Below are 72,089 nucleotides of genomic sequence, written 5' to 3'. Positions count from 1 at the left end.
CTAGTTTTCACTGAACGTCAAGTTCATTTTCCTGAAAATTCCCTCTATTATGGCTTGAATTTTTCAAGGTTCAGTCATATATGCCTTTTTAGGTTTCTGGAAATAGGCTGAGAAGTACATACTGGTAAGTCACTCTTTCTTCTTCCCTATGCGTATAAAGATAGCGTTCGTCTCTTTCACACTGGCTGCATTCATATAGGACATTTTACCAAATTACTGAATTATCCCATTTTCTGTGTTTCCACAACATTTTAAACCATAGGATAAACAAATGGCCTGGATTTTCACAGTATACTAAGCTATAAAAATGAATAAAAATTCACTGTACTGGGTAAAGAGTTCCACTAAATTTCTCCCTGACTTGGTGAAATCAATGTGTTATGTGAACATGCCTAGACTGTGAAGGCTTCTTCTCCTTCAGATACCCATATTGTGAAGGAAGCAGTCAAGTTTATTATTTATCTATTTTATTTGACTTCTGTACCATCTGACTCCAATTGATTCTGGGCAACTCACAAGTTAAAAACAAACAACAAATGTACAAAAAGTATATAGCAATAACAAGATGGCAGAACTGATCAAAAAGACAAACATCTCTCTCTCTCTCTCACACACACACACACACACAGAGAGAGAGAGAGAGAGAGAGAGAGAGAGAGAGAGAGAGAGAGAGAGAGAGAGAGAAGCTCCAACCATGCTAACTTAATGTCTATGAGAACAACTAGGTCTTTAAAGGCCCTCCGGAAAACTATTAGGATGGAAAAGATATTTGTACTTGTCCTCAAATATCCTTGGTCATGTGGACGAAGTCATTAGAAGTACTTCAAAAGGCTGAACTCTGTGGAATGATTTTCAAAATAAACAGGGACCTATGTTTGGGAGATCATTATCTGAATAAATGTGACAATTTGTTAAGTCTTCTCAGAATGTATCTATTTTCTGGAGAAAACTTCAGTAATCTTTTCAAGTAGTGACTGGGATTTTTTTTGCCTGTAATATTTAGACATTGATATTTCCACATCCATAAATTATGCTTTTAGGATTTGAGGTTCTGAAGACTGCACATTTTGAATTAATCTGGACTTTATTGACAGCAGCGTCTGCAAGTGGAGAGATAGTGAGATAGAGTATGCTGTAGAAACAAATTATTTATTTGTTACAGCAGTCTTGTGACTCGGTGGTTTACAGAAATAAAAACATCCACTATACAACAGAATGAATTAAAATGGGGAAATCATCAAAATAAAATATTGTGAATTTAAATTAAACAGCAGCCCAATAAGAATTAACAGTTGGGTGTGTCTGTGTTGATTGATTGATTGATTGATTGATTGATTGATTAAAAGTCCTCTGGAAGAGCTCTGTTTTTGAAATAAGGGCCGGGCTCTAAATGTAACTAAATAATCCAGTTGATTATTGAAAGAGCATAATCTTCTTTGCTCACATATTTTCCTACCCTTTTGTATTATTTTAATAGATTAGCCTGTGGTTCACTTTGAGACCAGAATGCAGGGTCCTTGCTTAATACTGTATTTGGATTACTCTAGAGCAGTGCTTCTCATGAGCAAAGAACATAATCCTCTTTGCTCACATATTTTCCTAACTCTTTGTGTTATTTTAATAGATTGGCCTGTGGTTCACTTTGAGACCAGAATGCTTAGTACTATAATAATAAGCCCTTGCTTAGTACTGTATTTAGATTACTCTAGAGCAGGATTTCTCAACTTTGGAAACTTGAAGATTTATAGACTTCAACTGCTAGCTGGGGAATGCTGGGAGTTGAAGTTCACAGATCTTCAAATTGCCAAATTTGAGAAATATGCTGTAGAGACGTGTTTCTATTTCCAGACTAGAACTCTCTGTGACTTCTTTGGATCTGGTTTTCAACCTCACATTCCTAGAGAGAACTTTGTAGATCCAGGGGAAAATCTTTAGTCTATGGCAGGAAATTACTGAGCTCTAATCTAACCACGGTGTTTTTGGAATTGCTAACTCTTTTATGGTATTTTTTGAGGCAGATGGGAATAAGGACCATACTATGAGTTACTTAAGGTCTATAAGCAGTGCAATAAATTTCCCAAGGATTCTTGGGAAATTATTACCAGATTGAAAGTTTTAACAAAGTAATGACAGCTCGTTTTCATTTGGCCTCCTAGTCCTTTGTCACTACTAATTGTTGTGGGCACTCATGGAGGAGGGGAGGCAATAATAAAACCTGTGTTCACACATCAAAATGCAACCCACATTACATAGTTACTTTTGTTTGACATCTCATTATTTTCCCATCATTGTCATTTTTACTGGGTGGCTATGCTAAATATATTGTAATGTGTCTCTATTTCAGCCTAGAGCATTGGTAGGAAACCAGGAGTCCTTGAGACATGGCTGAATTGCAACTTTAGACCTTTTTTACAAACTGACTATATTTTAGGGTTTCAAATTTCTCATTTAACTACAATATAGCACAGTTTTTAATTTGTCAGACCTGCCCTAGTCTGATCCCTTAGGGAAGTAAAACTCTCGACTCCATTTGAAGTGAAAAGGCACTTTTACTAAGAGATGCAAACTGCAGTAGACCCAAGCAGAATCTAAAATTCCCATGTACCAATTTTCTTCCTCTTGTGCCATATCCGTTATCGGACGTTGGCGATCATGTTGATGATCCTATTTTTATCAGCAGCTGCACGAAAAAGTGCTGCTGCGTTTTGTCCAAACCAGTCCCTTAGATTTTGAAGCCACAATGTTCTTCTTCTGCCTGGACCTCGTTTGCCTTCAATCTTTGCCTGGAGGATTAAATGGAGTATGCCATATTTTTCTGGGTGTCGCATCACATGTCCGAAATATTCTAATTTTCGTTTTTTAATTGTTTTGATGATTTTCCTTGGCTTTCCCAGGTGGCTTATCACCTCCTCATTTCTAATCTTGTCAACCCAGCTTATACATAACAGCCGCCTGTAAATCCACATTTCAAATGCTTTTAGTCTCTTCAGGTGACCTTCTGTCAGAGACCAACTCTACTCCATAGAGCAGAATAGAAAAAATATAGCATCTTACAAGCCTGATTTTCAGTCTTAGGCTTATGTTGTGATTGCAGAAGACCTTCTTCATTTTGAAGAATGCTGTTCGGGCTTTTTCTATCCTTATCTTTACTTCAACGGTCATGTCCCAGCTTTCATGTAAATTGGAACCGAGGTGCCAATACAGAACTAAAACCCCTGGTTTCCCCTAGCCCCCCCCCCATCTGAGCGTAGGCAATCCAGCACTGCCATGATGTTATGAGAAGCTCTGAGGTGTTTGGGCTGATGAAATTCCACACTCAAGGCAAATGGTCTTGAAGATGCCAGTGTGCTACTATGAACTAGATTCCAAGCTGTTCTGTTCTTCCTCAACTGTCAATTCCACCCTCCCAATTTTCCATCATAAAGGTATGCAGCAAATTGCCCATTTGTTCCCCCCTCCCTTCACCATTGATGACAGAACACCAGCAAAGCGTTAAGCCAAATTTGCTGGTTCTGACATAATTGTTCTCTAGCAAATTTGAGTATGTTTACTTGGTTTAAATTCATAATGAAAACTGAGAGCCTAGAAAATATCCTAGAGAAAGTGCTTTTCTAATTCTTTAGCCTTTTTGGTATTCTAAATAATTAGAGGAACTTACATTTATGTTCTTCCCTTTCATAAAGCTAGTCATCTTGTTATAATCGGCCATTTTCATTAATATTGATCTCTGTTTGGCATATAACAGCTTTTGCATTGCTATTTTCTGAAGATATCCTTTTTTTCCCCCTTCTCTGGCAAATGCTTGTTGCATCAAATTCTTAAGCTACAATTAATCAATTTGCTATTGGTTAGGTATACAAAGCTGCTTTTCTTTCTTTTTGTAAATATAAAATGCATGCTTATATTTCTGTATGCTAAAATCTGGTGCTATTTGTGAATTCAGATGGTAGTTTAATCATTAACTATTTTCTAATTCGTTATCAGTTTAAAACAATTTGAACAGATTAGTCCCCTTTTTTAAAAAAAATAGAAGTTCCACTACTTCACAAATTACAAAGCATAAATCTCTTGTATGTGTCATAGCCCAATAAAACAAATCCCAGATTTAAATGGCATCTGATATGTGTACACAAGCAAATGCACATATGGGAGAAATTGTATGTAGTTTAGGGTTGAACTGTGGACTCTTTTGTTCTCTCTGAGCTTGGTTGTTTGCTTGAAGATGTTTCATTATCCAACTAGGTAACATCACATTACCTCGTTGAGTAATGATGCGTCTGCAGGAAAACAACACCAAGGACTATACAAATGCACACATATTTATTATAGACAAGTCTGTATAAAAACATGTTCCAAAACCCTTATTGCCACCATGTAAAGAAAGTAATTGGATATGCATCAGAAAAAAAAAGCAGGCCTAGTTTTCTTTAACCCTAAACAAAATGAATTTTCTCAGAACAGAAAACTCTTCATTTGATGTAATCTGAACTAAGAGCATTTGACAAATTGTTCTGGTGTTGATGTTTCCTTCTGAATTGAGTCTCCGCAGCAGAGGAAAGAAAAGTTTGATAGCAATAACACTCTTGCTAATCCACTTTTTTTTACTTTTATCCTAAAAGAGTTTCCCATTTTATCCTTAATTGGCCAATCAGCCTCATCTTCTTAAATGTAAGACTATCTCATATTCTCTCTAATATCCACACTTATTTATAGTTTTACTAGCTGACCTTGCTAAGGACTTTCTACCCATTTCTGTGGACTGCAAATAAAGATCATGAAGTAATGATCTTTCCAGAAACAAATGTGTATTTGCAGTGAGGTTAAAAAAAGCAAAATCCAACTCATCAAATTCATACAATTTTTGCTGGAAATCTCCACGCACCAGAAATGAAGCTTAAGCATATACAGATAAAATTTGACTTACTGAACTGAACTGAACTGAACTGAACCCAACATTTCTGTTGCTAAGTGAAACATTTGTTAAGTGAGTTTTGCCCCATTTTATGACCTTCCTTGCCACAGTTGTTAAGTGAATCACTGCAGTTATTAAGCTAGTAACACGGTTGTTAAGTGAATCTGCCTTCCTCATTGACTTTGCTTGTCAGAAGGTCGCAAAAGTGGATCACATGACCCCGGGATACTGCAACCATCATAAATATGAACCAGTTGCCAAACATCCAAATTTTGATCAACTGACGGTGGGGACAATTGTAAGTATGAAAAATGGTCATAAATCACTTTTTTTAGTGTAAATTTGAATAGTCACCAAATGAACTGTTGTAAGTTGAGGACAACCTTTATGTGTGTTTTCTCACAAATAAGATAAACATCTTTCACTTGTTTCTCTCATTCTCTTGCTTCTGTTTATTACCTAAATAAATGAAAAAATCATGTGACTCTGCACTACCAGCAACCATAACTTAAAGCAACCATACATTATCCCCCAAAACGCAATACATTTCTGCAAGAATATAGTTTACATTAGATAAATTTACATTAACTTTAGAAGAGCTATTGTGAACAAAAACTGATATAATCCTAGACAGGTTTTTGTTGAAAATAGATCTGCTATGAATAACTGAACAATTGTCAGAAAGACCTTCTACCACTTCTCTGTTACCAATACTAGGATTTTTGTGGGGTGTGCAGGTACTCCTTGACTTATGAGCACAATTGAGCTCAACATTTCTGTTGTTAAGTGAGACATTTGTTAAGTGAGTTTTGCTCCATTTTACAACCTTTCTTGCCGCAGTTGTTCACTGCAGTTGTTAAGCTAGTAACACAGTTGTTAAGTGAATCTGGCTTCCCCATTGATTTTGCTGATCGGAAGGTTGCAGAAGGGGATCATGTGATCCCAGGACACTGCAACCGTCATAAATATGAATCAATTGCCAAGCATCTGAATTTTGATCACATGACCAATGGGGATGCTACAATGAGCGTAAGTGTGAAAAATGGTCAAAAGTCACATTTTCCAATGCCATTGTAACTTTGAATAGTTACTAAGCGAATTGTTGTTAAGTCGAGGACTACCTATATATGCCTATATATGTGTGCGTATATATGTTTGTGTGGATGGGTGGGTGTGAATGTATGTACACACACACATATGCATACATATACATATACAAATATTCACACCACCCACAGTGACACATACATCGATATGGACACATGTTTCACTTAACATACAGTATATATTTGCTGAAGTCTTTGATGCCATTTACAACATGAGTCCTTGAAAAATCTGGAAAAATGTTAACATGTGTTATTGATTTGAAGCTAGAAAGCTATTTGTTCTACTTTTGTGGGATGTCAGAAGGCAGGAAACATAGAAAATGTATTATTTATAGCTGAAGCATAATAAAATCTAAATATTGCAAGAATTACTGGAGTATGAGATCAGCTTATCTGGGATCATTTTCAAATATTCAGTTGGATGCCAATCATTACATGAAAATTCAGATTTATGTGCACATGCTTGCAGAACTCAAAAAACGAAAAAATGGCATGCCTTTAAAGTTGCCTATCCACGCAAGCAAAAGAGTCAGGACAGGTCAGAAACACTTTCAACATCCATTATACATGATGCCCCCACTGTCCCAATCCCACTCTTTGAGCTGATTCATCTTCAGCATGTATGCACTTGAAAATTAATAGAGATTTGTCTTTTCTGGAACCCTAATACTGGTAGGCCTCAACTTACAACTTCAATTGAGCCCCAAATTTCTGTTGCTAAGTGAGACATTTGATCGGTGAGTTTTGCCCCATTTTATGACCTTTCTTGCTACAGATGTTAACTGAATCACTATAACATGGCTGCTAAGTGCATCTGGTTTCCCCATTGACTTTGCTTGCCGAAAGTTTGCTAAAGGTGATCACATGACCCCAGACACTGCACCCGTCATAAATATGAACCAGTTGCCCTATCATGAGACCATGGGAATGCTGCAATGGTTGTAAGTGTGAAAAAGAGTCATAAGTCACTTTTTGCAGTGTCATTGTAACTTTGTACAGTCACTAAGTGAATGGTTGTAAGCTGAGGATTATATGTATAGGAGACTTCTTCATTCAAAAAGGATCCTTTTAGAGTTTGTATATTCAATTGAACTTCAGCAGGATTTCCCTCTAGACCTTGGTCATAATGATTCAAGGTCAGAAGCAAAGACGGTAAAGATATCATCTTCCTACTCTCTTTTAGTTATCACATATCCACGTACAATAGCTGGATTGCCAATGTCTGAGTCTAAAACTGTGGTTGAACTTCATCTATGGAACTGATTAACATCTGCCTACCACATGTATATATACTATGGCTGGGTTTAGACAAACAGTTCCTGATTATTGCATTACATTATTTACTGGATTTGCACAATATTTGAATCATAAGTTATCCAAATGGGCAGAGTTCACACAATATGCTGAAGAAAAAAAAAACTAAATGAAAACTAAAACTAAAAGCTAAACGAACTTAGCATATTGGGCCAATGCAAGAGCTGGGCTATAAGCTATTAAGCAGATCATTCATTGCTAGTCTGTCCATGTAATTTTTACACGTTTCTGAGTGTTATTTTTCCCTCTTGAAGACAGGAATGCGTTTAACAACTTTTTTTTCCTGCCAAAGTTGAAATCTCCCATGAATCAACTTCAAACTGGAAGAAATCTACATACACACTATATGAGATTTAACCAGATCCAGGGAATTATAAAGTTTATGGTCTATTGCTTCATATATTTTGAAGTGTTAAAGTGTGTTAGGATAGCCTCCAGGACAGAAATTATTTAGGTTCAAATGTTCAATACCCCTTAGATCTGATGCAATACTGCTCTGAAGAGCTTAGTCTAACAAATTTGTGCTGTTGACAGTTTGTGGTATTATCTGAGCTCTTGACTTTACTTCATCTCTAAAAGGTTAGTTTCCATCTATTGCTTCTTGTCCTGCCCTCTGGTGCTTTGCAAAATAAGTTGATCCCCTCTTCTTTGTATCAGTCCCTCAAATATTGGAATATTGCTACACTGTCTCTTCTTTAATTTATTTCTGAAATGAATTAGGGTATTTTTTGCAATTGAAATATGCCAGTTTGGTGATAGGCATGCTTGTAGCAAATTCAAATTTTCTAGAATATTTATATTAGGACTTATGCTATCGAGAAAATCCTATAAGATGTGTTAGAATAGAGTGCTTATGAATGAGATTTCTCATTTATCTTTTTATTAATTTTATTTTTTGCTTCATTTTTGAAATTCCTCTGGTGCATTTCATGGAATAGTTAGGAAAGGACATTCTGAATGAACACATTGGAGACCCAATAGAGAGTGAGATGACCTTAACAAAAAACTTCTTCAAGTCAATTTTGATTCATGGCAGTTTCATGGACATCATGAATTTTCTTGGTACTAGTGCAGAATTGGTTATAGTACCTTATTTCAGTGTGGTCTTAGTCTAATCTATAATTCTGATACTTCCTGAAAGTCTCCCAGTCCTATTTAGCTTTCAAACCAAGTTCATGTTTTCTAACTAAGATTTGTGGCTTACCATTATGCATGAACCAGATCATTATAGCTAGTTGTACAAAGTATCATTAAAACAATCCTTCAGTTATATGATATATGAACCCAGGCTACATTTAGAAAGCAATTCAAGTAGATAAGAGGAAAAAACAATGATGCTGTCTTCCTTGGATAGTACATTTTCGGCTGCAGACTTTTTTTTTTTTTGCAAATAAAAAAATAAAATATAAATCTTTCTCAAACAAACTGAAGTAGTAGAGCTGAATAACTCTTTACATGGTAGCATTGTTTAACCACTCATAAATGGAAATAAATACTTTTACAGCATCATGGCTACAGATTATCCTTTTCTATTTTACAAAATTAGGCTTTAAAATGTACTCCAGCAGATGGCATGAAAGTAGGAACTGTAGCAAAGTAGGGAAGAAAAGTATTTTGATATTATGTATTTCAGCTGGTCTTATTTATTTTGGCTAAATGGTTCTTTCAATGGGTTGTTCCTGGCAGATGGCCCTCAATCAGAATTTTTGATTCTTAGCCAAAGTCTGCTAGGGATTAATAAAAAGAAGTGAGCTTCCATAACTCTTGTGCATATAAAAGAAATTTCAACAGGCAACAATTTACAGAGTAATTATTAGATGATGTGAATATCATCACATGCTAAGGCCTTTTCTGTTATTGTGCCAAAATGTAACTCCTCCTCCTCCTCCTCCTCCTTTTTCTTCTTCTCTTTCTTCCCCTCTTCTCCCTCTTCTTCCCCTCTTCCTCCTCCTCCTCCTCCTCCTCTTCTGACATGCAGAAAAATTATAGACTTTCTCATGGTACATGTGAACAGGTCTGAAGGCTATTTGGTAACAGTTTGCTTATATTAGTGATTTTAATCAGCAAGTCCACTCACTATAGCATAGGTTGAGTAATCATAAAGGCTCACTGATGGGTGAATTTTTCATTGGTGGTCTTCAATTGAAAGGGGTTTATTATGTAACTTTATTTTAGAACTGCTATTTCTTCTGGAAATAAGTATTCTCAAAATTAATGGTCTGTAGAATTACTTTATTTTAATTTGTTAAGAAGTAGGTAAATAATCAAGTAAAAGCAGCCTAAATCAGAAAGCTGAAATATAATTGTTTTGATAACTTTATGGATTTTTCAATATAAAAATGTCAATGCTTTTCCCCTCAAAAATGTATGACAATTTAAAATTCTCTCTCTCACACACACACACCCCGTTTCCCACAGGGGAATGTATAATAAAAAGAGAACAAAAGTTGTCCCTCACTAAACAAACTGTTTTGAACCACAACATCTAGGCTGAAAAACTGCAGATGTACCAATCTTGCGAGTTTTCTCTGAGGACATTCCAAGTTTTGGTGGAATATTCCATCTGGAAACATTATGAAGAATGTTGGTATTGCCAAGATGATATATCAAATGTGATGACTACACTGAATAAAACAGTTACTAAAATGATATATTTTGCATAAAGCATTATTTTCAAGTTCTAAATATGTAGCCCTTGTCATGCCAAATTCTTGAAAGTTTGTGCATGGAATATGTTCCCTTCTAACCCATTCAGCTGTAAACTTGTAAGATAATATCTTGTCATGCACCTCAGAGAACTTACTTGGTTTTATAATTTTTCATTGTAACTTCACAAAATTAATTGCAGACAAACTTTTCCTCATGTATCCATGCATTATTTGAAAGTATTTATTAAAATTATACATAATTTATACAATTTAAAAATAAGTATGTATGTGTGTTTGTCTACTATGTATGCATGGATGGATGGATGATGATAGATAGATAGATAGATAGATAGATAGATAGATAGATAGATAGATAGATAGAGGCACTCTGTGATTTACTCTTAGGACTAAAATCATAGAGTGATTAGGACTACAAAATGTTATGGGACAACTTCTAATTCAATGCTAAATGAAGGACACTATTTTTGATTTATTGTAATTATGTGCCATCAAGTTGATTATAGCCATCCAATGACCACTACACTATCTCCAGCCAAACTGGGATTCACTAACTTCTAAGGTAGTATATTAAAGAGCTTTATCATTAGGAGATTTTTCCTAACGTTTCAGTGAAATTATTTTTTGTCATGGGAACAGACGAAACCATTATGCTTTATCCACTGTAATTCTTCAGACACTTGAAGATTGCTTTCAAAGTTCCCCCTTAATTGTCATACCCAGCTCTTTTGATACTTCACAGGATTTAGTCCTCAGAACTTTATCATCTAGGTCAGGAGTGGGGAATTATGGCTCTTTTATGACTTGTGGAATTCCTGGCTGACTCAGGAACTCTATGAGTTGAAGTCAACAAGTCATAAAGGGGCAGTAGTTCCCCACCTCTGATACAGATCATGGGTCTCCAATTCCTGGGCCAAAGACTGGCAGTGGTCCATGGTGCACCAGAAACCAGGGTGCACAAATGAGCAAAGCCCCATCTGTGCACATGTAGGATGCAGGCAGCACACTCCTCTATCTGTGGAAAAACCTCTCTCCATACAACCGGTCCCTGGTGCCCAAAAGGATGGAGGACACTGATCTAGGTCATCTGTTCTCCACATGTTTTTGTTGCTACCATCTAAAAGTATATCATTAAGGAATAGACACGATACTGAAATAATAGTTTTGCCAGTGCGGAATTGACAGAATTTTCTTCTTATAATAACAATTTCTGTAATTTAAGATTATATTAGCATCTTTTTCCAGGTACATCATATAATAGGCACATATTCAGATCAATATTTTCCATATTGTTTTTTCCAATTTAAAACCTGAGAGGTTGGTAAATATAAGCTATATCCTCACAGTAGGTGCAGTAACCCAACATAGAAATTGATGAGATTTTTTTTCTTCAAACAAGTACACAATACATGGATGCTAAATAAAAAATAAACACAAAGGATAATAAATGGAATGTATGAATTGCACTTTACTGAATTTTTACAACTTGTATTTATTTGTAGATTACATGTAAGATCTTCTCCACCTTAAATTGTAGCTCCTGTGGTCCTGTTCTTTCATAAACTCTATAAATTTGTTTTACAAAATGGCTGGAATTCTCATCATAACAAATTCTGTAACAGAATGATAACAGGGTCAATGAATGAGTTGCTCTCTTTGGCCCCTAAGAAGCTATGGGGCAGCAGAAAGATAGATCAACTTTTGCAGCACCATGGATAGCTCTGAGTCAACAACTTGTCTCAACAGAGATAAAATTTTCTTTATCCTTGGAAACCTTCCTCTGCCCCTTTTCCTCAAGAAAAAAAAGGTGCATAAAATTTTTGATAATATTTCTCTAGGAATTCACACAGGAATATACTCCAGATGGTTCCTTCTTGCAGCTAGCTTTCAAAGCTGTTGTATATCATCTAGGTGCAAAGGTCTTGGAAGAAGGAAAATCTAATTCTGCAGTGGTGCTTTATTTGGCACAACCTCCAAGTGGTAGACTTTCTTCATAGGATGTATTGAAATGTAGGTTAGACAGCCATCTTTTGATGGCTGCACTGAAGAGTCAAATTTGATGGCCTAAATAGATCCTATCATTTCTACTGATTCTATGAATCCACAAACCAGTTCCCTGGTCTCTATTCTCCATCTCTATTATTGCTAGGCTCTTATATTGGAAAACAATCCTAAGGCAAACAAGAAAAATGCCTTGGAGTATAACTTTTATTTTCTCCCTAATGCTGTCCTTCCAATATCTAAGGGACTTCTTCTACAAAGAAGAGGGGGGGGGTCAATATATTCTCCAAAGTATCTGAAGGAATGGATGGAAACTATTCAAGTGGAGAAACAAGTAGAACTGAGGAGAAATTTCCTGACAGTTAGAACAATTAATCAGTGGAATGACTTGCCTCCAGAAGTTGTTGATGCTTCAACACTGGATGTTTTTAAGAAGAGATTGGACAACCATTTGTCTGAAATGGTGTAGGGGTTTCCTGCTTGAGCAGGGGGTTGGACTAGAAAATCTCCAAAATATCTTCCACCTCTGTTATTCTATTAAATCAGGGAGTCAGATTGTGACTATTACATGGACATTGAAAACATATGTGTCCTCCTTTTTTTCTGCTTCTCCTTTTGTCTCACATTTTTATCTAGATGGAGATCATGTGGTCTGAGGCTTAATTACTGTATTCTCATGGAATTATGGTTAGTGAATAATACCAATAGTACAATGTTGAAGACTATTTAAAATAAAGCAAAATAACCCGGGGGGTTCTGTTGTCCTCCATGTAGATCTCCTTAAGAGAAAGAATTAAATGGAAATGTTAAAAAAAAATCACTGGCTAAAACCTTGGTGGGGCTAGGCAAGGCTAATTGCTTAATGCTCGTATAAAATGATTATATATGCTTATATAATTGTAAATTATAATTAAAATATCTGATGTGAGTAATTGCAATAAATTATGCTCTCCTTGTTATTTAGAGTATTCCACTGTGCTTAGCAGCTAGGAATTTGGAGTAGTAAATGAGTTTTGGAGCTAGTTGATTATTTTCTGTCTCATTCTGATAAATTATTAGTGCCTACCAACATTGGGTTTCATTTATATAAAGGATTGTTATCTTTTTATGCAGTGAAAATTGGCTACGTGGAATGGCAATATTTAATGTAATGCAGAGGTAGGAAGAAGATATCTTGAATCTACTGATTCTCAGTAAGTCAGCAAGAATTTCAGAAGTCCATTTGCTTTGGAATAGTAGCTAATCAGGCCATGATGGCTCATTGGTTAAAGACATTGAGCTTGTTAGCTGGAGAGCTGACAGGACGGGTTTAAGACCTGAGCTCCGTGCAATAGGGTGAGCTCCTGTTACTTTCCCCAACAGTTCAAAAACATGCAAATATGAGCAGATAAATAGGTGCCACTTTGGTGGGAAGGTAACAGCATTCTGTGTATCTTTAGCATGTAGCCATGTTGGCTACATGACCATGGAAATTGTCTTCAGACCAAGCTGGCTCCCTCAGCTAAGAAACAGAGATGCCCTAGAGTCAGGCATGATTGACAGGGAAATCTTTACCTTTTAGTAGCTAATCATATGGCTGAAATGAGAAAAACTGAAGAAAGATGGAACAGTGTGTGGAAGGCAGTGGATGAACTTTCATAGAATCTGTTTCCAACCATAATGGTACCAATAATGAAACAATAACAATGAAAACAATAGAAGCACTGTTCTTTTGTTAGTTGTACATGATGACATATTTCTTCTAATCTTAAGTTTCCTTCAATATGCCAATATGGAAGGACATTTCGATTACCACTATGGACGAATGGCTACAGAAGCTGATGGAGTTGACAGAGTTGGCTAAATTGACTGTTTTGATTAAAGTAAAGAATATAAATACTTTTGTTTCTGCGTGGAAACCGCTTCTGGATTTTGCACTTGAGGTGGAAAAAAATGAAACTTTGATTTTGGGTTTTACTGATTAGATTTGTGGTTATAGAAATGGCTAGTTTATACTATTATGGAAAAGTAAAAAGTTGTGGTTCAATGTTAATGCTTTATTCTACTGCAACAGAGGAAGTTAGAAGTCATTGCCTTTTCTTTTTCCCTCACTTTTCTTTCCCTTTTCCCTCCCCACTGTGTCCTATTATTTGCTTTGTATTTTGTATTTTACTCTAGAATCTAATAAAATGTTACATGAGAAAGAAATCTGGAAAAAAATATCTTCCTGTCTCAGTGGCCACAGATGACTGGATTTATATACTGCTCACAAAAATAAAGGGAACACAAATGTATAGGAGCAGTATAATTTGATGCCATAGTTATCAATGTACCCATTCCTTATTCCATCTCCCTTAAAAATGATTTCAATCTGGATGTGAATAGTATGGAATTGAAAATTAGTTGTGCTGTAAAACAAAATTCCAGTTCCCCATTTTACCTGTATTTCTAAGTACAGCACAATTCCTAAGGATCCCAAGATATTCCTAGAAAACAAAATAGCTGCCAGCTGCAATTCAGAGGATGATGTCTCCAGCTGCTTCAAAAAAAGAGAAAGGTGAAATGAATCACGGTAATAAAATTATCCTCTCCCATTTGCCTTCTGTTAAATGGATGATATGAGATTGGCTCACCAGTGATGTCTTCTGCTTTATGAATGGGTAGAAGCCCCATCAGCCTGCAACGTATTCTCTAAAGTCCATTTATGCACCCTAGTCCAAATGTTGAGTAGGCCTTGCCTGTGAATACAACAATCAATGCAGTAAGATTATTTAGTCAAAGTATGATTGATGTCTTGAGACATCTGCTTTGGTGCATCCTTTCTGTCTTACTCTACCACACCTACACAAACACAAACACACATTTTTCCCCAGCTTCAGTTAAAAGTAACTGACAATTCCTGGAATTTAACTGAGCTTTTTTTTTTTTACAATAATTTAATTGGATGTTATTTTTACAGTAGTTAAATGGCTTGGCTAACATCAGTGGAATGGATTAATGCATCAGGGCATTAATATTCTGCATAATTCAGCTGAAGACACATCCCATAATTATCTTTCACCTTCAGCCTTTGATGCCTCTGAACACTAGCTAAAGTCCTTGCATCTGTTCTGTATCTCCAATGCAGAGGGGAGTATTTTAAAGACACATTGGACAAGTGAATGAAATGTGGGATCATTTCCAGAATAGATATCCTGTGGCTCTTTGCTACACCATAATACTGCAAGCTTTCCTGATGGTACTTTATCTGCCTTGTGCAGGAACACAGTAAAACATAAATTTTGAAAAAGAATGAGGGAAAAGAAACAAAGAAAGAAACTCATCCCCAAAGGGAAAAAATTGAACCGCATTCCTCTGCTATATAAAGCAATATCTGGTCAACTAGCTAAAAAAGAATATATGCAGTCTTCCTTCTTAAATGACTATAAGTGAGTTGCGCCTTACGTTAATGACCCTTTTTTGCCACACTTGTTAAGTGAACGGCTGCAGTTATTAAATGAATCATGCAAACCCAGCTTAATGGCTGCATGATTCATTTAAGACTTTGCTTGTCAAAAGCCAGCTGGGAAAGTCACAAATGGCAGTCATGTGACCCCCAACCATTGGAAATACTTGACAGTTGCCAAGTGCATGGATTTTCATCACTGTGGGGATGCTGCGATAGTCGTAAGAATGAGGACCACTTTTTTCAACACTGTTGTAACTTTGAATGGCTGCTAAATGAATGTTTCTAAGTTGAGGACCTGTATTAGCTCTTAAAAGTTGTTCCTTTCACCTCTTAAGAGAGGGGCTAATTTTTAACTTTGGAGAAGGGCAAGAAAGTTTTATTTTTTTTTAAAAAAAATGTCTATAATTTATGGAGTGAAAGCATTGCTACACTTACAATAAGAACTGAGCTCAAAATTTCTGTTGTTTAAGTGAGACATTTGGTAAGTGAGTTTTGCCCCATTTTACGACTTTTTTTGCCACAGTTGTTAAGTGAATCACTGCAGTTGATAAGTTAGTAACCGGGTTATTAAATGAACCTGGCTTCCCCATTGACTTTGTTTGTGAGAAGGTCGCAAAAGGGGATCCCGTGACCTTGGGGAGCAGCAACAGTCATAAATATGAACCATCTGAATGTTGATCTCACGACCCTGGGGATGCTGCAAACGTAACTCTGAAAAACGATCATAAGTCACATTTTTCAGTGCCATTGTAACTTTGAGCAGTCACTAAACAAACTGTTGTAAGTCGAGGACTACCTGTTTTAAATACCACTTAGCTAGCATCTTCCCTGCCTCCCCTGACTTTTTTTTTCCCTTACAAATGAATGACAACTAATATGTTGCAAAGCAAAGCATCGGCTTGCAGCATCGTTTTTATGTACATGAATGCTTCTGACCCAATAAAAACCCAAGAAAGTGAAAAATGGTGAATGATTTCAACCTTTTTTTTTTCTATTTTTTAAATTGTGCCCTGAACCAGAGGCACCTAAGAGGGGATGATGGGTCAAAAATGTCCCAATGGCAGGTATAGCCACGCACCTGCAGTCCTGACTCTTTACCACATGCCTCTTATGTGATGCACATAAAAAGAGACATGCCTGTTTTGATTTTCCCCTCTGTAGGTACCCCTGCCCAGCTAAGGGAAAGTTAAAGGAGTTTGGGGCAGGTGATTAGTGGAGAAACTGTTTTGCATTTCAATGCATGTTTTGATTGAATGTGGCTACTCCAACAATCAGTCTGTTAATGGAAAAGCTCCACGTTAGGTTGTTGTTGTTGTTGTTTCCTTGTGAGGACAGTCATGACACGAATGAAAGCAAATATACATGTCCCAGGATAATGTTGCAGGATCCAGTCAGGTCGGTTACCTGGACCAGAGGTTTAGCCTTCCGAGGTTTCAGACTTGTGCTGGAGCCCATCCTCAGGGAACTGCCAGAATGTAGAGAAAATTAGAGAATGTAGAGAATATATAGAGCCGAGGTGGCGCAGCAATTAGAGTGCAGTACTGCAGGCCACTTTAGCTGACTGTGTTCAGCAGGTCAGCGGTTCAAATCTCACCGGCTCAAGGTTGACTCAGCCTTCCATCCTTCCGAGGTAGGTAAAATGAGGACCCAGATTGTTGGGGGCAATGTAAATATATATATATATATAGCCTATCCGAGGTTTCAGACTTGTGCTGGAGCCCGCTTCGAGCAGCAATGTGTGGTCTTAGCTGTTTCTTCCTTTTAACTGCCAGTGGGGGTATGAACTGATTGGGTGGGAGCTTGGCTGTGTTCTGATTGGGTGGAGGTGTGTTCTGATTGGTTAGGGGCTTGGCTGTGCTCTGATTGGCTGGGGGGTTGGCTGTGCTCTGATTGGCTGGGGGGTTGGCTGTGCTCTGATTGGCTGGGGGAGTGTTCTGTTTGGTTGTGCTCAGGTTAGTCTGAGTTGCAGAGGGGTTTAAGATTTTGGGCTGCCTTGCTATTTTTTGGCTTCGCGTTGTGGTCGTGCCTCATTTTCATGGAGGGTGTCAGTTTGCTTCATGTATGGATTGGAGGGCTTTAAAGTGGCTAATGATGCAGCTGTGGTCTGGCTTCTGGTTTGTGGTCGTGCCTCATCATCGGTGTGGCTTTGGGTTTGCTTTTTGCGTGGATGTGTGGTGGTACGTTTGTCAATAAGGGCGGGTTTCCAAATGGCTGGTAGGCGGGAGGTATCATCTCGCTTGTTCATGCTGTGTGGGCGTTTTTCTATCTCGATGGCTTCTCTGATTATTCTGTTATTAAAATGTTCACTTTTGGCAATGGTTCTGGTATTTTTAAAGTCAATTTCATGTCCTGTGGCTTTAAGGTGTTGGACCAGGGAAGATGTTGTTCCTTTTTTGACTGAGTTCTTATGTTCTTCAATCAGTTCATACCCCCACTGGCAGTTAAAAGGAAGAAACAGCTAAGACCACACATTGCTGCTCGAAGCACGAAGCTGAAAACACCAGCCTGAAGATGACGAATGGGACTTCGTCGAAACGTCGCCAAGACACTTCCAATTTTACGCGGGAGAAAACCCGAACAACCAAAGACCTACATGCGAAAACCTCAGCAATGTATATATATATATATATATATATTGCTTACTGGTGTACACCGCTTAGAGAGTGCTTGCACTTAAAGCGGTATATAAATCTCATAAATAAATAAATAAATTTCCCTGAGGATGGGCTCCAGCACAAGCCCAAAACCTCGGAAGACTAAACCTCTGGTCCCAGTGAGTGGCCCAGATTGGATCCTGCAACAGTCATGACATGACAAATCCCCCTCTTTTCAATATCTGGATATATATTTGATTGAGTATGGCTACCCCAGCAGTCAGGCTGTTGATGGCTAAGCTCCTTGTTAGACTTTTTGTGAGAACAGTGGAGACACTTTCTCAAAATTCCTCCCTTTTAAACTAAGTTTATTACTCCCCCCCCCCGAATATTGTTTAGCTGCAGGGGTGTCTTTGTAGGGTCAAAATAACAGCTGTGATTATGTCACCATCTTGACTTCTTCACTCCTGCTGATGTCTCTACTTAATTGTTAATAGAATTGTAGGAAACTGCCTTAAATCAGGTCATTCTAATGCGCATATAACAACCTTGCAAACAGCACCTCTTCTCTCCCTCCCATTAGTATCTTAGTCTGAAGCATCTCAAAGTGTTTTATGATAAAAAATAGCAGTAAATTATACACTGAACAATATATTTAAACAATACCCAACAGTAACATATCCACTCTATGAAAGAATTTTCTCCTGAAAGTATGGAGGCTCAGCCCTCCCTTTTTTAAAAGCAAAGTCAAGCAGGGCTGTTTCCTTGTGTTTTAATCCTTTCACCCTGACAATCATTAGTGCTAGCCTTTTGTTTTTGTTTTATTTAATTTATTGCCTAATTGGAATTGTTGTTGGCCACCCAGAGTCTGTGGGATACTATAAACCAGGGGTAGTCAACCTTGGCTCTTTTTGTGGACTTCAATTCCCAGAATTCTGAATGATAAAAGAGCCAAGGTTGACTACCCCTGCTATAAACCAGTAAACCAACAATGATTAAGAAGGTTTTGGTGGAAAGGAACTACCTTTTTCCTCTCCAATATTAACACCAGGAAAACTTAGGTGAAGTTTTCAACAGGCTCCTCAAGAAGGTGCAGTAGATGGCCCCAAATTTTGGTGGGAGCATTCCACAGCAAAGAGTGTCGTCACAGAAAAGTCTCATGAATACAAGAAGAGCCACCAAATAGGTTTTTGTATTTTAAACAGGATTTTCTATTGTAGATAATATATGAATTGACAATGAATGTGAAATTGGCTTTTCCATCAAATTACTTCATTCTTCTAATAGGATATGCCAGAAATGAGATAGTCTGCATAGAAAATATGGACTCTATCACTGTGCTGTGGGCATTTCCCTAGAATGACTAGGGTTTAACCAGGAGATGTCTTGATTCTTCTTGTTGATTCTTCATATGATATACCACATCATTAATCATCCAGATTCTACATGATGACATGATGCGTTGCAACCTGTGTACTGTGTGCTGTGTGTTGTTTTCTGTTTTCAATCTATCATTTCAAAACTGTATTTTTTGCCAGGTGATAAGTCAAATAACACAAGATCAGGTAATGATGTAGATTTTCTCCCCCAAACATCCAAAAAATGCCCATTGTTTCAGTTCCATTTTAGTTTGGATAATTGTCATTATGTCATTAACCCTAGAAAACCCAATCCATGTGTGAAAAATTGGAAGTTGTAGCTAAAATAAGAACTTATCATTGGAGAAATGGCAGATCTTGGGATTTAAGATAGGAGAACTGGAAAAAAATACTTTCCTGCAGTTCTCAGTTTGCAAATGTAAATTTGGATAGATGCAAATACAACAAAGAAAGTCAAGAAAAAGGAGAAAATGGCAGATGAATGTGAGGAAAATGAGTGACATATTGCTTAAGCGCTTCCCTCCCTCTCATCTGGGAATATGGATATTCCCCTAAAATGCAATACATTTTGGGCAACTGCTTTGGAAGGTTCTGCATTCTTTCTCTTTTGGTCAGTACCATTAAGCTGGTCTCTGTATTTTGTCCATCTGGCAGGGAAGGGAGCCTTCTCTTCCAAAATGCAAAGTAGCTGCCAGAGCATTCCTGTCAAGTTTGCTTAGCCATAAGGATGCTAATTGCCCAGGCTGAACAGCTCAGCAAAGTTCTGACCTCTCCACCTTGGCAGAGTTTTTGAGCTCTCAGCCTGGCTGCACTGGACTATGTGGCCCCAAAGGCAGAGTGCAGGAAGTTGGAAGGCTGTCACCCAACAGATGGAAGCAATCTTTGCCTGTCTGAAAACTGACCTGGTAGGAAAGGGAAGGTAGGGAACACAATGCAGGGGAAAAGGGAGATGTTCCCTGCACTCTGTTGAACTTTAGAAGCTGCATTCCGTTTGCAGTATTCCAATCCCCTGTTGATACTGGAGAACTGAAGAAGGAAAGTGGGCAGCCCACATGGGGTTGCCAGTAGGAAAACACAGCCATTTTTGACCACAGACATTGGTGTCCATTGTCAAAAAATATTTTCCTGATTCCAGAATAAGCAAAAGACTAACAGAGTCAGGAGGAGGCAGTTGGCTGGCCATTCACAGCATCTTAGAATCTTAGAATGTAGAAGGGACTGTGGATCTATTGCTACCTAGCTCTGTGTAGGAACCTCAATGTCAGACCTGCCTCAGCTTGAGCTTTTAAGTTAAAAATGATCCTTAACACCAACGGGTTGAGAAAGTATGGTTTACTAGAAGCCAAGTGAAATACAATAGTGCAAAGTCATAATTGAAATTCACATGCCAATTCTCCAAGTGAAAACTTTTCCCCACTTAAGCACTTCCCATTGCTGCCCCTCCCATCATCCAATCAATCTCGAAGAAGGTGCTTTTGAAATGGCCACTCTGCTTGTAGGCTGCATTATAGCGAGGTAACCTTGAAATGCTGTCTGGAAGAGGCACCTTCACTTTTGTAACTTTCACTTTCCCCCCTAGCATTCTCCCCCCCCCCAGGGTACATGGCAGACAGGTGCCGAATGGCAGAGATGAACTGGCATTTCTGACAGCCAATTAAAATAGACATAAGAGTCTTATTTCCAAATAGTCACCATTGGGAGAAAAATTATTGACTTATTGCAAGGTCTTGAGAGTAGCATGTTTTCAGATTCCCTGATATGGAGAGGGTCCTATCCTATCCAATATATGATTTGGAATTAGAAATAATTCAAGCATTGATTGCTTGGTGGTGCTTACCATTTTGAAGCAAAGGGCTATCAGTGAAGACACTCCAGTTTGATTCAAGGCAGTAGAAGAAAACATTTGAAATAGATTCCCAACAGAATGGGAAAATGTGATTATTGGGATGTGGTGTGGGATGTGGTGGTGGATATATTGGTTTTAGGATCCAATCAGAGGTCAGAGGTTTATTGTTCTTCCAATGTGGTGGATGTGGTGGTGGATATATTGGTTTTAGGATCCAATATATTGGTCAGAGGTTTATTGTTCTTCCAAGCTTTTGGACTCATGCTGGAGCCCACCCTCAGGGAACTTCTCAGGCTCCAGGATGTTCTATGCAAAATATTTATGTGGTGTCTGGTTGTGTGTGACTTTTGGTTGTTGGTTAGGGTGCTGATGGCCAATCATTAAGTTGTTGGTTGTTGTTTCCTTGTGTTGCCCCACTCTTGGCTCCCAATTACCTGGTTAGATGGTGGTAAATCAGCACTCCTATTGACTGACAAGGGGACTGTTTCCCAGATTTCAATAATGATTTTGCTCATTAAAAATTATTTACGGACCCTTTCTTCCCCCCAGAAAAAAAATGGACAAAAGAAGCTTAATGTAGACAAAGGAACCAGGAGAGATTCAAATGAGCATCCTGCCCTCTGCACCTCTCTGACTTTAAGGACCCCAAACCTCATTTTCTGCTTGGAAGTTTTCAGAAACATCTGGCTAAGCACTGTTGAGGTGGGTGGGTGGGTGGGGGGAACATTACGCTGGATTAGCTGAATCATTGGCTTAATCTTGAGAAATTGGGATTTTCTGTTTTTAAATTCCTCCCCCCCTTCTTCATTAACTAGTTTGTGAGAAGCAAGCCAATCTATAACATTAGCTAGGGTTTTTTTTTCTTTTTTTAATGAGAGGCACAGGAATTATTTTCTTGAATTCTTCCTTGTGACTAATTTGTATTGTTTGGAGAACAGGGATTGTTTGTTCTGCAGATGTTTACTGGTTCCTTTAATAGACATACAGGATTTAACAAACCCAGTTGAGTTGCAGATGGGTCTGGTCATTCGCAGCTGCAGAGAAAATTGTTTGATGAAACTGAGACAGCAAAGCAATAAGACAGATGCTAATCTGCATTTAAAATTACCAGGCATACTTAGTAACGATCAGGCAGAAGCAAATAAATGCCTGCATTCCGTTTACGTGGCATGTACTATGAACTATTTTATAACTGTGAATCTCTCCCACCATCCCCTGATTTTCCATCCATAATGCAACTCCCACAATTCCCCAGCCAGCATGCTTGAGTCCACACAGCTTAAAGCTGCCAAGGTTGAGAAGCCCTGAAACGAAATATATGGAAGAGTTTACTTTTAAGTAGAAAGTATTGAAATGAATTGTGTACTTTAAATCAGCTTTTTCGATTTCAGGGAAAGAGATGAATGTTAAAGAGTTGGCATATGTTTCTTTACTAAATAATCTAATTCCTGCAGTCTGTGAATGCTATAAAAATGTAGAATCTACATACCTTGAGACTGGATAAGACCGGAACAGTTGTTTTGAAATTGAAATGAAATATGACAGATCAACAATAGGGTGTTTGAGCTCAAAAAAAGTTCACGTTTGTAACATTTTACACATTTTTGTTGTCCAAATGAGGATGGGCAATTTGTAATCTCAGAGCTGCATGCAGCCTTCACAGCTTTTGAGAACCTCAGGAGCTATGTCTACCATGGCTATCTACAGGGAAAGAAAGGGGAGGAGACAAATGATAACATGTGTTATCACAAATGTTATGACTTTTGTCTTGACATTGGTGTCTTGATGTAATTATGGAATCACATGGTTATGTCATGAGGTACATATTGTTAGTTTGATAACCTTGTGACTGGTTATGGATGTCAATGATTTTATTGATCCATAAATAATAATAATAATAATAATAATAATAATAATAATAATAATAATAGTAATAATAATGAAGATCTTAAATAATGAAGATCTTAAAGTCCAAACTCAATGGAGGCAATACCATAAAGGCAATCAACACCTGGGCAATTCCAGTCATTAGGTACACAGCTGGAATAGTGGACTGGACTCAAGCAGAACTAAAAGCAATGGATAGGCAGACCAGAAAAATAATGACAATGAATCACGCCCTTCATCCACGCAGTGACATTGATAGACTTTATCTACCAAGGCAAATAGGGGGGCGTGGAATGCTACAAGTACATCAGATGGTTGAAGAAGAAAAAGTGGCTTTGGAAGAATATCTGAAGAACAATGATGAAGATGCACTGAAATTAGTATATCAGGAAGGCTTACTAACTACTGGAGAGACCAAACTGGCCTACAAGAAAGACCAAATGAAGAACAGAATAGAGGCATGGGAAGACAAAGCACAACATGGCCAATACATGAAAAAAATAGCTGGGAAAGCAGATAATAATAAAACCTGGCAATGGCTAAGAGCAGGAAAATTGAAGAAAGAGACCGAGGGACTACTTCTGGCTGCACAAGACCAAGCCTTAAGGACAAATGCATACAAAGTCAAAATTGAGAAGACAGTAACAGACAGTAAGTGCCGCCTATGCAAAGAAGCTGAAGAAACAGTGGACCACTTGGTAAGCTGTTGCAAGAAGATTGCACAGACTGATTACAAGCAACGGCATGACAAAGTAGCAACAATGGTGCATTGGAAGATCTGCAAAAAATATCATTTGCCTGTAAGCAAAAACTGGTGGGATCATAAAATAGAGAAAGTCATAGAAAAATGATAAAATTAAACTGCTCTGGGACTTCAGAATTCAAACAGACAAGCACCTGCAACATAACACCCCAGACTTAACAATTGTCGATAAGAAAGACAAAAAAGTCTGGATAGTGGACGTGGCAGTGCCTAGAGACAGCAGAATAGATGAGAAAGAACTGGAGAAGATAACAAAATACAAAACCTACAAATAGAAATAGAAAGACTGTGGCAAAAGCAAGCAAGGGTAGGACCAATAGTCATAGGCTCCTTGGGTGCAATCCCAAAACAACTGGAGCACCACTTGAACACCATTGGCATTGACAAATTCGCTATTAGTCAATTGCAAAAGGCGCCCTTACTAGGAACTGCTTCCATCCTGCGACGATATCTGTAATACCATCAAACATCCATATCTGCCTTTCCCAGGTCCTGGGTAAGGACTCGATAGGTAGACAAAATGCCAAATCCAGTCTGAACATCTGGCTGACTGTGCGATGATCCATAATAATAATAATAATAATAAATGGTAATGATGATGATGATGATGATGATAATAATAATAATAATAATAATAATAATAATAATAATAAATGATAATGATGATGATAATAAAGTTGGAAGGGACCTTGGAGGTCATCAAGTCCAACCCCCTGCTCAGGCAGGTAACTCTATACCATTTTGGACAAATGGCTATCCAGTTTCTTCTTAAAAACCTATATATAAATACAAATACATAAATACAAAACTTAGTAAAACAAGCAGAGATCACTCCCACTCTTTGTTTTCAAAACAAGGGGAAACAAACAAACCATGTGATTCCCTCTATTTTGCTTCTTCACACAACCCACTGTAGCCCTTGACCTCCCACTAGATCATTAATGCTGGTCACTTGTCACCAAAATACTTATTCTTCTGGCCCATATGATATCCATAGGGCGGAATGGGACAACTGGACAAAGCCAACTTGCTATGGCCAACTCACTGCTGCCAATTCACCATGGCCAACTCACTGTGGCCAGCTTGCCATGGCCAACTTGCCATGGGACCACTTGCTGCAGGACAATTAAATCATGTTATATAATTATTTAAAATAATTTTAAAATATTTTAATTTTTGTCGTTCACATTTCATTTTGTCCCTCTTTTTGTGTCCTTATGCCTTGACCTATGCTAACTAGGAAAAACAGAATATGATCTTTTTTTTCCAGCCATAAATCGAGATGGTGAGGGCTTGAACCTAGAACTTTTTATACATAGAATCAGTGTTTTAATCATTAAACCAGTGATCCCCAAACTTTGGGGCACCTGGGACTGGTTCTGGGAGAAAGATTTTTCCATGGACCGGAGGGGGCATGGTTTTGCATGCTGCCTGCATCCTACAGAGGGGGCTTCACTTGTTTGTGTTGAACGGTTGCTGGCATGATGTGGCCTGGTGCCAATCCATGGACTGGGGGTTGGGGACCCCTGCATTAAACTATAACTCAACCCAAGCAAAATATCTTTTTTTTAGGGGCTGTGATTTGTAATACACCAATCTCTGATGACTCTGACTACAAGATGCAGTAGTCATAAGCTTGGCTCTAATTTGTGTATTAAAGTATGGAGCCTAACCCCAGCTTGCAAAATGATAAGCTCTCTTGAACATGAAATATGTTTGTCTTTCTTTATGTTCCATTTATAGAATCAACAAGAAACTCTTTTATTACATGTTACTTTGGCCTCTAAACTATTTTAATAATTCCTCGGGGTCCTCTGATATCGCGCTGCCAAAATTCAAAATCAAATCTCTTTAAAAAAGCAGACGGAGAGAAAAATGTTGATTTTGGCATATGACACGTCACAGTAGGTATGTAAATCAGGGGTCTGCAACCTTGACAACTTTAAGACTTGTGGACTTCAGCTCCCAGAATTCCTCAGTGAGCTATGCTGGCTGAGGAATTCTGGGAGTTGAAGTCCACAAGTTTTAAAGTTGTCAAGATTGCAGACTCCAGGTGTAAATCATTAAAAAAATATAACACATCTTAAAAGAATTTTACTCACTAAATCTCCTTGGAAATCCCATCCACACCAATCTGTATTGCCTTGTCATCATGCAGTAGAGGTCATGTTCTGAGTCAAGAAAATATTAAGCTGCACTTGTGTACACTGTAGGATGTATGCCTCACTGAATTCAAGGATTTTACATTGTGCATATGTGTTTAAATTCCAGTATTTTGCAAGCCTTTAGCTTCTGAACTCTAATTGGCCTTGGTGTGTTACTATTGAGGTTCAACACAAGTGCAAAATTCTGTTCTCCTGCCAAGCAAGATGCATAGACGTTGGCCTAGTTATAACCAGGTTCAGAGAAATATGTGGGAAATCTAATATTAAATATGCTGTGTTTAGAGAGGTTTCTTAGCAGGGCTGAGCCTTATGAAAGGGACAGATGAGATGAGGTCCTATCATGGCAAAGAACATTTGATCAAGAACATAGTTTTATTGTTGGTGATGTTAAATAAGGATTGGCAAATATAGATACTAAGGAGCTTAGAGGACAACTTTTTAGGAAGAGCAAGGGGCTGCATTGAGAAGGAGAAGCAGAGTGGCAACATGAAATGGGCAAGCCTGTGTCACATGAAGGCAGGACAAGAAGCAACACATGGAAACTAACCACAGAGAGAAGCAACCTAGAACTAAGGAGAAACTTCCTGACAGTTAGAACAATTAATCAGTGGAACAACCTGCCTCCAGAAGCTGTGAATGCTCCAACCCTGGAAGTTTTTAAGAAGAGATTGGACAGCCATTTGTCTGAAATGGTATAGGGCCGTGGTGGTAACCTATGGCACGTGTGCCACAGATAGCACGTAGAGCCCTCTCTGTGGGCACACAGACTGTCGCCCCAGTCCTAGGCCTTCAGCTGGGTTTTATAAAACCTTTTAGCTTTAGGCCTCCGCTGCTGTGTGCAAAAAAAAAAAAAAGGTTCAATCAATCAATTTCAATTTCAACTTCTCGCGGGGAAAAAAAAGATCTTGCAAAGTTGGAATTGATTGATTGAACTTTTTAGTCCTGCGCATTCTGCCGTTACTACCAAAACCATGCCCACCCAATGGGCCCTGCCCTCGCAATGGGACACGCCCACCCAATTGGCCACACCCTCCCAATGGGCCATGCCCATCTGGCACCCGATGATACATAAGTGGGTTTTGGGTTGCAGTTTGGGCACTCAGTCTCTAAAAGGTTCGCCATCACTGTTATAAGGTTTCCTGCCTGAGCAGGGGGTTGGACTAGATGACCTCCAAGGTCCTTTACAACTTTATGATTATAGTTATGATTATGATTATGTATGAGATGTTCCCTGTTGAGTTGTTGTGGTTTGTCTGTGGGATGAGATATTTCAGGAAGTCCTTTGTTTTGAATTGTAGGAACATTTTAAGTCAATTTGGGGATTACAAGCTTCATTAAGATGGAAAATGTTTGAAAGAGAGCATTTAAACCATGCATCACTTGTGTATACAACAGTTTTATTAGGTTTCTTAAAAACTGTGTAAAACCATGCCAACATTTTTCCTCCCATAATAGTCAGAAGAGACTCTATGCCATGCAAAGAGATTCAGTGCCATCCCAAGGCCTTTCGGTCAGAGGTTCTCCATTTCTGTAACCTCAGTTATGTAATTAGGCAGTAAAACATGTACTGATCATTTGTCTAGTTTATTATTAGGAGTTCCACTCGTGACACATCTCTTAAAGTAGTCTGCAAAAGGGCCTGTTTGCTTGGATTGTGTATTCAGTTAATCCATTTTGCCAGAAAAACATACACCACAGTCTAGACCAGGGCTTTTCAACCAGTGGTACGGGTATCACCTGTGGTACGTTGGCATCTGGCAGGTGGTATGCGAACATCCTAGAAAATTGGTAGTGAGCCTGAGCGAGAGATGGCTGGAGCTGCAGGGCTGTCAGGGCTCAGTGGAAGCACCAGGATCAGCGCCAGGCTCCAGATGGAGCTCGGCGCTGATCCTGGTGCTTCTGCTGAGCCCAGAAGAAACGCCAATCAGCTGGAATGTTGCGGCATCTCCAGGGTCTTGTGATTTACATTCAGATGCTTGGCAACTGATTCATATTTATGACGGTCACAGTGTCCCAGGGTCATGTGAAGTGACCAAAACCTTCTGCAATCACCTAGCAGATGGGGGAGGAATACAAACCAAACACCCCCCCACCCCACCCCTGCTGTCAATCCTCAACAGAAAAGCTCACAGCAATGGAAACCTCAGACAGGAGAACGAGCGCCACCGGGTAGGCAGGCAGGTGTCTTGCTCGGCTGTGGCTTGGGGAGCGCTTTTTTCATTGTAACTTCGAACAGTCACTAAGCGAACTGTTGTAAGTCGAGGACTATCTGTACTTTATCACTTTTTTCCTTTTTTTTTTTTGGGTCATCAAGTTTTTGACACCTTGCTAGGCGACTGGTGGTACTCAGATATTGCCATATCCTAAAAGTGGTACAATGGGTGAAAAGGTTGAAAAGCCCTTGTTTAGACCTCTATATCCATTTTGAGATAAAATCAGTTTCAAGAGTGGAGTGAGATATTTCAGGAAGAGAATGGGTTAAAACATTCTCTGTACCTTGTAAGAAAAACAGAGGTTTTTCTGTGGGCCGTTACTAAGGGGCTAATTATGCCAACAGTTTCATTTTACAGTACTTCTATTTGAAAGGGCTACTGGGAGACTGGAGATGATGGCAGCTTAAATAAGTCTGAGAGAGAGTGATGCTGAATTTAAAAAAGAAAGGAAAAATGGGAAGGAAGAAATCAGACAGACAAGCTACTAGAAGTATTTTTTTGTTACTACTGACAAAACTGTTCTCATCATACCTCAGGAATAAGCATGTCAACAAGCCTTTTTGTAATAATTATTCTCAAAACTATTGTATGAGAGAAGCTTGCTACTAATTGTTTCGCACAGACTTGTTAAACTGCCATTGATCTTCAAAATATGCTTCATCAAGAACGGGCTATATCACTCAGAGCTGCTTATTCCTACCAAACCGTATGAATAAAAACTTTCTACATGTTGATATGGAGGTATTAACTGTCTCCAGTGCTTAAACACCAAGAATCAACATAATTTTCCCCAAAAAAAAACATGCCCAGAGATGCACCACCTCCTTAGCTTTGGATGGAGCTGTTTAGCCATCTGATCTTCTGGCCTAAGTCACACCAAAAAGGCTCACCTTGGGACAGCACAAGAAGAATGCAACTTCTTGTGCTGAGCTGTACCTTTTAATTGTTTGTACACTTTGTACCAGTAAGTAAGTAGGCAACTATTCTGGAAAAAGAGATTGGGAATTGGGAAAAATCACCAGCTCTTCTCAGTTTCTGTCTCTGCCTCTAGGTATTTTTCCAGACAGATGATTAGCACTCCAGCATAAAATGAAGCTATTATGGCAGGACATATCCTAAAAAACATTTTCTGTCTTCACTTGTTTGTTTGTTTAAAAACAAGCAGAAAGTAAGGAAGTGTTAACCTTAAGAAAAAGCGGAGATAGTCTGTTGTATTTATTGTACCTTAGGTTACTCAGTCTCTTATGTCTTTGCAGTGTTTTATTCCCTTCCACATCCACCAATTTTGTTTATTATTAGTTATTTTATTTGTATCCTGTTTTTTCAATTATTTGTTTAAATTAAGATCGCAAATTTATTTATTTATTTATTTATGAGAGTTATATACCGCTTTAAGTGCAAGCAGTCTCTAAGCGGTGTACACCAGTAAGCAATGTGTATATATATATATATATATATATATATATATATATATATATATATTTACATTGCCCCCAACAATCTGGGTCCTCTTTTACCTACCTCGGAAGGATGGAAGGCTGAGTCAACCTTGAGCCGGTGAGATTTGAACCGCTGACCTGCTGAACACAATCAGCTAAAGTGGCCTGCAGTACTGCCCTCTAACTGATGCACCACCTTGGCTCATATTTCCAACATGCCTTTCCCCTCCTATTTTCCCCGCCACAACCCGGTGAGGTGAGTTGGGCTGAGAAAGAATTACTGGCTCAAAGTCACTCATCTGGCTTTCATGGCTAAGGCAGGACTAGAACTGTATAGATGTAGATATATAATTATAGATGTTTTCTGAGGTTTTCGCGGGTGTTTGTATGTAGGTCTTTGGTTATTCGGGTTTTCTCCCACGTAAAATTGGAAGTGTCTTGGTGACGTTTCGACGAAGTCCCATTCGTCATCTTCAGGCTGGTGTTTTCAGCTTCGTGCTTCGAGGAGCAAGACACTTCCAATTTTACGCAGGAGAAAATCCGAATAACCAAAGACCTACATAATTATAGATATATAAATAAAAAGTTCACTTGGGCAAAGTTCAACCCTTGGTGATTTTATGGACAGGAATAGATAGGTGTTTTTGGCAACAGTGCAAAAGAGTTCTGCTGTTGTTGTTGTTAGTTGCGAAGCCGTGTCCAACCCATCGCAACCCCATGGACAACGTTCCTCCAGGCCTTCCTGTCCTCTACCATCTTCTGGAAGAGTTCTGCTACTACTTCTAATTTATTTATTTTTTTAAAAAAAAATGTCATTCTAGCTTATATCCCTGGTTTTTTGACAATCTCCCATTACATGAATAATTGATCCAATCTTGCTTTGCTTTTTTTCAGCCAAGATAAACAAGATAACAGCAGATAAGGTGGATTTATATTTATTTACTTGGGTGTCTTTGAGTCCGTGTTCACTCCTGGTGACAAGTCCCTGCAGTTTTCCTGGCAAAATTGCAGAAGTGGCTTGCCATTGCCTGCTTCCTAGGGCTAAGAGAGAGGGACTGCTCCAAAAAACACCCAGCTGTCTTTATGTTTAAGGTGGGACTAGAATTCATGGTCTCCTAGTCTCTAGCTGCTGCCTTAATCACTACACCAAAGTAGCTAGTCTAGCTCTGTCCTAATTCAAATGGCAGAGTCTCTTTCACTCCCTGTTTTCTGTCCTTCAGTGATACATACAGAGTCTTTCAGCTCAAAATACAGGGTCTCTTGCATGTATATTGAATATACAGTTTCTTGCAGAGCCCTGCCTTCCTATACCCCCAGGTAGGTAGATACTGGATTTATAGCCCATTTTCATGGAATGCCAGTAGGAGCTAATAGTTGACCTGGACAAAACAGTTGCCATAAAGCAATGAATAATTATTCCAGAGGTAAGAACTGTCATATGGGAAATTATTGTCGATGGGTAATTTATAGAGACTGCATTGACTCCTCCATCTGATGCTGGCAGTTTGGATGCTCGAGTGCCAGCACTACCAGTGACAAATGGGTTTTGGACTTAGCCTTTCCCTCTGGTGCTGCCAGCTGATATAATGTAAGGCTTGTAGCTATGCCCTGAACTCATCTGCCTGCACTAGGTTTCCTGTGATTTTTTTTAACAACAGCTACTCTTTCAAGACACATAAGGCCAGAAGCAAGAACTTGCTGTCTGTGCAGATCAGAATTGACTCCTGCATTAGATTTCTTACCTCTGAGAATATTGCAGTGTAATCTTCAGCCGGAAGGATGTGGATAGAAGGAAAGAATCAACATTTTTAAAAATAAAGTTGTCATGACCCAGGTCACCTAGACAGAAGCAGGCTTATATAGAGTCCTTTATTGCTATGTTAAATTTCACAACAAATTGCCGAAATCTTGTGGAAAACAAAAGGACTCTTACGAATTCCAGAGGGTTTTAGCAGAGAGATTTATTGCACAGGTTCAGAAGCAATAGCAACAAGCAATTCTGAACCCCAAGGGCGGGTTCAGACTTCAGTTTTATACTTTCCTTGTTTCTCAGGAACAAAGGAATACACATTGAAATACACATTGTAATACATTAGGTTCGTTTCTCACAGGTATACAATGGAGAGTTTGCTACATATATTTGTATCCAAGTGCAATGTGCATTAGGTTAGTCACATACTACTAACACAGCACTATTCCAGTAATTATGCAGACACATCATTATTCTAGTGATTTTTCATTATTCCACATTACTACAGTGACTGGTAAGGCTCCACTTCACACTTCCCTGAAGGCAGCCACCCACAGTCTCACAAACAAAAGCCAATAAGCAACAAATCTAATTCGCAAAGGCAGAGAGGAAGTCTAAAGACAAGGTGCAAGCTCATGGGGTAAGGTCCAGAGTTAGAGTCCACAAGGCAAGGCAAGTCCATAAAGCAAAGGCACAAGGCAAGGCACAGGCAGAAACATGGGTTAAGGCTGATTTTTTTCCAAAGCCAAGTAAGTGCATGCCAAAGCAAGCAATTGTTCCCAACAAAGACAATCTTCTCCCAGCTTCTGCTTAAGTCAAACCAAACTGGGTGTTCCTTGTGAGGAGGGGCGGGGCTTCATTTTCCCAAGCAGCCTCACAGATCTCCTTTGAGCTTGCCTCTGCTCAACTCTCCATGCTCTCCGATCGAGTGGGGGAGGCAACTGTTCCTCATCAGAGGGGATCTGCTGCCTCTCAACACCACTGCCTGTCTGCAGCTGATCCTCCCCCATGTCTGTCAGGGTAGGCAGCTCTCCATCTGGTCAACCACCTTCCCCAATGCCTGAGGGGTCTGAGATAGCATCATTCTCGGCCCCTGGAGCCTCCAGACATTCCAGGGGATAAATGCCATCCACATCAGACCGTCCCAGTTCCAACTCTTCCTCCTTCTCATCTTCCTCTGAACTGGGATCTGATGGGGCCATGACAAACGTATTTTGAAAGAAACAAAGAATGTTTTTGAAAGTTGTGGTAATCTAAAAAAAAGTACGGGGCGACGGCGATGGCGGCTACTTTGTAGCAGTCCAGCTGGGAAGGTGTTAGAACCGCGGAGCGCAGCGCGTATCAGCTGGCCCGCGGTTCGGAATTCCCTTCCCGGGCAAAGGGAAGGGACAGAGAACGCAGGAGTAGAGGTAGAACCCCTGAACCCCCTCTGGATTTATTCCTAGAGGGGGTGAAAGGAGTGTTCCCTCGGAGCTCCTGCTGATCTCCGTCTCCCAGCTGTTTTTGCTTCCTTGGAAGCAAAAGAAACCGCCGCCTCTATCTCCGTGAATACAGTGTATCGGTGAGTAATTTTTAAAACGGACAGAGCGGTTTAAAGGATTTTTTTATATAGCTTAGGGTTTTATTTCTTTTGTTATTTTAGTTTTGGTTATTTCTCCTTTGTTCTTTTTTTTGCTAGTATAGAGAGAGGAAATAAGATGGCGTTTTGAAAGTGTCGGAGTTTTTTTTTCCCTCTCTTTTGTTTCACTTTCTTCTTCAAAGGACTGGATTTTAATGATTTTGCTTTTGTTTTTTCTGCTTTTGGTATTGAACTCTTTTTTTGATTCTTTTTTGTTCTTTCTTTCCTGGATTTTTAAGGATTATAGTGTTTTTGCTGTTTTTTTAAAAAGACTCTTTTTTCCTCCTCCCCCTCTCCTTTTTTCGGGGAGAAGGGAAGTGAGAACTGTGATATATAAAATGGCTTCAAAGAGACAGCCGCCCTCTATAACATCTAAGGTGGTTTCTTCTCCTATAACTTCTACTGCACAACCACAACAACAATCTAAACATGCACCACCGGCTCAGCCACCACCCTCCCCTCCTTTACCAGGATTGTCAGCACAAGAGGCTAGAGGCATAATGGGAGATGCTATGGCCCAAATGAGAGATGAAATGAAGCAATTTGTTATACAGATTAAATCTGAAATTAAATCTGAAATCAAAGAAGAAATAAGTGGGATAAAGGATTTATTGGAAGATAATAATACTATTTTGAGGCAAGATATAGTTGCAGCAGTATCAGGCTTGGCTAAAGTGGTGGTGAAGCTGGATTCGAGATTGGAAGAAGTGGCAGAAAAAGTTGATTCTTTTGATGAGAAATTTCAAGATGTGGAAAGGAAGGTGGAGACTTCACAAGAAGATATTCTTATGTTTCAGTACAGACAGATGGAGTATGCCCTGAGGATTAGAGGCCTTAAGGAAGATGTGAACCAAGATTTGATGGAGATGGTGCTTACTGATTTAGCTATTGCTGTGAATATGGATAAAGGAGAATTACGTAGAGAAGTGGAAAAAATTTACAGAGTAAATTCTTGGATTGCGAAGCAGAAGAACCTGCCTAGAGATGTGGTGATTTATTTTACAAAGAAGTCTCTGCGTAATGAAATTGTACAAGCCTTTTATAACAAGAGATTCCAGATTGCTACCCAAGATATTATTATTTTAAAGGAACTCCCATCCAAAATCTTAAGAAATAGGAAAGATTTTTCTTTTCTAGTTAATGAGCTTAAAGCTTGATCGATGCCATTTAGATGGGAGATTCCGATGGGTGTTGTTCTGAGCCATGCGGGGGCGCGTTATAGATTGAACACGGTTGATAAAGCTAGAGAGTTTTACAATACGGTCCTGGGTGCAGGCTCAGCTTCACCTGTTCAGAAACCTCTGACTGGCAAAGAGTTGGAGCAGCAATCTGAGGCATTAGGTTTGGTCTCTGCCGGGATGCTGCAAGCTGAATGGCAACGTCAAACAGAGGTTAAAGAGCAGAGAATGACCCGTGCAGCCTACAGGCGTAAAGAGAAGGAGCAACGCAAGAAAGAGGCTAAAGAATCTTCTTTTGAAAGTGTTTCACCGCCGGTGGGAGGAGCAAGACCCAAGAGTTCTGCAATACATGCACCAATGGCAGATCTTGAAGGAGTCTTCTCCAGGCTCCTGGCCAAGGGATATGGCAAAGTTTTTGACCTGGAATGTTAACGGATTGAATTCTCCTCAGAAAAGGAAAAAAAATTTTTACTATCTGAAGCAACATAACAATGATGTTATTTGTCTACAGGAAACTCATATTCTACTTAAGGATCAGAAATATTTAGTTAATGCCTGTCTGGGATCTCATTTTGTATCTTCTGCTCCTGCGAAAAAGGGGGGAGTGGTTATTTATGTGAAGCAAAATTTACCAGCTTGTCTGGTAGAAGCAGATCCCCAAGGAAGATATGTGATGGTTGAATTGGGCTTATATGGCAAGAAAGTACTTATAGTGGGATTATATGCACCAAATCAGCAACAGGAACAGTTTTATAGACTTTTACATGAAAAAATAAATTTGCTAGACTACAGATCCGTGGTACTAAAGGGGGATTGGAATGGTGTCTTAGATGTACAAAGAGACAAAAAAGGTTCCTCTCCTCTTCTTAAGCAGGCAAAACTACCTAAAGCCTTTTTTGACATGAAAGAGAGCTGGGAATTAAGGGATTATTGGCGGGAATGTAATCAAGAGGAGAGAGACTTCACTTTCTTTTCAGACAGACACCAATCCTTCTCAAGAATTGACTTCTTTTTGATCACAACGGACTTATATAATAGAGTAAAGAATGTCAAGATTTTCCCTAGGTCTTTGACGGATCATAGCCCAGTTTGGATGGAGTTGATTCAAGAAAAAGAGGAGAGAAGATCCTGGAGGGTGAATGAGAATCTATTTAGACAAGAAAAAAACGTTCAGAAACTAAAGGACTGCTTAAAGGATTATTTTGCTTTGAATATGTATAAGGGGACTTCAATGTCAATGGTATGGGATGCAGGTAAAGCATTTATGCGTGGGATTTTGATAAAAATGAACAACTGTCATAAGCAAAAACAGACTCAGAAACGTAAAGAACTGGAAGATGAAATTAAATTAAAAGAAAAGTCTTTGATTTTAAATCCTTCTGATGAAAGTATTAAAGAATCTATAAAGTTGTTAAGAACACAATTTAATATGTTGTTAGCAGATCAAGCTGCAACTAATTTATTGTTTATGAAACAAAATACATTTTGTAATGCCAATAAGCCAGGGAGATGGTTGGCTTATCAATTAAGAAAGAAACAGAGACAGAGAACAATAGATAAAATAAATTATAAGGGTAAATTAGTTTCTCAGAAGGAACTGATTAAGAAATCTTTTTTGAATTATTATCAAAAATTATATAAATCTACTAATGTGCAAATTTTAGAGATAAATAAATATTTAAGTGAGGCTAGTTTCCCCAAATTGACAGAGGATCAGAAACATGAAATTAATGGTTTAATTACTAAGGAGGAAATTGCGTTAGCAATTCAACAATTGAAACCAGGGAAAGCACCGGGTACAGATGGGTTAACAGCTGTTTACTATAAAGCCTTAATGGAGGAGATGATTCAACCATTAGGTGATCTTTTTAATGGTATTTTACAGGGTCAAGAGATTCCTCCCTCATGGCGTAGTGCTTTTATATCATTGATTCCAAAGGAGGATCAAGACCTTACTTTACCAAAGAATTATAGGCCTATATCTCTTTTAAATGTGGATTATAAGATATTTGTAAAAATTTTAGTAAATAGGCTTATGAGGGTTGTGCATCATCTTGTGCATAAAGATCAATCTGGGTTCATAACTGGAAGGTACATGAAAAATAATGTTAGACAAATTATTAATTTATTAGAATATTTAGATAAAAATAACCAAGTTCCTGCAGGGCTGATATTTTTAGATGCTGAAAAAGCTTTTGACCAATTGAATTGGCATTTTATGTTAAGAGTAATGGAAGAGATGAATTTTGGTGAAAAGATATTGCAAGCTCTTACGGTAATATATCAAAAACAAACGGCACAACTTATTGTCAATGGAGGCTTGTCAGAGGTTTTTACAATAGAGAAAGGTACTAGGCAGGGATGTCCATTATCACCGTTGTTGTTTGTTTTAACATTGGAAATATTGTTGATTAAAATTCAAGAGTCGCAGGAAATTAAAGGAATAGAAGTTAACAAAAAAGAGTATAAGTTAAGAGCTTTTGCGGATGACTTGGTCATTACTTTGTCGCAACCTACTTATTCTGTAGTAAAATTACTGCAGTTGATTCATAATTATGGTCTGGTTTCAGGTTTCAAGATTAATGTTAATAAGACTAAAATTTTACCTAAAAATATGACTAGCTGGGAGAAGCAGACTTTGGTTAACTTGACGGGTTTTGAAATTGTTAATAAGGTAAAATATTTGGGGGTGATGTTATCTGTTTCTAATGCAAAATTATTTAAAAATAACTATGAAAGGTTGTGGGTTAGGGTACAGAAAGACCTGAAGAATTGGGAAAAGTTGCAACTATCCCTCATGGGAAGAATTGCAGTGATAAAAATGAATATTCTACCCAAGTTTCTCTTTTTGTTTCAAATGTTACCGATTTTGAAGAATGAGATTAATTTAAGTGAATGGCAGAAAGGTCTTAATAAATTTATTTGGGCAGGGAAAAAGCCAAGGGTTAAGCTTAAAATTATGCAAGACTTCCGTGAGAGGGGAGGACTCAAGGTACCGAATTTGAAATTATATTATGATGCGGTGGTTCTAACATTAGTTAGTGACTGGGTAAATTTGACACACTCTGAGATACTCCATTTAGAGGGATGGAACTTACTTTTTGGGTGGCATGCCTATTTAATATTTAATAAAAAAGTGGATTGGGCTTTTAAATCTCATATTCTAAGAACTTCTCTACTTAGGATTTGGAGAAAATACTATAAAAGTGATTTCAAAGTACCATTATGGGCTATACCTTGGCATGCGATAGAAGGAATAAAAAGAGGGGTTAAAATGGATATGGTGTCTTATAGACAGTTACTTAGATGGGAAGGACAAAACTGGCAGTTAAAATCACGGGAAGAGCTAGCACAAGAAAATATTATTTATTTTTGGTTCCAATATAGGCAATTAGCAGATAGATGGAAGATGGATTGTAAGGTGGGTTTTTTAAGAGAAGATGAAAATCTTATTAAGCAAGTGAAGGATCAAAGACAAACCCACATTAAGAGAATTTATGGGGTTCTAGTTGAACTGGATTCAGAAACGGAACTAATTAAAGATTGTATGATTAGATGAGCGCAGAATTTTGGTGAGCCAGTTTCATTGGACACCTGGGAAACTATTTGGGTGAGAAATGTCAAATTTACGCAAGCACAGAACTTAAGGGAGAATTTTTACAAAATGTTTTATAGATGGCACCTTGATCCACAAAAAATGTCTCTTATGTACCCTGACTTAAAACCTAAATGTTGGAGATGTGGTTGTATGGATGCTACTTATTATCATATTTGGTGGTCGTGTAGAGAGATAAAAGCATTCTGGATTAAGATATGGTGGAATATCCAGAGAATTTTTAAAAGGAGGGTAAAATTTACTCCGCAATTATTTTTGTTAGGTATAGTTACTGATTGTGATACAAAGGAGGTTATATTGATGTTAAATTTGATTACAGCTGCGAGGTTGTTAGTAGGACAATATTGGAAGAAGGAATCTTTGCCTACATTGCAGGAATGGTTTCTTAAAGTGTCTTATTTGGCGGAAATGGCAAAGATTTTGGATTTCTTAAAGGGACAAACGCAAGAGAAATTTCTTGCTGTTTGGGATAAATGGATAAAATTTATACAATTTAAGTTGGATATAAAAAATATTATATAGCCTTTTTATAATCTTTATTTTTATATACATATATATATCTTCTATTTTATACTTTCTTTTTTTTATAAATATAATTTTTTAATTTTCTTTTAATTAAGCCTATATTCTGCTCTGGGAGGCCCAGGGGGGGGAAGGGGGGAGGGTGTGGGTAGGGTTTGGGGAAGGGGGGTTTTGTTGGGTAATATTTGTTTTTTATTTGTATATGTTGTTTTTTGTTTTTGTATTGTCTTGTATTTTCTGTAAAATTTATAAAACTTTTTAATAATAAAAAAAGTACAGACTTTTTTGTATTGAAAGTTTTTTAAAGAAAAAATCAGTTTAATGCATGAAGGAAAAAAAGGATGAGATGATGAAAAAACACATGCAAAACCAACACACAATATTTCCACATTTGTAACTTACAGCATCATCCAGCCATCTGCTTTGCAATATATTACTAATGAAGACAGGTTTTATATCACCGTAGCAATGGCAAGGTAACGCTATAAATCAGTAGTGCAGAAATGTTAATGAAGCAGAATTAGACAGTCCTATCCATCCTTTGGCTTATTTGGAAGCAAAAGTAAGGGGTTGCTAGAAAATTACCAATATTTATCAATTCATTTATGTTTTGCAATTTGACTCCACATTTTCATTCATAATTCATCATGTTTGTACAATCAGGAGAAAAAGAAATATAACTCTTGCTTAATCACAGACACATTTGACCAGCTAGGTCAATCCTTCTAGTCTGTTGAAAGAAAAGTCTTCATCCTGGATCATCCAAGCCAGGAATAAATAAACAACATGATGACTGCTTTAGAAAGAAGGTTGTAGTTTATTGAAGGGCCAGACCAAAAGATGGTTCTGTCAGGAAAGAGAGAAAAAAAGGGCTGAGCACATGTGGGAAGTAGGTTGTTATACCCACTGAAGCCTTGTTTGGAGTAGCTTCCTGTTCCTGTGTTGAGGCTTTGCATTTCCTGTGTCACATATTCTGACCTGAGTCTGGGTATGCCTTTCTGGTATTCTTGATGGTGGTGGGTTACTCCTATTATGACCAAAGATTATATCTTGCTTCCCTGGTGCTGGGGTTAATGACTCCTAGAGTTTGGGTGGGGTATGCAGATTTTAGGTGTTTTTGTCTTCCTAAGCTTCTACTCCACCTTTCCTGATAGTTTACATCTGCATTTGTACAGAGCTGGCTTCTGCTTGGGGGAGGGAGACCTGGGGCTATCAAGGAAAACAGGGCATGCTTTTCTGTCTCTTTAAAATCCTTGGAAGAAATATATTTTTCTGCCCTTTTAATATTTCCTTCTCTGGGGGGCTGACTTTCCACAATTCCGCCTTTGTGCCATAAGTGTGTGAATGACACACTTACTGGCACAAGATTAAAATTGATCTGGTCAGGGAGACTTTGTAAACAAGCTTTAAAACTGTTAAGCCAAAAAAAAAGAAGAAGATACTAATGGGGGCAAGCAGAAAAAGATCCCTGCTCCCAAAAGGGGAGCTTCCAACCCATAAAGTTCTAAAAGTCAGGGCAAAAATTTTGTTAGGTGGAAAAGAAATTTATAGTATCCAATATTCTGTTCCAATCATTTTCAAATGTTGGATGTCACTTTTAGCTTCCAGTCAGGTTTGCACATTCCTCCCAAAATTCTTCACAGCCATGGTTTGCCTCAGTACATAACCACTGGCTGCCCATTTTCAAGGTTGTTTCCTGCCTTAGTTCTTAGTTCAGTGCATCCAGGTTTGTAATGTCCAATTGAGGTTAGCCAGTGTGCAAGCGAGCCTATTAAATTTTCTTTAAATTGCACATAGTGAGCCCTCGGGCTCCCAGTCTGGGTCCACCAGTGCAAGATATTCAGGGCTTAAGTTTGGAGATCTGTTTCCTGCTTCTTCCTCAGTCAGGGCATATGAATTGCAAATTGCCTGAGGGGGCCTGGTTCCCTCCCCCTTGGAATTTGCTGGAAGTTGTACATGCAAAGCTTTGGTGCAATAGAGCAAAAATCAGCCTGGGGAACTTTACTGAAGGTAGGTGGAAGAGTCCCAGTGTAATTATGAAGTGTGTGTGTGTGTGTGTGTGTGTGTGTGTGTGTGTGTGTTTGTGTGCAGCAGCTTCTACAAAACAGGCAATACAAACATTCTGGATAAATTTTCCCTCCCACCAGACAGAAGTCCCAAGGTGTTCAGTACTTGCTGTGCCAACTATTCCCAAATGCCATCTCTCCATAAATACATTCAGCTGGCTTGTTACAATACAAATGGAGCAAGAAAGAAAACTTTACAATGAGTTTCCACCTTCCCCCCATAGTCTTCCTAATTTTCTTCTGAGGCTTCACATGGGGACCAGTGGCTCCAGGACTCATTACTTCTGCTTTCACAGGCATCTGGGGAAATGGTAGGACTTGGGAAGATCTGGTTGCATAGTGGCTTTTTAGTGGATGGCTGGATTCAAAACTTAATTCCATGGCTGAAATGGATGGAGGCAACATCTGAGTTAGTGTGCTCTGCTTCCCAAGGTTAGGGGGCGTCATCTATGCAGGGCTGAAAGACATGGAACAAGAGCTCCTCCCTTTCTGGGTGGACTGTCCCAGGAGGGGCAGATAAGGTCATGGAGAACAAAGGATAAGAGAAGGATAAGTGCATGAGGGTGGGGGAGGGTAGCTTGCAGGCAGAGTTTGAAAACGCATCAATACTGCAGTTGTTAAAGAAATAGATAGGCAGATATATGAGGACATCCCAGATGAGGACAAAAGAAAACTGGATTCAGGTAAGAGAACATAAATGAAATGTTTCACTTCTGAACTTGAACATTTGCAACATGTTAAAGACAAGGACTTGCAACTTGAAAAAAATGCTAGGCAGCTTGAGAATGCTGAAAGCTCCAAATAATTTTAAAAGCCTAATATTTTAAGGTGTGCAATTTTCCAGAGGCAGGAGAATCCACCTTTAACATGTATAGACCACATTATTTTAGAGATTGAAAAATGCTTATATGTTCCAGGATTAGCTTCATAGTTGTTTCACCAATTAGTGATAGGATAAGAAAAGTAACTTAAGAAGAAGATTATTTCCCCATATAAGCAAACTTGAGCTTCAGGAGGCTCTTGTAGCTAGACACAAACTTTTCCAGCAGATGAACTTAAAGCATTCCCTCCTGGTAACTTTGGGCTGTTCTTAAGAGTACAGAGAGAGAAAGGAAGAGGAAAAACAAATAAACAAACACAATTTTCTTCACTCTGTTTGTTGGTCAGACAAACAAAGTGAGGTATTTCCTTTTTGTGGCTTATTTTGAGCAGAATTTCTAGCAGAATTTTAAAATTCTTTTCTCTTTGGATTTGAAATAGTTAACACCCACATTTACTTCACACACAAAGACTTTGACAAATATATATACACAAAGACAAGAGAACAGAAAAGGAAACAGAAGTCTTAGTTTTACACATCCTAGTCATTCCCAGCATAAATCTCAGATAACTCAAATTAGGGAAGGAACACATTTTAAACATGCAACATGGTTGCATAGAGAGAGAGAAAGAGAATCACTATTTCTTATTTTCCCTTTAAGTATCTTTATTTAGCTAAACTGGTTTCCCACCAAAGCCCATTCTTCACAAATTTGTCTTGCTCACTTCCTTTTTCATACCATCCAGGACAAGCACTCGCCTCTCGTCCCACACCTTGAGCAAATCTCCAATAGGTGTCCTAATTCCAACCCTCGAACTGCCACTATCCATGTTCCCCTTCCTCTGTGAGAAACAATCAGCTCAGTCGAATTCCTAGCAGCACTTCCCAGCTGCTCTCAGTGACACTATCCCTGCCGCCCCACCTGTCAGTTTTGGGGCACTAAAAAAATTGCCCAGGAAGACTTTGGTTCCCTAAACGAAGTACGGGATCTTCCTACCTAGGGAACTCCCTGCCATCACTTTTCAGACCTAAAAAATGTCTGGGGAGGACCTGCCGCAAGAGGTACCCGGCCTATTTCTCTTACCACCGCCTGTCAGTTTTCAGACTTAGGAGAAGTCTGGGAAGACCTGTGCTTTGTGCACTAGTATGGGCTCTTCCTACAGGTGGGCTTTGCTTACAGGGCCTTACCAGCTAGTTGCCCAAATCCAATTCTCTCATTCACTCATTCCATTTCATTTTTACACAGCCTCTCCCTTTTCCCTAACAAAAGATCCTGCGCTCTGGCCAAACCCCCATGCTTTCCAGGATCTGCCACTTGAACAGATCCTTTCTGCAGTTAGGAAAGACCAGAAAGAGCAAAATCCAACTGTGATTGGGGAAAAGGGTCTTCTCACTCACACACAGAAATATACACACATTTCCTTTGTTCTCCTGGGCTTTAAAGTTAAAATTTAGAGGTACTCACCTTCACCTTCTTTCCAAAGCAGCCTTTGAGCTCAAACCCAAAACTCCCTTTACTACCCTGGCTCCACATGGGAAGGGCCTGGGAAATCCATCCATAGACACAAGGGATCTGCTGCTGGCAAGATGGGGCTTACCAGTCTCAGTCCATTGGAGAGGTTAGCTTGGAATCCTATCTGGGCTTAATTATTGAAGGAAAGGTCTTCATCCTGGTTCATCCAAGCTGGGTATAAATAAACAACATGGTGACTGCTTTAGAGAGAAGGTTGCAGTTTATTGAAGAGCCAGACAAAAAGATGGTTCTGGAGGGAAAGAGGAGAGAAAAAGGGCTGAGCATATGTGGAAAGTAGGTTTTTACACCCAGTGAAGCCTTTCGTTTGGAGTGGTTTCCTGTTCCTGTTTCAGGCTTTGTATTTCCTGGGTCATGTATTCTGACCTGAGTCTGGGTGTGCCCTTTGGCCTTTGTGAATTAATCCTACCATGTCCTGTCTCGGTCTTTGTCTTCCTAAGCTTCTAACTCCAACTTTCCTGATGGTTTACATCTGCATTTGTACAGAGCTAGCTTCTGCTTGGGATAGAGAGACTTGGGGGGCAGGGTTGGTTTCTGCTTTTAAAATCCTTTTGAGAAAATTATATTTTTCTGCCCTTTTAATATTTCCTTCTCGGAGGGGGGGCTGACTTCCCACAAGTCCATGTGCTCTCCAATGATCCTAACTAACTTGGTTAAGGTATTATTGCCAACCAGGAAAGAGTGGAATAGATTCACCAATGCTTGTTTTTAATTTATTTAAGGCACCAAAGATCAGTTGCACAATAAGTCTTAACTTAGCCAACAATAGTGACTTAAGAGGTGCATGAAGTAGAGAGAAGAAACCAGTTGCTACAGTGAAGAGTATTCAGAACTAAGCATTAACTAGTTTATGTTATTCAAACATAGTCTTTATGTGATTTCTCACAGCATTGCCGCGTCTTCCCTGCCAGGAATGTTATAGAGTACAAAATCCATAGATGTTCTTCTCTATCCCATGACTTTGTAAAGATAAGCTTGCTCTCTGCACATCATAATAGTGGAATTTTCTCAGCTAGCAGGCTGCACCTCGAAAACCTTGGCTGATCTCAAGAGGCTGAACAGGATTTGGTAAGTAGTTGGGTGGGAAACCTTCACAGAACACCTAGGATGATTAGACTAGACAGAGAAGATGAAAATAATCTTTGAAGAAAGCAGCAGGAAACCATTTCTACATAATTGCAAACAGAATTACATGGATAGAGGCAGGAAGACAGAGAGACTCAATTTAATGAAGCCTTCACTTTACTATGAGCAGGTGGAAACACCAATCCATCTTTAGCACCAGTCCCAATCCAAAAGATTAATAAAGTCAAATCTAGTTAGTTCTTGGATGAGTAAAGGCCCATTACCAGGATATTTCACAGAGAGAGAGAGAGAGAGAGAGAGAGAGAGAGAGAGAGAGAGAGAGAGAGAGAGAGAGAGAGAGAGAGAGAGAGAGAGAGAGAGAGAGAGAGAGAGAGAGAGAGAGAGAGAGAGAGAGAGAGAGAGAACGAACAAAAAGCAAAACTCATCCTGGAAAGTCTGAGAGAAGATGGTATCTTGTTAATATCTGATTCCTCTAATCTTTTGCCAATTGTTTAAACAATATGGTTAATGTTAGAAAATTTCCCTCCCTCTCTAAGTAGATGCATATGCTGAATTTGCAAGCTTTGGAAAATTCACTTCATATTAAAACAAAAATAGCATATCCCATATTAGAAAAAGAATTGTTCTGGTGAACTTTCCCCTACATTCCTGTCCCTACATCTGTGTGCCAGGCACTGTCTGCCATCAATAGACGTTATAAAAATTCCAAAAAGGTATTTGATGTTTCAAATAGTGCAGGATGGGTAGAAGAGTGCTCTGACATTTGGCAAGGGATAAAAATGACATTTCCACATCCAGGGAGAAGGAGAAATTCTTTGGACCAAAAGACAGAAATATGCTGCTCTGCTTATGGGCTGACAGGGAACATCTAAGAATAGCAATCCTGACCACCCAATCCTGTGAATATTTCCTTGCAATTGTGTTAGTTTTATTCTTTCAAAGACAGCATCTCCCCTGCAATGCATGGCTTGGTTCTCTTACAGAAAAAATTGTTCTCATTATAACTCAAAAGACATTGCTGTCAGATTACAAAAAAAAGTCTTGGCAAAAATAGCATACATACTTTCATAGATTTGCAAGAAATACATTTGAAGTTTCCATTAGATACGTGCTTTCAGTAATCATAATATAGAATCCTGAATATTTCGGGTGAATCTTATTCATTCAGTCCTTTGTGGTATAGAAATTAAGAGATACAGAGCTAAGAAATGACTACTTGAACATGCAAGTTGGAAAAAGGGGGGAAAAATTAGCTTCTAAGGAGAAGAGAAGATTGCAGGTAAGACAATATTCTCCAATAGAGATCATTTAAATCTAGTTAATATTTGTATGGTATACTGAGCAGGGATTTCAAATGGACAATGTCATTCAAAGCAAATTTGTTAATTATCCTTTTTAACAGAGTAATAGAATAACAGAATTGGAAGGGACTTTGGAGGTCTTCTAATCCAATTCCTAGTTTAAGCAAGAAACCCTATACCATTTCAAACAAATAGTTGTCCAGTCTCTTCTTAAAAACCTCCCATGTTGGAGCATTCACAACTTCTGGAGGCCAGTCATTCCACTGATTAATTGTTCTAACAGTCAGGAAATTTCTCCTTAGTTCTAGACTGGTCTTCTCCTTGAATAATAATAATAATAATAATAATAATAATAAGCACTACCTTGACGTGGTTGTGGGGCTTGTGTACTCTGAGGAAGATGAGAGCTATGCCAGAGGTTCAATCATACTGGACAGGTCTCATCAGAGGAGTCAGACAAAGAGTGTCTCTCCCATAAAAAATATGGTGAGACGTAAATTTCAGAATGCCATACCGGCTCGGACGTCGCCCGGGTTAACAAGGTCCGCACTAGATATTGGAGTTCCTGGATATCTGGTGAAAAATGGGTTACAGGACTCAGGACTGTTGGCTGAGCAACCAGGGCCAGCAGCTGCAGAACTACTGGAAGAAAAGGTGTTTACCCGTCGCAGATACACAGTGATGGAAAACAAAGAAATAATGATCTGTTACTACAGATCAAGTCCAACAAGACGAGGATATCTAAAACGAATGCACGAATTCTGGAAAGAACAACATCCAGAATCAGAAATAACAGAACAGAGACTAGCAGATCAACGCCGATTTATAATACGAAATAAAGTATTCACAGAAACAGAATTGGATGAACTGCAAAGGTTTACCCAGGGCAAAGAAATCAAAGCCTTACCAAGAAGTAATTCAGAATGTAGAGGCAAACCAGGGGGATTTGGCAGTGAAGGAATCCAGTAGAGATATACAACTGTTCTCATTTGGAAACTAGACACCTCTTCCTCAGGAAGAACAAAACCCTCTAACTAAAGAATAAAAGAATTGAAACAAATAATAACTGAGCATCTAGAACAGCACAAAAACAACAGAATAAGGCTGCCTGCATTGAAGCTTGTTCCAAAGAAACAGCTAGCACAAGCATTAAAAGATGCAAATACTGCAATAGCAAGTATAAGCACCAATTCACTGCAAGAAACAAACCAACTAATGTACAGCACAGCTGCAGTTATAACAGAATACCTGGGATGTAAAATCAACAAAAAAGAAAAACAAACAAACAGTGCACCACAAAAATGGAAGGTTAGACTAGAAAATAAGATCAGCAAGTTAAGATCACATGCAAGCAAGCTAGAACAGATGAAAGAAAAGAAGCTGAAGAACAAGAAGACCAAAGAATACCTAATCAAGAAATACCACTTAGAAACAAGGAAGATCAAGGAAGCACTGGAAATAATAAAGCAACAAATAACAGCTATAGCCAGGAAAATCAGTAGATATGAAGCTCGAATTGCAAACTATAGGCAGAACCTCCAATTTCAATCCAATCAGAAACGTTTCTACCAATCCATCAATGGAGAAACTGCAAGGAATCAGTCAGTACCTGACAAGGAAGAAACAGTGCAGTTCTGGAAGCAGATATGGGATAACCCAAAGAAATACAACAAGGATGCGGCTTGGTTAAAAGAGGTGGATGCAAATAAAACAGAAGTTGAAATGAAAGAACTAGTAATAACAACAAAAATGGTAGAAAAAAGAGCAAAGAAAATCAAAAATTGGTCAGCACCAGGTGAAGATGAACTGCATGGGTTTTGGTTGAAACATCTAACTGTTATACACCCACTCATTGCCAAGCAATTCAACAATATACTACAAGGAGGAGAAATTGAAAAGTGGCTAACAACTGGGAAAACCTACCTAATAATGAAAAATCCAGCAAAAGGGGCAACACCAGGTAACTACAGGCCAATTACCTGCTTACCAACAACTTTCAAATTACTAACTGGTGTGGTAGCTGATGCAGTACAACAGCATCTAGTTGAAAACAATCTCTTTCCACCTGAGCAGAAAGGAAACCGCCCCAATAGCAGAGGAACAAAAGATCAACTCCTAATAGACAAAATGATCTTGGAAAACTGCAAGAGAAGGAAGACCAACCTGAATGTGGCATGGATTGACTACAAAAAGGCATTTGACTCTCTGCCACATGATTGGATAATCAAGTGCCTAGAAATAACAGGAGTAAGTAGAAACATCAGAAAATTGTGCAAAAAATCGATGGCACAATGGAAGACACAGTTGCAGATCAATGGTGAAAAGCTGGGAGAGGTTAATATCAAGAGAGGAATATTTCAAGGAGATTCATTATCACCATTACTATTTGTTATTGCACTGTTTCCTCTGTCAACAATACTGAATAACTCAGGACATGGCTATCAAACATCAAAAACATCTGCTAGACTATCCCACCTCCTTTACATGGATGATCTGAAGCTGTATGGAAAAACATCATCTGAAATAGAATCGCTGCTCAACACTGTCCGTATATATAGCCAAGATATTGTAATGGAGTTTGGCTTGGACAAATGTGCCACACTTACTATCAAACAAGGAAAAATAATGAAAACTGAAGGAATCAAGATGCCCCACGAAAATAACATTAAGAGTCTGGATGAGGAAGAGTACTACAAATACTTGGGTATCCTTCAAGCTGACAACATCAAGCACACTGAAGTCAAGAAAAAGATTAGAGGTGAATACATCAAGAGAGTGAAGAAGATCTTAAAGTCCAAACTCAATGGAGGAAATACCATAAAGGCAATCAACACCTGGGCAATCCCAGTCATTAGGTACACAGCTGGAATAGTGGACTGGACTCAAGCAGAACTAAAAGCAATGGATAGGCAGACCAGAAAAATAATGACAATGAATCACGCCCTTCATCCACGCAGTGACATTGATAGACTTTATCTACCAAGGCAAATAGGTGGGCGTGGAATGCTACAAGTACATCAGATGGTTGAAGAAGAAAAAATGGCTTTGGAAGAATATCTGAAGAACAATGATGAAGATGCACTGAAATTAGTATATCAGGAAGGCTTACTGACTACTGGAGAGACCAAACTGGCCTACAAGAAAGACCAAATGAAGAACAGAATAAAGGCATGGGAAGACAAAGCACTACATGGCCAATACATGAAAAAAATAGCTGGGAAAGCAGATAATAATAAAACCTGGCAATGGCTAAGAGCAGGAAAATTGAAGAAAGAGACCGAGGGACTAATTCTGGCTGCACAAGACCAAGCCTTAAGGACAAATGCATATAAAGTCAAAATTGAGAAGACAGTAACAGACAGTAAGTGCCGCCTATGCAAAGAAGCTGAAGAAACAGTGGACCACTTGGTAAGCTGTTGCAAGAAGATTGCACAACTGATTACAAGCAACGGCATGACAAAGTAGCAACAATGGTGCATTGGAAGATCTGCAAAAAATATCATTTGCCTGTAAGCAAAAACTGGTGGGATCATAAAATAGAGAAAGTCATAGAAAAAGATAAAATTAAACTGCTCTGGGACTTCAGAATTCAAACAGACAAGCACCTGCAACATAACACCCCAGACTTAACAATTGTCGATAAGAAAGACAAAAAAGTCTGGATAGTGGACGTGGCAGTGCCTGGAGACAGCAGAATAGAAGAGAAAGAACTGGAGAAGATAACAAAATACAAAGACCTACAAATAGAAATATAAAGACTGTGGCAAAAGCAAGCAAGGGTAGTACCAATAGTCATAGGCTCCTTGGGTGCAATCCCAAAACAACTGGAGCACCACTTGAACACCATTGGCATTGACAAATTCGCTATTAGTCAATTGCAAAAGGCGGCCTTACTAGGAACTGCTTCCATCCTGCGACGATATCTGTAATACATCAAACATCCACATCTGCCTATCCCAGGTCCTGGGTAAGGAACTGCGATAGTAGACAAAATGCTAAATCCAGTCTGAACATCTGGCTGACTGTGCGATGATGCCGATAATATGAATAATAATAATAAATGTAATGATGATGGATGATGATAATAATAATAATAATAATAATAATAATAATAATAATAATAATAATAATAATAATAATAAACCCCAGTGAGGCACTACCTTGACGTGGTTGTGGGGCTTGTGTACTCTGAGGAAGATGAGAGCTATGCCAGAGGTTCAACCATACTGGACAGGTCTCATCAGAGGAGTCAGACAAAGAGTGTCTCTCCCATAAAAAATATGGTGAGACGTAAATTTCAGAATGCCATACCGGCTCGGACGTCGCCCGGGTTAACAAGGTCCGCACTAGATATTGGAGTTCCTGGATATCTGGTGAAAAATGGGTTACAGGACTCAGGACTGTTGGCTGAGCAACCAGGGCCAGCAGCTGCAGAACTACTGGAAGAAAAGGTGTTTACACGTCGCAGATACACAGTGATGGAAAACAAAGAAATAATGATCTGTTACTACAGATCAAGTCCAACAAGACGAGGATATCTAAAACGAATGCACCAGTTCTGGAAAGAACAACATCCAGAATCAGAAATAACAGAACAGAGACTAGCAGATCAACGCCGAGTTATAACACGAAACAAAATATTCACAGAAACAGAATTGGACGAACTGCAAAGGTTTACCCAGGGCAAAGAAATCAAAGCCTTACCAGAAGTAATTCAGAATGTAGAGGCTAACCAGGGGGAGTTGGCAGTGAAGGAATCTAGCAGAAATATACAACTGTTCTCATTTGGAAACCAGGCACCTCTACATCAGGAAGAACAAAACCCTCTAACTAAAGAAATAAAAGAATTGAAACAAAGAATAACTGAGCATCTAGAACAGCACAAAAACAACAGAATAAGGCTACCTGCATTGAAGCTTGTTCCAAAGAAACAGCTAGCACAAGCATTAAAAGATGCAAATACTGCAATCTCAAGTATAAGCACCAATTCACTGCAAGAACAAACCAACTAATGTACAGCACAGCTGCAGTTATAACAGAATACCTGGGATGTAAAATCAACAAAAAAGAAAAACAAACACACAGTGCACCACAAAAAGGGAAGGTTAGACTAGAAAATAAGATCAGCAAGTTAAGATCACATGCAAGCAAGCTAGAACAGATGAAAGAAAAGAAGCTGAAGAACAAGAAGACCAAAGAATACCTAATCAAGAAATACCACTTAGAAACAAGGAAGATCAAGGAAGCACTGAAATAATAAAGCAACAATAACACTATAGCCAGAAAATCCTTAGACATGAAGCCTCGAATTGCAAACTATAGTCAGAACCTCCAATTTCAATCAAATCAGAAACGTTTCTACCAATCCATCAATGGAGAAACTGCAAGGAATCAGTCAGTACCTGACAAGAAAGAAACAGTGCAGTTCTGGAAGCAGATATGGGATAACCCAAAGAAATACAACAAGGATGCGGCTTGGTTACAAGAGGTGGATGCAAATAAAACAGAAGTTGAAATGAAAGAACTAGTAATAACAACAAAAATGGTAGAAAAAAGAGCAAAGAAAATCCAAAATTGGTCAGCACCAGGTGAAGATGAACTGCATGGGTTTTGGTTGAAACATCTAACTGTTATACACCCACTCATTGCCAAGCAGTTCAACAATATACTACAAGGAGGAGAATTGAAAATGGCAAAAAAAAAAAAAATAACACTGGAAAACCTAGCCTAATAATGAAAATCCAGCAAAAGGGGCCAACACCGGTAACTACAGGCCTATTAACCTGCTTACCAACCCTTTCAATATAACTGGTGTGATAGCTGTGGCAGTACAACAGCATCTAGTTGAAAACAATCTCTGTCCTCCTGAGCAGAAAGGAAACCGCCCCAATAGCAGATGAACAAAAGATCAACTCCTAATAGACAAAATGATCTTGGAAAACTGCAAGAGAAGGAAGACCAACCTGAATGTGGCATGGATTGACTACAAACAGGCATTTGACTCTCTGCCACATGATTGGATAATAAAGTGCCTAGAAATAACAGGAGTCAGTAGAAACATCAGAAAATTTTTGCAAAGATCGATGGCACAGTGGAAGACACAGTTGCAGATCAATGGTGAGAGGCTGGGAGAGGTTAATATCAAGAGAGGAATATTTCAAGGAGATTCATTATCACCATTACTATTTGTTATTGCACTGTTTCCTCTGTCAACAATACTGAATAACTCAGGACATGGCTATCAAAATCAAAAACATCTGCCAGACTATCCCACCTCCTTTATATGGATGATCTGAAGCTGTATGTAAAAACATCATCTGAAATAGAATCGCTGCTCAACACTGTCCGTATATATAGCCAAGATATTGTAATGGAGTTTGGCTTGGACAAATGTGCCACACTTACTATCAAACAAGGAAAAATAGTGAAAACTGAAGGAATCAAGATGCCCCACGAAAATAACATTAAGAGTCTGGATGAGGAATAGTACTACAAATACTTGGGTATCCTTCAAGCTGACAACATCAATCACACTGAAGTCAAGAAAAAGATTAGAGGTGAATACATCAAGAGAGTGAAGAAGATCTTAAAGTCCAAACTCAATGGAGGAAATACCATAAAGGCAATCAACACCTGGGCAATCCCAGTCATTAGGTACACAGCTGGAATAGTGGACTGAACTCAAGCAGAACTAAAAGCAATGGATAGGCAGACCAGAAAAATAATGACAATGAATCATGCCCTTCATCCACGCAGTGACATTGATAGACTTTATCTACCAAGTCAAATAGGTGTGCGTGGAATGCTACAAGTACATCAGATGGTTGAAGAAGAAAAAATGGCTTTGGAAGAATATCTGAAGAACAATGATGAAGATGCACTGAAATTAGTATATCAGGAAGGCTTACTGACTACTGGAGAGACCAAACTGGCCTACAAGAAAGACCAATGAAGAACAGAATAGAGGCATGGGAAGACAAAGCACTACATGGCCAATACATGAAAAAAATAGCTGGGAAAGCAGATAATAATACAACCTGGCAATGGCTAAGAGCAGGAAAATTGAAGAAAGAGACCGAGGGACTAATTCTGGCTGCACAAGACCAAGCCTTAAGGACAAACGCATACAAAGTCAAAATTGAGAAGACAGCAACAGACAGTAAGTGCCGCCTATGCAAAGAAGATGAAGAAACAGTGGACCACTTGGTAAGCTGTTGCAAGAAGATTGCACAGACTGATTACAAGCAGCGGCATGACAAAGTAGCAACAATGGTGCATTGGAAGATCTGCAAAAAAATATCATTTGCCTCTAAGCAAACTGGTGGGATCATAAAATATAGAGAGTCATAGAAAATGATAAAATTAAACTGCTCTGGGACTTCAGAATTCAAACAGACAAGCACCTGCAACATAACACCCCAGACTTAACAATTGTCGATAAGAAAGACAAAAAAGTCTGGATAGTGGACGTGGCAGTGCCTGGAGACAGCAGAATAGACGAGAAAGAACTGGAGAAGATAACAAAATACAAAGACCTACAAATAGAAATAGAAAGACTGTGGCAAAAGCAAGCAAGGGTAGTACCAATAGTCATAGGCTCCTTGGGTGCAATCCCAAAACAACTGGAGCACCACTTGAACACCATTGGCATTGACAAATTCGCTATTAGTCAATTGCAAAAGGCAGCCTTATTAGGAACTGCTTCCATCCTGCGACGATATCTGTAATACCATCAAACATCCACATCTGCCTATCCCAGGTCCTGGGTAAGGACTCGATAGGTAGACAAAATGCCAAATCCAGTCTGAACATCTGGCTGACTGTGCGATGATCGATAATAATAATAATGTTGGAAGGGACCATGGAGGTCATCTAGTCCAACCCATTGCTTCTCTCCTTGATGAGTTTCCATCCGTTGCTTCTTGTCCGGCCTTTAGGTGCTTTGGAGAATAGTTTGACTCCCTCTTCTTTGTGGCAGCCCCTGAGATACTGGAACAGTGCTATCATGTCCCATCTCATCTTTCTCTTCATTAAACTAGACATACCCAATTCCAGCAGCCAATTCCAGTTCCCTCCTCCAATTAACAGTCATAAATCACATTCCCCAATTAGCTTGAAGCACGGGCTTTCTCCCCAGCACTCCAGTCCGCCAAAACTCTATCAGCTCTGGGCCCAATGTCCTTGGGTTCCCACAGCTGAGTTATTGTTGTTTTGACTAGCTGGACTCTCATCCCTATTCCCCTTCCCAGCATCAACGAACTCTAAAAGCAATAGAGAAAAATGGCTGCATTTCCATCTGTTGCCAAAGCAACAATGTCCGATGTTAGTAACATTGATAGACTTGCTCCTTTCTTTTGAGAGAGAACTCTCAGGTTGTTAGATAGCCTGAATATTAAATACAGACCTTTATTTATTTATTTATTTTTCCAAAAGAGCACCAGAACCTTTTGAACAGCCCAAATGAAGCACTCATCCCTATAAAAGAGAATATTTGTACTTCAGGTTTGAACAGTGGGGCCCAGGGTGATCTCTGAACTTGGTTTTTTTCTTGCAGATGTTTTATTACCCAAGTAGGTTACATCATCAGTACTAGAAGGAAATGAGGTTTATAGAGATGAGGAGGAAGAGGAGGAGGAGGAGGGGGAGGAGGAGGAGAAGGACTGTGGGGTCCTTGGTGCTCTCTGAGCTTGGTGGTTTCCTTGCAGAGGTTTCATGATCCAACTAGGTAACATCATCAGTGCAAGAAGGGAGTGGAGTTTGTGGAGGAGGAGGAGGAGGAGGAGGAGAGGAGGAGGAGGAGGAGGAGGAGGAGGAGGAGGAGGAGGAGGAGGAGGACTGTAGGGTCCTTGGTGGTCACTGAGCTTGGTGTTCTTGCAGACATTTCATTACCCAACTAGATAACATCATCAGTGCAAGAAGGGAGTGGAGTTTGTGGAGGAGGAGGAGGAGGAGGAGGAGGAGGAGGAGGAGGAGGAGGAGGAGGAGGAGGAGGAGGAGGAGGAGGAGGAGGACGACGACTGTAGGGTCCTTGGTGGTCACTGAGCTTGGTGTTCTTGCAGACATTTCATTACCCAACTAGGTAACATCATCAGTGCTAGAAGGGAGTGGTTTGCTTTTTGTTTATATACAAGTGACTATTAATGTTAGTAGAAGTGTTCTTGGTGGTGCCTAGATTACACTGTTGTTTACAATTTCTTCTTCCTCGATTGAGATATTGGTGTGAGGAACTGTAGATGTAGAAGGAGCACCACCAGTGGTCCTCTGTCTCCAGAAGAGTGGTGAGCACTTTCTAGAGGAAACCTAGTCACAAACATCTCTCTTTTTGTTTCAGTTGTTACAGGACAAAAGATGGAGGTAACACAACTTCCGGAAACCGTATCAGTGAAAGCTGGAGACAGCCTCACTCTAAAGTGTACATTGATTGGGGCAAATTTACCCGGAGGCGTGCGGTGGTACAAAGGGCTGGACAGAAACCAGCCCCCCATTTACAGCGATAAGCAAGGAGCTTCCAACCGGGCAGTGAGGCTGGTCGCAGGATCCAACACGGACTTCAGCATCAACATCCCAAACATCCATCCTGAAGATGCCGGGACCTACTATTGTGTGAAGTTCAGGGCAGGGGTCTCAGATAAAGAACTGGCTTCGGGGAAAGGCACGCAGGTCTCCGTAATTGGTAGGTGGCCCACCCATTTGCTTTTTGGGGTGGGGGGGAGATGTTCCCAGTCAACCTGGGAATAAATCTCATGTTCTGAAGTTGAGTCTCTCCAACCAAACACAGCCTTGTAGCTTCCTGTATTATCTCTGAGGAACATCAACTGATATATCTCTCTCTACTACTTTCTCCCTCAGCCAAGCCATCCCAGCCTGTGGTACGTGGCCCCACAAGAAGAGTCGCGGCAGGGTCTCGGGCCTCCTTCAACTGCTCCACAGAGGGATTCTCCCCCCAGGAGATCACAGTCAGCTGGTTGAAGGATGGGAAAAAAATACAGGCTGGCCAGACCAACATCCTGAATTCAGATGAAACAGAGAGCATCTCGTACCAAGCAGAGAGCACGGTGGAAATCCCACTGGAACAAGGAGACATGAGGTCTCAGCTGACCTGCCAGATACAACACAGATCATTGGAGGCTCCCCTCCAGAAGTCTTTCCCACTCGGTGATGTCCTAAGAGGTAGGTGAGCTCTGGGTTGCAGAGAGGGACCAGGCCACGGAGTCTGGACCTGGTGTAGAAAGACCTTCTGCCTCTGGCTGTTTCCCCAGAGACTTGGATCCAGTTGAGTAGAGTTCCCAGCTGATGAGCTATATTTTAATCCTGATTGTTCTGGAATTGTTTCACTTTGTTTTAGCGGTTTGCGCTGTTTTGCGTTTGTATCTTTGCTCAGGGGGCGAAAGGTGTCTGATTATTTGAGTTAGGGGGTCAAATATATGTCATAGAATAGAATAGAATAGAATAGAATAGAATAGAATAGAATAGAATAGAATAGAATAGAATGTAGAATATAGAATAGAATAGAATAGAATAGAATAGAATAGAATAGAATAGAATGTAGAATGTAGAATAGAATAGAATAGAATAGAATAGAATAGAATGTAGAATGTAGAATGTAGAATAGAATAGAATAGAATAGAATAGAATAGAATAGAATAGAATAGAATGTAGAATGTAGAATGTAGAATGTAGAATGTAGAATAGAATAGAATAGAATAGAATAGAATGTAGAATAGAATAGAATAGAATAGCATAGCATAGCATAGCATAGCATAGAATAGAATGTAGAATAGAATAGAATAGCATAGCATAGCATAGCATAGCATAGCATAGCATAGCATAGCATAGAATAGAATAGAATAGAATGTAGAATAGAATAGAATAGAATAGAATGTAGCATATAGAATAGAATAGAATAGAATAGAATAGAATAGAATAGAAAATAGAATTGAATAGAATGTAGAATGTAGAATGTAGAATAGAATAGAATAGAATAGAATAGAATAGAATAGAATAGAATAGAATAGAATAGAATAGAGCTGGAAGGGACCTTGGAGATCTTCTAGTCCAGCCCCCTGCTCAAGCAGGAGAACCTATACTATCTCAGATAAGATTCTCTAGTCTCTTCTTTAAAATCTCCAGTGATGGAGCTCCCACAATTTCTGGTTTATTGTCCTCACTGTCAGGAAGTTTCTCCTTAAGAAGGTGGGTGAGAAGCTGGCATTTAAACATAGGGCTGAACAGAAACCTAACAAACACATGAAATGAAGAAACGACAACACAGAGTTGCTGGGAATTGGGTGGAGTTCTTTATTTCTTTCTTTGCTGGTAGTGTTAAGTTTTTATCTTGAGCTTCCTGAAAACCAGGCTCAGGATTTTTCACAGCAGGGTTGCGTTTAGAGAACTTTCTCCTTTCCCCAATGCCACAATCGGCGAGCAGAATCAATGGGTCTTCTAGGCTCTTCTGAAGGTAGGACCCGTGAGTCTGAAGCTCTTCTGACTGATCTCTTTGGCTTTCTTTGCTCAGTTCCTCCCAAATTCTGTCTGGAGACCAGCCCACCTTCCCCCGTCCAGCTGAACACCACTGTGACGGTCACTTGCAGTGTGGAAGAATTTTATCCGGATGATACAAACGTGGAATTGTTTATCAACAATGCCCCAAGCAGAAAAGGAATGGTTGGCCCGAGGACCTCGAATCCCGATGGGACCTTTTCCCTGAAGACCTACCTGGAGGTGATGGCCACGGAAGACAGGAACAACTCACAGTTCAGTTGCGTGGTTCAACAGAAATCCCAAAGTCTGCTCACTCTAACAACAAAACTTGCCGTTGTAATGCAACCTGAAGATCACAAATGCTTGGGCAGTGCTCCATCAAGTGAGTCCTTCTTAAATCCTTCAGAACTTTTCTTCTGAGGATTTGCTGACACACAACCTGCAGTTTTTTTTCCCTTTCTTACTTAGCTGTGTTTTTTCTTGCACTGTATGAAATTAGCCATCGACCTTTCTGCTTCTGAAACAGAACAACAGAATAACAGAATTGGAAGGGACCTTAGAGGTCTTCTAGAGCAACCCTCTGCTCAGGCAGGAATCCCAATACCATTTCAGACAAACGGCTGTCCAGTCTCTTCTTGAAAACTTCCAGTGTTGGCGCATTCACCGCTTCTGGAGGCAGGTTGTTCCACTGGTTAATTGTTCTAACTGTCAGGAAGTTTCTCCTTAGTTCTAGATTGCTTCTCTCCTTGATTGGTTTCCATCTGTTGCTTCTTGTCCTGCCTTCAGGTGCCTTGGAGAATAGCTTGATTCCCTCTATAAGCTATTCTCCAAAGCACCTGAGGGCAGGACAAGAACGATCATGAGAATAGCACCTGCTTGCCGAATAGCATCTGATTGCCTCTGGAGAAAAGCTGAACCTGCATCACATTGCAGCATCCAGGTGCCTCTTTTTTGACACAGTCATTTAGCAAATCAGTGCAGTTTGAAATAAAATGCATGAGGTTAGGCAAATCTGGCTTCTCCCATTAACTTTGCTTCTCAGAAACCAGCTGGGAAGATTGCAAATGGTGATCGCCTGGCCAATTCTCCACAGCCAACGTGCCATGGGACAACCCGCTGCAGGACCAATCAACACTTCAATTTAATTATTTAAATTGATTTAAAAACATATTTTAATTTTTGCCATTCTCATTTCATTTTGTCCCTCCTTTGGCATCCTTTCTTTAAGGAGTCTATTCCACCATTTCTTTAATATTAGTGCAACTCTTGCATCCTGTCATAGAGCATCGCCGTCTGGTTTGGAAGCATCCCTGCTTCAGACAGCTAGGCAGTGCAGAGAGTGGTGAGGATGGCAGAAAAAACCCTAGTTGTTCTGAGACAATTGTACATCTATGAGACAGAAGGCAAATAATGATCATCATCATAATAATAATAATGGAAAGGTAGAAGTGGCCCCTAGAGAAAGGACTGTGGCAGGAAATGTCATAAAAATCACTTAACAAACATCTCGCTTAGCAACAAAAATGGGCTCCATTGTGGTGGCAAGCACATCTTCCTTCCCCTGTCCTTACTACTTTCTGCAGAAGGACGATAGAGAGCGTCCCGTCACAGAGCATCACAGTCTGGTTTGGAAGCATCCCTGCTTCAGACAGGAAGGTGGTCCAGAGAGTGGTGAGGACAGCAGAAAAGATCATTGGTAGTTCCCTCCCTCCCATCCAGGACATAGCACAGAAGCGATGCTTGAGCAGGGTCCGCAAGATTGTCTGGTACACCACCCATCCTCTCTACAACCTGTTTTCCTTGTTACCTTCTGGGAGGGGGCGCTCTGTGGTACCCAAAGCAGAACATCCAGATTCAAACATTAGTTTTGTCCCATACAGCATTAACCTTGCGAACTCTCAAGCTTCCTCCTTCCGTTACGTATTCAAGATGGATGGTATTTAATATTTATTTGTTATGTAGGGGTGTGGGTCTATACGTATGTTGTATATAGTATGTTTAGGTGTGTGTCATGTATGTGTTTCACTTTAAGAGCAGGCAACTAAATTTCATTTTTGATATGTGCCATTGTGCTCACAGAAAAAAAAATGAAATAAAGGTTATCTTACCTTTTCTAACTCTTGCTCCATGGTGAGTTATCCTGTGGCAAGTTGACCATGGCAGGTTGTCCTAGACCAGTGGTGGCGAACCTATGGCACGCGTGCCAGAGGGGGCATTCAGAGCCCTCTCTGTGGGCACATGCGCCTCGCTCTTTGGCTAAGTTTTCACAGGAAAAAGTCATTTCTCAAACCGTAGCCAAAACAAGCCTCTGGAGCGAATGCACTGTTTTCAGCTTTGAATTATATCAAATCTGACACCCAAAACAGACTAACAGATGACCTGAGTGCTGCATGTGTTGCTTTCAAACTTACAAAGTATAAGCCAAGGTCAGACAAATTGTCAGCATGCATACAACAGCAAAAATCACATGAATTGTTCCAAAGCATGCCAAATGCAAACTTTTACCTTTCAGAAAAAAGTGGTTTATATCATTGGAAGCTTTGTTATCGTGTTTTTTTCTTTTAAGACAAAAGATGTTAAGGTATGGGTTGTTTTTTCGAAACCAAAACCTCGGTATTCAGATTAAATTGCCGTGTTGGCGCTTTGCGATAAATAAGTGGGTTTGGGGTTGCAGTTTGGGCACTCAGTCTCGAAAAGTTTCGCCATCACTGTCCTAGACCCTGATGGAGCAAGTTATATTAAATCAAAATAATCCGTTGTCTTTGCTCCACAGGGGCACAGCAACAATCCCTCCTTGTTCTCTGGCTCCCGCTTTTCCTGAACAAAGTAGTCATCCTTCTTCTCCTCTCCTGCCTTTTCCTAACGAAGATGTGCAGATGCAAGAAGGCAAAATCTCATTCCAGAAAACCCCAGGAAGTAAAAGGGTCCGAAAGTCCAGTTAGGAACACCTATTCCTGACAGCTTTTCAGGCTGAGAAAGAAAAACAAACCAAGAAAACGGAAATAAATATATATTTTTTTGATGTGCATTGAAATGATTAAGAAAGAAATAAAAATGAAAAGTGTTTGTTTACAGAAGTTACAAAGGAGCAAAGATAAAGACCATATAATTTGGGGATGCAAGTCTGCTTTGGAAAAATGAGAAGGAGACAATGTCTGTGATCAATGCTTGTGTCTTTACAGGTAGTCCTTGAGGTGCTTATCCGTTGAGGGTCATGAGCCAAAAATATGTAAAATGAATTGGACTCATTGTTACATTTTTTACCATGTTTGTTATGCAGATCAAGCAAGGGAACAGAGCGGAGCAGAATAGAACAGAACAGAATAGAATTAAATAAAATAGAATAGAAAATATGGAGTGGAATGGAATGGAATGGAATAGAATAGAATAGAATAGAATAGAATAGAATAGAATAGAATGGTTGGAAGGGACCTTGGAGGTCATCTAGTCCAACCCCCAGCTCAGGCAGGAAACCCTATACCATTTCAGACAAATGGCCATCCAGTCTCTTCTTAAAAACCTCCAGTGTTGGAGTATTAACAACTTCTGGAGGCAAATTGTTCCACTGGTTAATTGTGGGGTTTTTTTTGTTATTATATGAACAATGATCAAGTTTGCTGTTTGCTTTGGTTGGTTAAATCAGGGTTCCCCAACCCCGGTCCATGCACTGGCACTGATCCGCGGTATGCCAGAAACCAGTCCACAGAAACAAACAAAGCCCCATCTGTGGGATGCAGGCAGCATGTGAAATAACACCCCTTCCGGTCCGCAAAAAAACCTCTCTCCACGGAACTTGTCCCTGGTGCCCAAAAGGTTGGGGGCCCTTGGGTTAAATGGTCTCCACCATTGTTATGTGAGCCAAGAGGCTAGAGGAGTGGTCCCCAACCTTCCCAGCTTCGCGATTCGATGGGAGGAGGGGGAGAGGAGCTTCACACATGCGTGCGAGTGCCTGCCGCTCGTGCAAATGGAGCTGCATGAGCGTGCTCGTCTGCTGCTTGCTGCGGCCCAGTTTTGAACAGGTTGTGGCCCAGTACCAGGCCACGGCGGAGGGATTGGGGACCCCTGGGCTAGAGAATTTACAGGGCTCCAGAATGAAAGGTGCCACCTGCCCATCATTTGCTCTGGCAATGCCAGGCGGCCCACTGCATCTGCACCACCGTGCCCCCAAGCATAAAGTTTTTTATCTACCTATCCAGCCTCTGTCCTGCCTCATTTGTCTCGGTTGCCTGTTGTGTTGACCCTGTCAACTGATTCAGCGACATGGCGACCTGTGGAGAGCACCACTGCTGTGGTGTTGCAATATGTCACTGAGGGCAACTGTCTTGTATGTGGCTGAAAGCAAAGGGGTGGCTGGTGGGGTCCTTGCTCAGACCCTTGGTACTTGGTCTTGTGCTGTAGCCTATTTCTCCTTGATCCTGTTGCTCAAGGATGGCCAGCATGCCTTCAGGCTGAACAATTAAACTTTGGGGCTCCTATCACAGTGCAATCACCCCATTCCATCCAGGATTTGTTACCATCCAAGGGGGGCCGTTTGCTTACAGCAGTGTTTCTCAACCTTGACAATTTTAAGGCATGTGGACTTTAACTCCCAGAATTCCACAGCCAGCAATGCTGGCTGTGGAATTCTGGGAGTTGAAGTCCACATGCCTTAAAATTGTCAAGGTTGAGAAACACTGGCTTACAGCCTCCCGACTGGAGCGGTATCAGATCGCACTCCTTGACAACTTACAAGTTCATATCAAGCACAGGGGCGACCTTTCTTCCCCAAATGAAACAGGATGGTGATCATGATTATGTACCAACTATTACTGTAGTGTTTTCTGGCTGGTCAGATTTAACTGACCAGGAGGATCAGTTAGAGCAGTGGTTCTCAATATGTGGGTCGTGACCCCATTTGGGGTCGAACGACCATTTCACGGGGGTTGCCAAACAACGCAGTCCGCCATTTTTTTCCCCTTTTCCTTAACTGTGCTACTCCCTTTTATTCTATTGGCTTTTGAAAGCCAATAGAATAGACTCTCTTGAATAGAATCTAATTCTATTGGCTTTCAAAAGCCAATAGGAATTGTCCAGGCTGTCTCTGCCCTGCTGAGCCCGCCAAAAGCCCCAGTCTGCAAACGGTGCTGCAAGTTGTCTGCAGAGAAGGCGAGCTGTCTGGAAGCTTCCACCCCTCCCTGCTGAGCAACTACTAAAAATGTAAGTAAAAGAGGGCCAGGGGTGGGAGGTGGGAAGCCGGCGGCGCAAGGAGGGGTGGTGGCGCGCGTGGGGTCTGGCGGGTGCCTTACCTCCCTTGGGCTGGGCCAGCTGGTGGCCCAGCCGGTGGTCGGCCTGCGCCGTCTCTGCCGCTTGCCAGCTACGCCTCGGCCAGCGCAGGGGGCGGCACCACGCATGCGTGGCACTCCAGGACAGGGAAAGTCCTCGACTTACAACCGGTTGGGTAGTCCTCAACTTATGACCAGTTGGGTAGTCCTCAACTTATGACCGGTTGGGGTCGCGGCATTAAAAAGGTTGAGAACCACTGAGTTAGAGGATACGGACAGGGACCTGTATACAGATGGCAGCAGTTTTATGAGTCAGGGAGGAAGGCTAGCTGGCTCTGCCGGGGTCACATTGGATCAGGTAGTAGAAGCAGCAGCTCGCCCTGCAGGTACCTCAGCTCAGAAAGCTGAACTCATTGCTTTGACGAGGGCCTTGGAATTGTCAGACAGTGCGGTTGTTAATATCTTTGTTGTTGTTAATTGCGAAGTCATGTCTGACCCATCACAATCCCATGGACAACGTTCCTCCAGGCCTTCCTGTCCTCTAACATCTTCTGGAGTCCATTGAAGCTCACGCCTCCTGCTTCAGTGGCTCCATCCAGCCACCTCCTTCTCTGTCGCCCCTTCTTCTCTTGCCCTCCATCTTTCTCAGCATCAGGCTCTTCTCCAGTGAGTCCTTCCTTCTCATTAGGTGGCCAAAGGACTTGAGTTTCCACTTCAGGATCTGGCCTTCTAAAGAGCAGTTGGGGTTGATCTCCTCTAGGACTGACCGGTTTGATCATCTTGCAGTCCAGGGGACTCGCAGGAGTCTTCTCCAGCACCAGAGTTCAAAGGCCTCCATTCTTTTGTGCTCAGCCTTTCTTATGGCTCAACTTTCACAGCCATACATTGCAACTGGGAAAACCATGGCCTTGACTATACGCACTTTTGTTGGCAGGGCAACGTCTCTGCTTTTTAGTATGCTGTTTAGATTTGCCATAGCTTTCCTCCCCAGGAGCGTCTTTTAATTTCTTGGCTGCAGTCCCCATCTGCAATATCAGTAAGTTTGCTTTTAGTGTTCTACATGCGCAGGGGGCCTTGTGGAAGGAGCGTGCTTTGCTCACTGCTCAAGGCACCCCTGTAAAATATGGACAGGATATTTTGGGGCTGCTGGATGCTGTTGGCTTCTGGTTGGAGATGGTTTAAGGAACTATTCATTGGTCTTTGCTTTGTGGGTATTCCTTGATCTCTTTTCCTGTTGCATCACTCACTGCTTGTCCCTAATCACCTCTGCTTGTCCTAAACAGCATGCTGCAGAAGCTTATCCTGTGTCTCTTCAGTCTGACACTCATACTTCTTTGCACTGCTCAAAGTAATGAAAGGGGAGATTAGGTTGACCCGGAATTAGGGGACAGCATAGGAAGTATCAAGTGTGAATATGTGCAGATGGCCCGCTGTCTCTGGACACTCGCAAAATCATGGGTGCAGGGTCATGAAAGGACACCAAAGAAACACCCAATATCCTAACCCAGAGGTTCTCAACCTTTGGGGCACCAGGGACCAGTTCTGTGGAGAGAGGTTTTTCCGCAGACCGGAGAGTATGTGGTTTTGTGTGCTGCCTGCATCCTGCAGATGGGGCTTTGCTTGTTTGTGCAGACCAGTTGCTGGCATGCTGTGGCCCAGTGCTGGTCCACGGACCAGGAGTTGGGGACCCCTGTTTTAAACCATTTTCATGTGGGACCTGTACACCCCTTAAAGTGTGTCCCAGATCTGTGGGTCTCCCTAAAACTGCAGGAAGTGTGTGGGGAGAGGCCTTTTAAATTGCTTTATACCAGTCTTCCCATCCTGGGACACCTGTATACACTGGATTTCAACTCTCAGAATCCCTGGTTAGCATGAGCCATGGGAATGGCTGGGAAACGTGCCCTAGGATTTAAGAAATTTGAGCAACCATTTGGAATTGGTTCCTAACTTATCTCATGTTTTGTTCATGTTTAATGTTTTGCTCTTACGACGTTCTAAGCCAGAGGTCCCCCTAGTTCTAGGTTGCTTCTCTCCTTGATGAGTTTCCATCCGTTGCTTCTTGTCCTGCCTTCAGGCGCTTTGGAGAGTAGCTTGACTCCCTCTTCTTTGGGGCAGCCCCTGAGAGATTGGAAGACTGCTGTCATGTCACCCCGGTCCTTTTTTCACCTATTTATCTACTCTCATTTTACATGCGTTGGAGCTCTGTGAACTTGGCGGGTTTCGTTGCAGATGTTTCATTACCCAACAAGGTAACATCATCACTGCTAGAAAGGAGTGGGGATTGGGAGGAGGAGGAGGAGGAGGAAGAAGAAGAAGAAGAAGAAGAAGAAGAAGAAGAAGAAGAAGAAGAAGAAGAAGAAGAAGAAGAAGAAGAAGAAGAAGAAGAAGAAGAAGAAGAAGAAGAAGAAGAAAAGAAGAAGAAGAAGAAGAAGAAGAAGAAGAAGAAGAAGAAGAAGAAGAAGAAGAAGAAGAAGAAGAAGAAGAAGAAGAAGAAGAAGAGGAAGAGGAGGTGGATGAGGAGGAGGAGGACTATGGAGTCCTTGATGGTCTCTGAGCTGGCTTCTTTTCTTGCAGACATTTCATGACCCAACTAGGTAACATCATCAGTGCTAGAAGGAGGAGGAGGAGGACTGTGGGGTCCTTGATGTTCTCTGAGCTTAGTGGTTTTCTTGCAGGCATTTTATTACCCAAATAGGTAGCATCATCAGTGCTAGAAAGGAGTGGGGATTGGAAAGGAGGAGGAGGATGATGATGATGATGATGAGGAGGAGGAGGAGGAGGAGGACGACGACTATGGAGTCCTTGATGGTCTCTAAGCTTGGTGGTTCTCTTGCCGGCGTTTCAACTAGGTAACATCATCAATAAAACAGAACCAGAATCACCGCTGAGGTCTCCGTCTTGGTGTTTTCCAGCCTCTCCTTGCATCATCTCCATCTGTATCTTCTACTTCAGGACATTATTAATCTAGAATTCCGGAATAGCTCTTTACTCACTCTCCTACGGAGCAACAGTGCCAAAGAAGGCAATTGTTGCAGGCATAGAAACAGGAAACACGAGTTCCTCTTTTTGCTCCATCTTCAAAAGGAAACATTTTGGGCAGGGTGAAAAGTAGCTCCAGATGTTTCTCCTGCTGCTGTAGGGATGGCTGCCTTGAGGTCCTTGGTGGGCATCCTTGCTCCACTTCAGCTGGGGTTCCTCTTGCTGGTGCGAGTCCTGGCGGAGGGTTCATTTGAAAGAATAGGTGAGTGGTTTTGCTCAGATTTCTAGCTGGAAGACAGGGAGATTAATAGATTGACCAGAAAGAGCCGGTCCCAGATTATAAATTCTTTGAGGTGAAGGTTTCTTCCATTGATTTCTCCCTCAGAGGCCAGGTGAACAAGTAGGTACAGCCGTGAAGAGCATCAGAGAACTGAGGTTTTGAGGAGGTCAAGAGTGGTCCCTGGTTTTGTGATGGTGGTGGGGGGTCTCAGGATGCTTCAACATGTGGATGGACGCTTCTTGAATTTGGGCTAGAAGCTTAAATGCTTCCGACAATGTCACCACGATGTGAAAAAGACGTTGAGACTCTAGAAAGAGTGCAGAGAAGGGCAACAAAGATGATCAGGGGACTGGAGGCTAAAGCATATAAGGAACGGTGGCTGGAATTGGATATGTCTAGTTTAACGAAGAGAAGGACGAGGGGGGACAGGATAGCAGTGCTCCAGTATCTCAGGGGCTGCCCCAAAGAAGAGGGAGTCAAGCTGTTCTCCAAAGCGCCTGAAGGCAGGACAAGAAGCAACGGATGGGAACTGATCAAGGAGAGAAGCAACCTGGAACTAAGGAGAAACTTCCCGACAGTAAAAACAATTAACCAGTAGAACTGCTTGCCTCCAAAAGTTGTGAATGCTCCAACATTGGAGGTTTTTTAAAAAGAGACTGGACAACTATTTATCTGAAATGGTATAGGGTTTCCTGCCTGAGTAGGGGGTTGGACTAGAAGACCTCCAAGATCCCTTCTAACTCTATCATCATCATCATCATCATCATCATCATCATCATCACTATTATTGATCATCGCATAGTCAGCCATAGGTTCAGACTGGATTTGGCATTTATGTCTACCTATTGAGTCTTTCCCAAGGACCTGGGATAGGCAGATATGGATGTTTGAATTGATGGCATTACAGATCTCGTCGCAGGATGGAAGCTGTTCCTAGTAAGGCCACCTTTTGCAATTGGCTGATGGCGAATTTGTCAATGCCAGTGGTGTCCAAGTGGTATCATCACCATCATCATCATCATTATCATCATCATTATTATTATTATTATTATTGATCATCGCATAGTCAGCCAGATGTTCAGACTGGATTTGGCATTTTGTCTACCTATCGAGTCCTTACCCAGGACCTGGGATAGGCAGATGTGGATGTTTGATGGTATTACAGATCTCATCGCAGGATGGAAGCAGTTCCTAGTAAGGCCGCCTTTTGCAATTGACTGGTGGCGAATTTGTCAATGCCGATGATGGTGTCCAAGTGGTGCTCCAGTTGTTTTGGGGTTGCACCCAAGGCTGCTAAATTCATTATTATTGTTTTTACTGTTAACCATTCTGTTATCAATTATAGTTTATAGAGGACAGGCTAAAAATTTGCAGGTATTGAGGTATCCTGGGTTGAATTGTCCCTGAGTTGTCCTGTGGTGACTCAATCATGGCTAGACAACTGGGTAAATCGGATGGGGTTTGCATCCACTCTGTTGTGTTGGGGTTCACTTCAGGCCCGTGTCTCCCCCATCCAGGCCTTGATGAATTCCAGCCACTGGTCCATATGTTTAACCCTCTTTCAAGTGTCCCGTTACACCCCCACGAGTTAGTCACCTTATCTGAACACTACAACATCTATGCTATGTGGTCTATCTATATGTACAAATGTGTTATCTAGAAAAACCAGTATGTTTTTTTCTAGATATGTACATATTAAGATAAGGAATCAAGGGGGGGGGGACATGATAGCAGTGTTCCGGGATTTGAGGAGCTGCCACAAAGAAGAGGGGGTCAAGCTATTCTCCAAAGCACCTGAAGGCAGGACAAGAAACAATGGATGGAAACTAATCAAGGAGAAAAGCAACGTGGAATTAAGGAGAGACTTCCTGACAGTGAGGACAATTAATCAGTGGAACAGAAGTTGTCTCCAGAAATTGTGGGCGCTCCGTCATTGGAGGTTTTTAAGAGGAGGCTAGACAGTCACTTGTCTTAAATGGTATAGGTTCTCCTGCTTGAGCAGGGGGCTGGACTAGAAGACCTCCAAGGTTCCTTCCAGCTCTATTCTATTCTATTCTATTCTATTCTATTCTATTCTATTCTATTCTATTCTATTCTATTCTATTCTACTCTATTCTACTCTACTCTATATTCTATTCCACTCTATTCCACTCTATTCCATTCCATTCTATTCTATTCTATTCTATTCTATTCTATTCCATATTCTTTTGTGTTCCGTTCTATTCCGTTCTATTCCATTCTATTCTATTCTATTCTATTCTTTTCTATTCTATTCTACTCGACTCTACTCTACTCTACTCTACTCTATATTCCATTCCATTCCATTCCATTCTATTCTATTCTATTCTATTCTATTCTATTCTATTCTATTCCATATTCTTTTGTGTTCCGTTCTATTCTGGTCTATTCTATTCTATTCTATTCTACTGTACAATCTGTCTATTCTATTCTATTCTATTCTATTCTAATTCTAATTCTAGATTACAGCGGCCCCCAACCTTTTGGGCCCGAGGGACCAGTTCCTTGGAGAGAGGTTTTTCCGTGGACCAGAGGGGATGTGGTTTTGTGTGCTGCCTGCATCCCACCGATGGGGCTTCAGTTGTTTGCATGGCTCAGTTTGTGGCATGCTACAGCCCAGTCTGGGGAACCCTGGACTAGAAGACCTTCAAAGTCCTTTCCAGGCCTAGCATTCTATGATCTATTTCTCCCCACCCCAGCCCCATTTCTGCCTAAGTGATCTTGTCTTTGTTCTGAGTTATCTGCCAGATCTAACAATCTGCAACCTTGCAAACAGAGTCAGTGGTTTTCATCCAGCTTCGTACTACATTGCACCACAAGTGACAAATCACCAGAGTGGTTCAAATTGCTCAATCTTGTGGAAGATAAAAGCAAAGGCTCTCTGTTCTGAATTTGTTACACCGTCCATCGTTTCCTGCACTTCTGCCCTGTCCCCTTTTTAATTTTTCCATTCCAGACTGGGACATGGACCCTGTGACACACCTACACAAGGAAGCAGACACAGGGATATATACACACAAACAAACATACACTGCTTCAAAAGCACCTGGAGAATTTTGTGGCTTTTCCTGAAAACACACGCTGGGTCCTTGGGAAGCTGTGAAGAGACTGCAGTCTTCTGTATGGTTTCCAAGAAAAAGTAGAATCTTAAAAGTCAACACCCCCCCCCCACTCCCAACAATTAAAATTAATAAAGAATGCATGAGACTGCAGAATCATACAGCTGAAGGGGACATCAGAGGTCATCTAGTCCAACCCCCTGCTCAGGCAGGAAACCCTATACCATTTCAGACAAATGGCTGTCCAATCTCTTCTGGTTGTTCCACTGGTTGGCGTGTCATTAAATCCAGAATGTAAACACAGCCTAAACCAGTGGTTCTCAACCTGTGGGTCGGGACCCCATTTGGGGCCGAACGACCATTTCACGGGGGTCGCCAAACAACGCAGTCCGCCATTTCCCCCCCCCCCTTTTCCTTAGCTGTGCTACTCCCTTTTATTCTATTGGCTTTTGAAAGCCAATAGAATAGACTCTCTTGAATAGAGTCCAATTCTATTGGCTTTCAAAAGCCAATAGGAATTGCCCAGGCTGTCTCTGCCCTGCTGAGCCCGCCAAAAGTCCCATTCTGCAAACGGTGCTGCACCAGTTGAGTAGTCCTCGACTTACGACCGGTTGAGTGGTCCTCGACTTACGACCGGTTGGGGGTCGCGGCATTAAAAAGGTTGAGAACCGCTGGCCTAAACCATTCCGTGTGAGGAGTATAATGCCTAGGTCAGGATGTTGTAATTGGGCTTGTAGAATAAGGGAAGGGACCTTGTGGGTCATCTAGCCCAACCCCCTGCTCAAGCAGGAGAGGCTATATCATTTCTGACCAATGGCTGTCCAGTCTTTTCTTGAAAGCCTCCAGTGATGGACCACTCACACGTTCTGAGCTGTTCCATTCGTGGATTGCTGTGGCTGGGGGTTGTCGATTGTCGATTGGGGGTATAGAAGAAAACAACTAAAGTTAAGCTAATAAATGGAGTCAGGCCTGGAAGCGGGGGGTGGGGGGAGTGTAAAATAATCCTGCCATGCATTGCTTGGCTCACCTACAATCATTTTGGTTCTCCAGACTAAACCGAAGCCATTTTCCTTTTCAGTTGGTCGACCTCCCAGTCAAAGCCCAGAGGCTGTGTCAATCATAGCAGGCAGTGACCTTTTGCTCAAGTGCACCCTAACTCAGACGGATCTGCCAGCAACCGCTGAATGGTACAAAGACTTGGGAAACGATCAGAAGTTAATTTATAGGCAAAGCGACAAATTTTCCCGCGGAGTGAGGGTCCTACTAGGATCACCCATCGACTTCAGCGTCAGCCTCAGCAACATGCGCCCTGAAGATAGTGGGACTTACCGCTGCTCAATGATTAAGGAAGGTCCACATGGTGGAGAACGCACTCCCAAGAAACTCACCGTGGTCTCTGTCGTTGGTAAGTACCTATCAGGGAGGGAGGGAAGGAATCAACTGAGAGATTTGGAAAGGAACCTGGGGGGGGGGAGCAAACGGCTGCCAGTCTGGAGGAAGGGGTCAAGCAGGGACTTAGCTTGGAGTCCTTGTGCAGCCACAAGAGGCATAAGCTTCACCTCCCCAAGATCCACGAAGCCTTATCTGCAGTGTGCTGCAGCTGGGAAAAAAGCCAGTTCCCATAACAAAGTGAAATTGTGTACTGGGCTACATAATAATCATAATAATAATAATAATAATACTAATAATAATATAATATAAGGCAATCAACACCTGGGCAATCCCAGTCATTAGGTACACAGCTGGAATAGTGGACTGGACTCAAGCAGAAATAAAAGCAATGGATAGGCAGACCAGAAAAATAATGACAATGAATCATGCCCTTCATCCACGCAGTGACATTGATAGACTTTATCTACCAAGGCAAATAGTGGGCGTGGAATGCTACAAGTACATCAGATGGTTGAAGAAGAAAAAATGTCTTTGGAAGAAGATCTGAAGAACAATGATGAAGATGCACTGAAATTAGTATATCAGGAAGGCTTACTAACTACTGGAGAGACCAAACTGGCCTACAAGAAAGACCAAATGAAGAACAGAATAGAGGCATGGAAGACAAAGCACTACATGGCCAATACATGAAAAAAATAGCTGGGAAAGCAGATAATAATAAAACCTGGCAATGGCTAAGAGCAGGAAAATTGAAGAAAGAGACCGAGGGACTAATTCTGGCTGCACAAGACCAATCCTTAAGGACAAATGCATACAAAGTCAAAATTGAGAAGACAGCAACAGACAGTAAGTGCCGCCTATGCAAAGAAGCGGAAGAAACAGTGGACCACGTGGTAAGCTGTTGCAAGAAGATTGCACAGACTGATTACAAGCAGCGGCATGACAAAGTAGCAACAATGGTGCATTGGAAGATCTGCAAAAAATATCATTTGCCTGTAAGCAAAAACTGGTGGGATCATAAATAGAGAAAGTCATAGAAAATGATAAAATTAAACTGCTCTGGGACTTCAGAATTCAAACAGACAAGCACCTGCAACATAACCCCCAGACTTAACAATTGTCGATAAGAAAGACAAAAAAGTCTGGATAGTGGACGTGGCAGTGCCTGGAGACAGCAGAATAGACAAGAAAGAACTGGAGAAGATAACAAAATACAAAGACCTACAAATAGAAATAGAAAGACTGTGGCAAAAGCAAGCAGGGTAGTACCAATAGTAATAGGCTCCTTGAGTGCAATCCCAAAACAACTGGAGCACCACTTGAACACCATTGGCATTGACAAATTTGCTATTAGTCAATTGGGCAAAGGCTGCCTTATTAGTAATGCTTTCCTCCTGCGACGATATATGTATACATCAGACATCCACTCTTCCCTACCCAGGTCCTGGGTAAGGACTCGATAGGTAAGACAAAATGCCAATCAGTCTGGAACATCTGGATGACTGTGCGTGATCCTACTAATAATAATAATAATAATATAAATACTACTGTGGGATCATAAAATAGAAAAAGATCATAAAACAGAGAAAGTCATAGAAAATGATAACATTAAACTGCTCTGGGACTTCAGAATTCAAACAGACAAGCACCTGCAACATAACACCCCAGACTTAACAATTGTCGATAAGAAAGACAAAAAAGTCTGGATATTGGACGTGGCAGTGCCTGGAGATAGCAGAATAGAAGACAAAGAACTGGAGAAGATAACAAAATACAAAGACGTACAAATAGAAATAGAAAGACTGTGGCAAAAGCAAGCAAGGGTAGTACCAATAGTCATAGGCTCCTTGGGTGCAATCCCAAAACAACTGGAGCACCACTTGAACACCATTGGCATTGACAAATTCGCTATTAGTCAATTGCAAAAGGCGGCCTTACTAGGAACTTCTTCCATCCTGCGACGATACCTGTAATACCATCAAACATCCACATCTGCCTATCCCAGGTCCTGGGTAAGGACGCGATAGGTAGACAAAATGCCAAATCCAGTCTGAACATCTGGCTGACTGTGCGATGATCCATAATAATAATAATAAAAAAGTTGGAAAGGGACGTTGAGGTCATTGAGGGTCCACCCCCTGCTCAGGCAGGAAACCCTATAGCCCTTTTTTGACCATGGCTGTCCAGTCTCTTCTTAAAAACTTCCAGTGTGGAGCATTCACCGCTTCTGGAGGCAGGTTGTTCCACTGGTTAATTGTTCTAACTGTCAGGAAGTTTCTCCTTAGTTCTAGGTTGCTTCTCTCCTTGATTAGTTTCCATCCATTGCTTCTTGTCCTGCCTTCAGGTGCTTTGGAAAATAGCTTGACTCCCTCTTCTTTGGGGCAGCCCTGAGATATTGGAATACTGCTATCATGTCCCC

The 72,089-nt window shown here is 40.5% G+C and overlaps 1 protein-coding gene and 1 gene segment (V, D, J or C); both read left to right on the top strand.

Annotated features, from left to right (window-relative positions):
- Window positions 1–54,548: 54,548 nt before the first annotated feature.
- Window positions 54,549–59,848, top strand: LOC120298173 (signal-regulatory protein beta-1-like). The gene is made up of 4 exons (XM_039321628.1): window positions 54,549–54,873; window positions 55,050–55,370; window positions 56,716–57,063; window positions 59,455–59,848. The coding sequence occupies exons 1-4, from the start codon at window positions 54,549–54,551 to the stop codon at window positions 59,637–59,639; spliced, it is 1,179 nt and encodes a 392-aa protein (XP_039177562.1). The 3' UTR covers window positions 59,640–59,848.
- A 5,195-nt stretch (window positions 59,849–65,043) lies between these two features.
- On the top strand, window positions 65,044–69,683 carry LOC120298166 (the record flags this gene model as incomplete). The annotated part of the segment is given in 2 exon segments: window positions 65,044–65,183; window positions 69,357–69,683. Coding segments are annotated over 2 exon segments (427 nt in total), but the record flags the coding sequence as incomplete, so codon positions are not given.
- Window positions 69,684–72,089: the final 2,406 nt, after the last annotated feature.

Source organism: Crotalus tigris, unplaced genomic scaffold (genome assembly GCF_016545835.1).
Source record: "Crotalus tigris isolate CLP2741 ecotype Arizona unplaced genomic scaffold, ASM1654583v1 scf7180000017607.2124824, whole genome shotgun sequence".
NCBI lineage: Eukaryota > Metazoa > Chordata > Lepidosauria > Squamata > Viperidae > Crotalus > Crotalus tigris.
This window is presented reverse-complemented; position numbering and strand designations above follow the sequence as displayed.

Coding starts and splice junctions, on each gene's coding strand:
- LOC120298173 (XM_039321628.1), top strand. CDS start 54,549: ATGGAGGTAACACAACTTCCGGAAACCGTATCAGTGAAAGCTGGAGAC. Junction 55,371..56,715: donor ACTCGGTGATGTCCTAAGAG/GTAGGTGAGCTC, acceptor TTCTTTGCTCAG/TTCCTCCCAAATTCTGTCTG. Junction 57,064..59,454: donor CTTGGGCAGTGCTCCATCAA/GTGAGTCCTTCT, acceptor TTTGCTCCACAG/GGGCACAGCAACAATCCCTC.